Source organism: Saccostrea cucullata, unplaced genomic scaffold (assembly GCF_032062105.1).
Source record: "Saccostrea cucullata isolate Sc308-1 unplaced genomic scaffold, CSIRO_AGI_Scuc_v1 ctg4636, whole genome shotgun sequence".
Lineage (NCBI taxonomy): Eukaryota > Metazoa > Mollusca > Bivalvia > Ostreida > Ostreidae > Saccostrea > Saccostrea cuccullata.
Window position 1 is genome coordinate 7,067 of NW_026938911.1, and position 72,089 is coordinate 79,155.

Sequence of the window (72,089 nt, forward strand, 5' to 3'; positions counted from 1 at the left end):
CAATGGTTAGGAGTAGCTGTAACATTTTAAAGCCAACAAATCCCCCCGCCCAACCAATTCCCCGAATTTTCGATTTAGGATAGAATTTACAGAATCCAGCTGGTTTGGTGCATGAGAATGTTTGTAAGAAATTCTCGTCAAAACTGGCTACTTTTTCCCAGTGTGAACATGCTTAAAACACAACGCATACGACGCGTACGTGTGCGTGTAAGGGTAAAATTGACGTAAAGTTGCCAAGCTTGCGGACCAAATTAGTGCAGAAGGTTTCTGCCAGTTTTAGGATGAAAATTATTAGTATGTTTGTCTACTGTATAAATATCGGTTTCAGTGATAATGCCTCGACGATAACAGAGGTGGCATGATGAAAAACTCTACCTTGATGTGACGTTGTTACGCGCCAACGTCACCTTTATGGTTGGTTAGAATCTTTTCAAGTTACTCCTTGAAGCCGAAAAAAAAAACTTTTTGGTTGAAAAGTTAAAAACAAACTGCACAGCAATATGTTGTTGCCTTTTTATTCAATTATGCAATTGAATTACCAGACCTAATGTAACTTCCGACAGCCATACCATGATTGCAAGAAATTTATACTGACTGTAAATATGCAAAAACGATGTCTATAACTCAAATGTATCTTTTGGCACTACAAATTGTGATCACAAAATTGTCAACATCAATATGCGCGTGTATTTTGTTCTTTTCTCACTTTTCCCACGTGACGCCATAAATTTCATGATTGAGTAGTTTTGACAAGCGATTTGAATGCAAAGTAACCAAAATCTGACCAATTTTCATAATTTTTGGTCACATAGTCGAAGTTTTTTCGCACATTATGTTCACAAGCGTTTCTTTTTTCCTTTCAGTATCTATCTTTAATGTTTCCCTTACGCATCTGTCACAGCCTTGATTTTCATTTCCCTGAAGTTCATCAGAGTGCTAATCTTTTAGGGATATCGACCCTTTTAACAAGGCAGCCATTAGTCGAATTAAGTTACATGTACCAGCTTTGGTATTTCGAACCCTATCATCACTTACATGTAGTCCAACAGATGCTCAATGAGAAAAAGAGGGAGTTTACAGAGACCAGTCGTGTGGGTACATGTGACAGTTTTAGAGTAAGCTTTGACTAACCTTGATTATAATTTGCCGGGGATAAACACACCAAAAAATTAGGCAAATGACATGCTCTTGCGCCAGTGAGAGGAACATCAGCGTAAAATTGCCCAGCTCAAAAATCTAAAGCACAATCAGTTTCTTTTAGTTTTAGGTAAATGTAATGTTTATAATAGCCTACTATATTAAAAGCAGATTTTGTGGTACTACGTTGGCGATACAACATGCGGCAGGATAAATTAACTTATCTTAACGTGGCTCTGTTACGCGCCAACGTCAGCGTCACGGTGCATGGTTAAAAGACATTCCAGACATTCCTTGACGACGGAAAAGTCGTTCTATCGGGAAAAATTTACAAGAATCTGAACAAGAACCCGATGTTGCATTTGTTCTTAGTACTTCATTGCAAAAGCCAGATCCCATACATGTAGAACTTCCGTTGACTGTATCAAAATTACATCGCCCGCGTGGCGCAGTGGGGTTAGATCGTGTGCTGCAGAGTCGTGAATTAAGTAGTTGATACTAACGTCGCGGGTTTGAATCCAACTGTAGGACATGGAGACTGGTCGGATGAGACCGTATAAACCGAGGTCTCATGTCACAGTAGGTGCTCGCCCTCGGATTTACCTGGTCTCTATCCCCCTGTCAATCAACTGAATTAAGGTCCATCATTGGGTACTTGAAATTGATTGACATTTAGCTACTAGTCCCTGTGTATATCTCTTTCACCTTGTTTGACACGCGTGGCCACCATCAAATTAACTTTCGGTCTTCTGATGTTTACCGCTAAATTACCATCGCAATAACGGAAGCCATTTCGATGCAAACAATTTCAGCCTGATAATTATTTATTGTTTGTATTACAAACATGTCATTAAAAATGAATTTTTATCTCAGTGTATTTCAATAAAATAAATCAAGATTGTGTATATTTTTACTAATGAAAATTGCATAGGTGAATGAAATCTTGTTTCCACTCGTAAAAATTAGAATGATTCTTGTTTTGAGACGCGGTGAAAAATTACGATGAAAATAAAGGAGAAAAAATAATCTGGTAAGACTTTTTGCATGTAATGTATAGTAAGGATGGAAACAAAATATCTGATAAGTAACAACTTCGCCTGGACATGTATCAAAGTATTAAGAGTTTCTTTCTTTCTTTTCCTTTTTATAACTGAGCATTTCTTGCTTCGTGGGTTGCATTGTCACCTCCGTTCAAAGTCACAGGTGTTAAAAATAGTTTTGAAAGAAATACATATGTTAGCAATAATTTATTATTTTGTTTTAAGTTGTTTAATTATAATCTAAAATTACACACATACTTGTATGTGATTTTTACTTTTCAAAACCATCATCGCAAATTTTTCACAATAGGATACAGAATGTACATTTGCTAAAAATAGGACCACGCGACTTTTTATACAAACGGAAATAAGTAACTGTTACAATTTGACCGTGATCGAAGCTCTAATTGCTACTACATGTACGATAATTATGAATAGTTTTTTAAGATTCTGAAATTACGAAATTTTACAATTATCATTAATTACTATCGATATTTTTTATTGTGATATCGAATTTTACTAATTTTATGATGAACAGTAGGCCATCAAGCTGTACAGGTAATACCCATGGACTTCCTGTGTATACTCTTTGTGTATAGGGATTAGCGCTTCCCATGGTCTGCACGACCGTCAATGCCTCGGGGTGCCACGCATGTAAAATTTAGTCCCTCCCCTTACCCGAGAAAACCGTACGGTTAAAAATCTCGGCCTTTAAATAATCATGACGACATTGCCCTATTTCTTCTTAAATGTTCTACTAATGACAAAAATTAAACACAGATCTCAATTCATTACTACGATACTGTTGTGAAAATGCTGACAATTAATTGAATGAATTCTTCAGCGTATATTAGGCAAATGTTTTCTCCAAATCTATGAAAATACTATGATTTATCTGTAAGCTACAATTATGTAGATTAATGGATTAATTATTGTATATTTTACTGAAGATATAATTTATAAAATTTTCTGTTATTAATAAAAAGTACATAAGACCATCTTTTAAAAAGTTAACTTCTGAATCATCTATTCAGACTCTAAAATAGGGTAGGTAGGTCAGTGATGTTTATTAATCAACAATAAGAAATAATTCTTAGTGGATGGGAAAAAATCGGGATAAAATATGTTTATTACAGGTTAGAAAAGCTTGATTCGTACCGTTTTCACTCGGTCAACTGGTCAAGAGAGGACATCTATCACGGTGTGATTTTTGTTGACGGAAAGTTTGACACTTATTTTCCCCGGTGATACATCGTTCGCTTTTTAAAGATCACTTTTCATAGAGCTTTTTTTTCTAAAAGAATTTTTTTATATTTTACGTGTTAAGTTTTCTGGTTTCTTATTGTAAATTATTTTTAATTTTCTCGAAATTAACAAAATTATACTTTTTAAAAATTATGTAATTTAGAGATAAAACGGGCGAAAATTATGTTCATTCAGGAGGCACAGCTTTCTCTTCATTTATTTTGAGTTTTATTTATTTATCTTTTTATTTATTTTTGCAGGTAATGTAGGTGTTTGTAGGCCGGCCCAGAATATAACTCTTCTGCATGCACATGCCTTGTAGATTGTTCACACACCACATGTGCAACCAACAGATGGGGGCTGATTAAAATTTAGTGGTCATAATCCCTAGTGCCGGTATACATGTAAGTGCAGAGGTGCACAGGTGTTTAATTATAAAATTTTGATATTGATGATTTATTAAATTTAATGACATACAAAACATTATTATTCATTATTTTTCAAAATCTCATTGTTTTTTTTTTTTATTTAATTCTATGAAATGAGAAATAAAATATGAGACCTAGTGTAACTTATTATAATTTTGATAATAAAAGTTAATGATCAAATTGATCGATTTTAATCTTAGATTATCAAATTTATTTTCATTGATCAGAAATCGATGATCAACCTGTGATTTGGCTGTGTTGTATACATGCTGTCTCCGGCCCGGGGGTAGAAGGGGGTACAACTTGTATATTCCATGTGAAATTCAAAAAGTTATCATTTTCATAGTTCAGAAAACGTTTCTTTTACAATTATGAAAAATACTGAAAAACCTGAACATTTATTTTTGATTCGTTGGTAATAATTTAAACAGCATCCGAATTCCCTGAAATATGTTATATTGTAAATAAAGTGAAATATCTTATTGAGTTATATAAATTAAAATATGTTATTTTATAAGACTAGTTGATTTGGTAAGCCTCTTTATCAAAATAATATTACAGAAAGATTCATACTTCTTTTTTTCCGAGGCGCACACCAGTTTTAGGAAAACTGAGTAAAAAAGAGCACTTTCGTGCGACTTGACCAACTACTCATGACAAAAGAATTGCTTGGATCTGAGATTTATCTAACAATCATGAACATAAGTACAATTAAAAGGAAAAAGAGGAATGTCACGTACATCCTAGTACATGATCACATGTTTCATAAGATTCACAGTTACAACTTTGATCACATAATTCTCCATAAGTATTTTTAGGACACTGCTGTAAGCAATTCTTGCCAAACTATACACTTGGACAAACTAAAAATGGAATAAATGAGAGTTTTTCTCTTCCAGTGGTGCTGTTCTTTTGTATTAACTTATAAATTGAATTAAAGCTTCGGACTTGTTTAAATTACAAATCAATATAAATTGCAGGTTTTTTAATATCATGTAATAAAATATTGTTTGACATAAACTATTTTTGGCCATGTTCAATTTCATTATGTTTGTAAATTGATTGTTACCTTTACATAATCCATTTTCTAGGTAGTAGTCACTACAGCGTTCTATCTCCGCCCTATGAAAATATTCAAAACATGTTAGGATTTCATTTAAAAAAAATAAATTCAATAAGTTAAAAGAGGTGGATGTTGCCCATCTTTGACACTTTTTAGATCTGAAATATGCAATCTGTTTACTTTATATTTTTGTAACATGCATTTTTCATTGCATTAAACTATGAAATCTAGATTCTGTTATGGTTTCTGCTATATGTGTTTCTTTCTTTTGCCTAATGTGTTTAACTGTGCTTGGTATTGTCAATTATACTATGTGATGACATATTTTGATTGCTTCGTCATTTATTTATTAATAAATGACCATTCAATTCCAACCTTGCGTTTTCATTTGTGTCAAACAAAACACCGCCATATCTGATATCCAAAAAGCATAAATATATAATCATTTATCACATTAGAAAACATTTTGTGCTACATGTAACATGTTGTGATCTGTATTGTTGGGATAATCGGTAATTTAGTAAATCAAGTCAAAGTTTATATACTTCGCCCTTTATGACAATGATACATTTTTATGCTGAAAAGGCAAGTTTGTGTAAAGGAAATTAAAAAAAAATTAAATATTTTTTTTTAATTGGGGAACTCTAGAGAACGTGTTTGTGTTTGGTATTGATATATTATGAACAGCCTTCCTGCAATAGTCAGAAAAAAATTCTCTGACAAATTGACCTAGGTCTTACGGGAGAATTTTAAATGCATTATTAAAAGAAATGATTTAGCTATTGTTACATGTAACGATACAAAACTTTAAGGTTCATAAACCCTCCTCTCACTCATATAAAATGGTGCTTGAACCTTAATGATTTTCCAAAAGAATTGTATTCTATAAGGAAAAAACGAACTATTATAGCACAATTTGCGGCAAAAAATTGGACAAAAAGACACTTCAATTCGACAAATTCATAAAGGAATAATAGACAATTATGTCATTAAGAGTTATCTCTCTTATCAGAATATCAATGAACCTTAGGCAATTTGTCAAATTTTATGACTCTTGGATAGCTAAAGAAATTTTAAAAAAAACCATTCCCCCTGATTTCAGTACACTTCTAACTGTGGCCGACTTTAAAGGAAGGTACGCGATCAATGTTTCAATAAAAAAACAGAAGAATCCAGGTAAAAGAAGGTTACAATGAAATATAATATTCAAATGTCGACCTTGTGGCCTACACAAAGCAAGGAATGTTTAGTAAGGGTCATTCTCCAATTAAAGAAAAAAAAACTAAAGTTCAAGTACGATCTATCGAAACATCAATGAGAGAGATTTTTATGTAATTAAAAAAAAGATACATTAAAAATGCATACATGAAGTAATGTTAAAAAAAATTGACTTCTATACTTTTTACTTCGGAATATAATAATTCTATTTACAATCATATCTTACGTTTTTGAAGAACACACACCCTTTTCATTATTGGCGATAATTATTCCTTTGGGAATTATCGAATATACAATGTAAAGAAATATAAAGCTATAATTCCTTTTCATTTTAATTGATTTCTTGAAATTAAATTGTAATTTATATTTTGATCAATATATATAAACAAAATACATGTACTTACAATAAGGAAATGAAATAAAAAGAAAATGCAATATGTAATTTCAAGTACTCATAATGGCTTTGTTAAAGATTATTGATCGCGTAAATAAAAAAATAAATTCATTTTATGCAAAAATAGCCCTGAAGATATACTAAATTAATACCAATTTATTGACTAATACTCAATGCCCCGTGAACATATCAATATACACTAGATACAAAGACACTGATAATCAGAATGATATTAATTGCATTGTGAATTAAATAAAGCAGTTTCAATTTTAGTTTTTAAAAAGGGGAGGGGGTTGAAAAAGCTTGAAAAGATCTTTGAGCCTTATTTTTCTCTCATGTTTGAAATTAAATACTGTGAAATCAAAAATATTCTTCGTTGTTATCATGGACCCACGAATTCACGTCCACCACGAATTGTAAAATGTGATATACATAACTACTGAACAATTCTATAGCCATGAAATTAAATCCCAACGAACCAAGAGATTTTCTTCAAATCACGAAAATTTGACCCCACGAAATTATGTGATTTTACAGTAGTCCAAAATGTTTGATGTACAATTTGGTACAACTATATAAATTTCTTAAGCATAGATTTTTTTTAAAGAGAAATTCTTTTAAATTTGCAACCTGAGATCTATTTTTTTTTATCATATACATGTGTACTGAGCCTTGATGATGAATCTGGTGATTTTTGATGAATCTGGTGAAAACATATTGATGCATGTACATGTACTTTATTCATATCTGTTAATGAGAAATGAAAATTATGAAAATGAACAACAATTAATCTAAAAAAAATCAAATAAATCGTATCGGCAAACCGAAAATAAATCAAGTTTTATTTTAGATAATTGCTTTCGTATTGATATGTCTAAAAATGCAGAAGTACCATATTAGTTCTGTTACGCATATTTCTATTAATGGCTTTACTTATTTCATATTGGTCATATACAGGATGTTCAATCCTCCAAGGCACCTGATCCCACTGGAGATCTGCATTTGCACGACTATTATTTTGTTTTTTTCTGCTTTATGAACTTTTCAGCTTGAATATTTTTCATTATTTCTATTCATTTCATGTTATAAGTTTAAAAAGTCTACTTATGCTTTATTCACATCAAAATTATATATATGATTCTCAAAAATTTGTTCAATGTTGTTTTGATTTAATGTCATAAATTTGCTTGATTTTGATTTTAATGAACAAAGAAGAAAAAAGAATATGCACCAAAAGCTCTCTAAAATAATAATTTTACTACTCAATGCTTTATGTTTTACCAAAACATATGATACCGTATAGTTGTTTTTAGTTTCCCTTAATTAAAATTGTCCCTTCCTTGTTTTATTTCAACTTATGTATAGTTTTAAAACAAATTCAACAATCACAGCAGATTTATACATCATTACAAATACTGATAAGACATGCCTAAAAAAGTATATCACAATAGGTATAATGTATGAGATTTCTGGGCTGTTATGTAAGAAGTAGAATTACTACATAAAAATAAATTGTGTTTTTAGTTTAAAATTAGATTCAAATGAATTGTTTTGTACTCTTCAGCTGTTAGCGTGTCAGCATAGTTATCTTCGATTGGTTTTGTTTGATAGATGTTCTTTTAGAATATTTTTTTATGTTGATGTTTTCGTTTGCTAAAAATATGTACGATTGTTGAGGTTGCGGATTTTTATACCCCACCTTTGATATCTATTGAAACAAAATTGATTATATTTTCAATTGTTCAATTTTTCTGATTCTGCATTACGATGGCAAATAAAACTTCGTATTACCCGCCCCTGAATGTAGGTGGCGTATGCACCGTTTAGGTTCAACGCTCTTTTTACCTCCGCGATTAGAGATCACTTTCACCATCCGAAGATCTCGACTGTTGTGAAAATATACGTAATAAAATGACTGATTACGGCGTTCGGTGTCTTAAAGTCACAGAAATGAATGTAATCGCCGATAAGCATCATGATTTGATCGTAAATGGGGCTCGTGGAAAGGTCTGTTCCATATTTTGAGGTTTTAATCGTAATTTTCTCTGTCAAATAGCAATCGCGTTAAGCATAAAAATAGAGGGTATAAAAATAGATCGGAAAGAAATACACATCCATTTACAATATTTTAAACATTGGAAAATAAATTTTCCGTTATTGTAAATATTGTATTTTTCGTCTTTCTTTATTTTTAAACGGGGAGAACAAGTAATGTTTGCATGCAAGTGCACGATTCACATTACACATATAGTCAGCTGGTAATGCCAGGAACGCATATACCTGATATACAGTGTATTTTATAACTTTATACGACCCTAATACTCAGTATATGAAATTAAAAAAGAAGAAAAAAACGAAAAATAAATATTTTGGTTTAATAGATTTTCTGAACCAAAGCATAGAATAGAAACAAAAAACTTTACTTACAATCATGATGAGAGAAAGAGAGAGAGAAGTGAAGATGCCAAGATTTTTCAGATTTAGTGTTACTTATGAGGATATTGACAAGGACATCTTAAGTCCCTTTATCTAATGCAAGATTCCTCTGATTCTAACAACCAACTCAATCAAGATTATCCTTTATCAATTATAATTTTTAACATTACAAGGAAATAATTATTTATATTCCTTAATTGAAACATTCTTACCAAACTAATATTCAGTGTCACTCTTGAAAGTTTTTTTTTTGTTTGGTTGGTGTGGGGGAAACAATAAACATACAGCTAAGTAATTCCTACTTCATATTTATACACATATAAAAAAAAAATATTACTTCAGAAATTCTATATCAGAGTGTGTATTATGTGCCCACAAATCAATTTGATTAAAATCAAATCTTTGTTACACTCCAAAATTCTAATTATAATGGTTGCTGTACATATAGAAGATTGTACAGTGGTCATTCATCAGAAATTCAGTGTGTAACAGAGATCCGATTTCAATCAGGTTGATGTTCCCATGAAGATACATTTATGTATATAATCATGCTGTATATTTTATTAGTAGCCAACATAAATTTAAGTAATTTTCAAAAGCTTTACTGAATATGGCATAGCTTTTCATCCTGCAAAGGTAAATTACCCATTCAGGACACAATAAAAACTTTTTCAAATAATTATTGATAACAGTGATATTGTATATAATTGTTTTATTATACATGTAACATGATATGTGTAAAAACAACTAAAATTTGCAATATGCTGAACTACAAATCATACATTTGATATTGTAAAATAAAATATTGAAGCTTAATTAAAATATTGTGATAAATTTTCAAAACCATATTACTCTTTCAAGTCACATATGTTCAACATTTAGATCCATGCTTTTTTTCAAATGAATTCGTCCACTCATATTTATCATGTTTATAGAAACTCATTAACTGCCATTTTTACAGCAATTCAAATCCACAACACATTTTTTATCAAATTAAACTGCTCAGGATAATATGATGTAAAATGCGTTTCAGTTAATATGCTAGTTTTTCCTTCATCAATCACAGTCCAGACCAAAGGCCACCTTGTGGGAGTATCTGCTTTCTTGATATTTCAGTCAATTCCTAAAACATAAACATTTATTTATTTAAATTCAATTTAATTATCAATTTTCATATCACGAATTGAATACTAGTATTTATTTTAATGCCCTAATATATCCAAATAAAGATAAATGACAGGGTTTTGATTTTGAAAGGTCTGTTGGGGGTCAAAATAAGTAAAGCCCCAATGCCATTTTTAATGCCAAAAAGCAGGCCTGGGAGTTCTATCAATTTTTTTTCTTTATTAAAAAGTCCAAACATGGATGTCTTATTCTACACATATCAAATTCTCAGACCCCAAGATACAAAGTTGTCCCAAAATTTTTAAGTAAACTATTTAATGGTTTAAATTGAGTGTAATCCTTGAAAACTGTCACGGGTATTTTAATTACCTACCTTAAAATACAGTCCCACAGTGTACTTCTTTTTATGTTAAATCTTCCCCAATTCCAAGCATAAACTGGTCCTATAAAATGACAAGAAAATTATAAATTTATATATAAATATATATATATAATTATAAATCTGTTACATGAATTTGAAAATTTGACTTAATGTGTTATTCAAAAATATTATCATGGTAGATAATTATATCTTGTAAATGGATGTCAAAAAAATGCTGTATAAATTTAAAAAATAAACAGTGGCACATTTACTGGGAGGGGGGTGTCTTGTGGCTGTACTGAAGCCCCCAGTGGGTCTAGGGCGAAGTCCTTTTCGGAAGGTTTGGGCTGAAAAGCTAACAAGTTCTTACACATAAAAAAGGAAGTTTTTTCCTTGATTTTAAGATAATGGATGTATATTCAAATTTTTACATACTGATACAACAATTTCAAGGGGGGGGGGGGGTATGCCCACCACGCGGGCCCTGGATCTGCCTTTGAGAAACATTTCTTGACAAGCTTTTTGATAATATCCTCGCATATTCTGTATTTTTAAAAAAAAAATAGAAAATTATGCAATTTTAAGAGATGAAATGTGAAAAATATTAACTTGCATTTGAGGAAGAAATCCTCTCTCTCACTATCCTTCTGCATGTTTTTTTCAGTCAGTCATCATCAGTATACCTGTGGGATATATGTACTATATATAGTTTATGACAAAACAAATAATATAAATGCACACTTTTGCACTTGTTGAGAGTTTAACAATTTCCTTGTATATTTTGAATCTGTCAAGTAATTATGTAGCCGAGTATTTTCATGAGAATAAAAAAAACGCTTATATAAATCAACATATACACACGATACAAACTGAATTATAAAATAAAAAAAAAATAAAAACTAATCTAAGTTATTCATATCGTATCTTTAAAAAAGTTTTTTTTAAACATTTTAATTTAAACCATCATTGATTATATTTGCTCATAGACTGTAAGCATCATATATTTATAAGTGAATGATTACGGATACGTTTGACACTGTTTACACCCCCCCCCCCTCCTCTTTATCACGAAAACTTATGTAAAAACAACATATAACGTACAGAGTTTATTGAGCAAGAATAAATTTTAAAGTTAAAAGAATTCTTTAAATGCAAATAAAACTAAATGAGGAACTTACCTTCTGAAGTTGCAGAGATGAACGTCTCACCGAATGCATGTGGCACAACACACAGTGTGACTGAAGTCATCGAGGTTTTTGTAGCGAAATACATGATCGAACCTATGTATGGTTGATACCTAACGGTTAACCGACTTTGTATCTACATGAAAGCTTAATTTACAACAGCTTAAATACTTATGGAATCCTGAAAAACATCGATATACCATTGACAGGTGCACAGATTTGACATTTTTACATGCTACCGGAAGTGCTGTTGAACCTAAACGGTCGTGGCGCCACCTATGTTTTTACAAAGGGGCAAAACCGACAAATATCGGCAATTTGTTTATATGCATGATATTTTGTGTTTTTTCATACAGTCATTTATAATGTAAATAAATGGCATTTTCAATTCACTTAATCTTAATTTTGTTTCTTCATATCAAATAGAGTTAATCTATTGTCAGTGGGTAAACGTAAAAAAGAATATAAACTTAAAATTCTCCGAAATACATTTACATGTACTAGTTTTATTACACAATGCTTTTTGTTTTACGAAAACATTGGATACTGTATAGTGTTTTTAGTTTCCTTAAATTTAAATAGTCCCTTCCTTGTTTTATTTCAACTCATATACAGTTTAAAGGTATTTTTAACAATTACAGTAGATTTATACAACATTACAAATAGATAAGACTTGCTTGAAAAAAAACCGTATATCACAATAGGTATTTTGCATGAGTTTTCTGGGCTGCTTTGTAAGTAGAATTAATACATAAAATAAATTGTGTTATAGTTTATGATATTAGATTCTAATGAATGGTTTTGTACTCTTCAGCTGTTAGAAAAATCTGTTGTCATCAGTTCATAAGTAGACGGAACTTTTATTTGTTTTAAAGTTAGGATTTGTAGTTCTTCAAACTATTTCTAACACAAGTATTTGTGGACTTTTAGACGTCAATTCAAATCCAATCAAGGTTATAAAAGTACAATGTATTCAGCTCATATTTAGCATGTGGTACATATATAGTTATCGATTTACTTCCTCTTAGATTGAAAAAGACAACTGTTCAATAAAATGTAACCGTTCAAATTATGATTTTTTGCAAAGGTCAAAAAACAAGTGTTGCACAATACTTCCTCTCTTAAATGGCACTGTACGTATAGTTCTTATACATATTTCATCGTGAGACAGGTACCACTAGAGTATAGAAGATCTAGTGCATTCTACATATATGCCAAATGATGAATTTATATCTTTTGCAGTTCTCAAAACTCCATAGACTCCATGTCTTAAATAGTTCTCAAGAGTCGTCCACGGGACAACGTGGTTAGAGTCTTTGCTCCATGGTCTCTGAGTAACTGGAGTTAATCCTTACGTTGCAGGTGCAAAGTCCACTATAAGAGGTGAAACTGGTCCTTGGGATGAAACCATATAAACCTAGGTCTCCTATTACAGTAGAACAAAGAAACAATAAGATCTTTCCTATATATAAGATACAAAATACAGAATACAAACATACGGGCAACAAGTCAGAGAGAGAGAGAGAGAGAGAGAGAGAGAGAGAGAGAAATTGTACATGTTCCTTAAGTGCTGTTTGGTTTGCAAAAAAGTCAGGGATGAAACGTTGACGATATTTAAGCCAAAAATGATTAGTATTAAATGTACAAAAAATTATGATACATTCTCAGTGCATGTACAAACATATTGCAAAGTAAAATATATACAAGCACTTAGCAGAAGTCAGGTTAGCCACAGATATCAATATATTCATTTGGTACATTATTAGTTTGTCGTGCTGTTCCAGTGCTACGGTTTACATGTAATTGTCCACTCAAGGGTTCTACATATCCTTCATATTCCTCGCTTTTCTGAAGAGCATCGTAATCATCTTGTTCTTCCATGGCTTCTGTACTGTGATTTGTAGTTTGGTCATAGATGTTTGAAAGGCCCTTTCTGAAGCTAGAGAGAAGATTGGTAATGATATAGAACAAATTTATGCTTTCTTTAGCTATAAAAATCAGGTATTCCATGGGTAAACGAATAGTCGGCACGGAATCATCAAGTCATAGTGTGTAATGTATTGAAATGAGTTTGCAGACATTTATTTCCTTGATAAATTTAATTTAATATTTTCCCATGAGCATTTATCATAAATATATTAAGTGAATATTGTTTATTGCCTGAATATATGTCTATAAAAGATATCTGAATTAAACTGCCTTTAAATATACCAAATTTAACACGAAGAACGAATTTTGACATGACACTGTTTTCAATATGTTGTTATTTCTTTCTCAATTTTATCTAGGAATGGATTTATAACTAGTCTAAAATGATTCAAAGCTATTTAAAATTCATAGGAGCTTGTTTCGGGAAACATTTATCATGCCTTCTTAATATAATACCTATGTTTTGCTTAGTATCACATCTAGTCTCCCACCAACAAATTTTTGGGGTTCCGTGTTATATGCCCTTTTCACACATTTGTACTGTACAACGTATATAAATTTTTAAAAGATTGGTCCCTGTTATTTATCTTCAATTTTTATATTTCTTATTGACAGGATTACATATAGCAATTTTGTTGATTCGATGGGTTTAAACGAAACAATATATTAATCCTAATCAATTCTTAATGTGGCAAATACTTGAAGCCATCCTTACCAGCAATTTTTATACATTGTAGGGATGTAAATTATTAAAAGATCTCAGACATTTGTACTAAAATTTTGAAAAGAGTTACTTTGAAATTTATTGTCATATCAGGCCGAATTAATTATGGCATACCGTTTTCTGAATACAAAGAATACCATTGACACACCAAGAATCCCAATCATTACTGCAACAGATGCAACTGTGATTTCTACCAAATTACTGCTTGCCTCATCTGTAATGATATATTTGTACTAAAAGGTTATAAATCACAGTCTAATCCAGTAAGTAACATTGTTAACATTACACTGCAATACTTTTAGGGTTGTTGGTGGCAGTCATTAGGTTTCCCACGCAACGTATTACACAATAATTCAAGGAACAACGATGCATTAAAAATCATCGGACAGAATGTTTCACTGCTTCATGGCTCCTGATCCAACCTGTGATGTTTTCGATTGTTTTATGGACTTTTGAGTTCGATTACTGTTGGTTATCTCCATATATTTCATTATAACTGATGGTTATGTTGTTGACACATCCCCACACCCCACCCTTCCGGCTTCTTAAACAAAAGGCGAGACTCCTGCATGATTTATTTACTAAAAAAAGAATAAATTCAAACTATTTTTAAAAAGGATCTTTTTCAAACTTTCTAAACAACTGCACCACACAAAAGACATGAATTAATATTAAAGAAATGTTTAAACTAAAACATCAGATATCAGGTAAGAATTACTCTGAAAATGTTTTCTCTTGGCCAACTGGTATCCATTTCATAATTAAAGAAGTTCAGTAGTTTACGAATAATGACAAAAGTTTAATTTTTTAGGCATGTGCATGTACTGTAAACAGACTCTTTTCATTTTATCTCAGATTTCGGTTAATGAAACTAACATAATAAGAAAGTAACTAAAAAACGGAAAGTTCTCTAAATATCTTTTATATAGCTTATATATTCGTAAGGATGTGTTTATTTTCTGTTTGAAAGTAAAAAAAAAATGAGGTTAATGAACAGTATTATACATGTAGCTCATAAGTCCATACACTTTACAAATCTGATGCAGATCAAACATCAGAAAACTCAAAAAAAGAGGGAGTATGCACTTTTTGCTCCGTTTCTATTTTTAATTAAAATTAATCAAAGTTAATTCAAACCATCATCGAACATCACAAATACGTTAAATACAAGACATGTGATGGATTTAGCAGAGCAATCCCTAAGAGAGAATAAAACACTAGTTTTTGTTCAAAGTTTTTCTTTTAATTTAATGGCACCACGAATTAAACGATCACGTTTCAAAAACAAGTACATGTACCTATGGCAAGAAAGCACAATGGTTTTTAGACTAAAACAAATGTAACAAACTGAAGTAATATTCAGTAAAATGCATTATATACCGGTATATTTGAACAGACTTCAATACAAAGTGATGTTTAATTAATGAATCAATGATGGAAAAAATAATAATGAAATGTAAGATGTTTTATAGCTCTAGTTACTCGACATTCATCAAAATTGACGTGTTTTCTCACTTTTAATGCTATTGAAAATCTACTGTACATCTGAAAATAAGTTTTAATACATGTTTTTCTTCTAGTTTTGAAGGTGATAAAGGATGTACTTGTATGTTACATTTGAAATTCTAAATAATTCTGAAAACAAGATATTCGGGTATTTACACTCTCTGTCATATCTTCTTAAAATTTAAAAGATGAGAGGATAATTCTTTGAGGAATAATTCCTTGTGGTTTAGATTTACAGCTGTCTTATCATGCTGTATACGATTAGCCACATCATAGATAAAATTCCTCTTATTCCCTTTCGATGACGCTACAAAATTATCTCTTTCTTCATCTTCCGTTGTTTGATCAGGTTTATTTTCGCGACAGTTGTCTCTTAGATCAAAGTTCTTGATTATTAGTGAGGATGATCTCCTGCATTTATAAAACAGGTCATAATTGTCTTTAGATCGTACTAAATTGCATGCAGAACTTTTCATATACGTTGAGGAGGAGTCGGAATATCTTCTAAGGAGGCGTTTCTTCGTGACTGGTTCCTCATATCCTGTTACACGGAGAGTAAGTGTATGATACTCTCCGTCATCAAGCCCCTCCTCTTTATGACGTAATGTTGTTTCTTCTTCGGTTTTTATAGTTGCATATTCATCAACTGGTGTCACATCAGAGATTGCATCATGAGGGATATTGGTCGAAGAAGGCATTCTACGCAGATTTATGTCGTAAGGAGGAATATCTTTGAAAAAATAAATATGAGAGACGTATTACTCTTTCAGTAAGAAGAAAAAAGAGTATTAAGAATGTTTTATTAATTAAATTGAAAAAAAAAATATTCTGTAGACATGAAATAAAATTAAAAGACGAGGTCCAATTAAGAACTGGTTATTTACAATTAAGTTCATGTATACTGATTTACCGACAAAATTCTTTGAAGACGATTTCTTTTGTTTTCGCCTGTAAAATATTTTAACAAAGTGATATAAAGGAATAAAAGTAATGAATCATATAACGTTACAATTGAAATTAGGGAATAAATATCTTCTAATTTGGTATTTGCGACCGTTAATCCTGATTTAACGGTCGCAAACTGAGTTTTATCGGCGACGCGTAAGCGGAGCCGGTAAAACGGATGTTTGCGACCGTTAAATCAGCATTAACGATCGCAAATACCAAATTAGAAGATTAGTTATTCCCATTCTAATGCAATCCGTGCATTTTGTATGTTATGAACGTCTTATTTTGTTGAATTTTGTTACATGAAATACGTCACGGAGCACTGTGATTTTGCGTCGCTCGATTATGACGTCACAATGAAAAAGCTTTCATGCTCGTTAATGCTCGTTTTACTGCTTCAAACATTAGGGCATTAGCCAATCAAAACGTGTTTTACATAACAATTGCCTTAGAATACATTATCGATTTTTTAAAGAAAAGTGTAAACATGTCATTTCTGGTAATATATTTAAGAAAGACGTCTTACTTTTGTTGAATGCATTTTCCCATGAAGAATATACACAGACAGATGATCATCACGGGAATAATCGTAGCTAGTGCATAGATCAAAATCTCATATCGGTATCTATGCGATTCTGAAGATAAAAGAAAGAAGTTGTTGCACCCTTCCAAAATCAAATGAAATTGCGCAGAAATAAATTTGTGTGAATATGGCTTTATTGTAAAATCCAAATAGGCATGGCTGCCGAAACATGGCCGAAATATTGCTGACTTGGCGTTCAACAATAAACAATCGATTGAATAGGCATGGTTCCAGAAAGGAGCAGTATACAAAATGCTACATTCTAGCTTGTCAAACATTTAGCGAATTGTAACATGTAGATTTTGTTAATATTTTGGTATTAGCTTGTAATTGATATATTTCTCATATTTAAAATAGTTCATGAGTGCAATTGATTTCAAAAGTGCAGGAAATGTTTCCACGATTTGGCTACTGTTGATAAAACAGGTAAGATGTCAGAGTAAGAGGTAAATCAGTTTATAGTTGAACTGAGATTTTCTGATCATCCTAAATTCCCCATCCAAATTTCTGTCCTTCTTCACACTTTAAACTTTTTCTGATTTCTCACACGAATCACCTCTACACTGTAGTGGCGGGATAATTAATTGCTGAAATGAAGGGCAAAAACTAATTTAAGAGGGAATGTGCCATTTTTGGACGAAGTCTTGTTCATCATATTTGTGAACTTCATCTATCTTCAAAATACTCAGGGCTAAAGAAGGTTTTCAAAAACTGATCAACTTTGTATTGACCATCAATATAAAAATAAAGTTTTTGAAAACCTTTTTAAACCTTTCTTTAACTTCGTCCAAAATGTTTTCCCCAGCCCAAGCACAAAGATACCAATTAACTTTTTAATGCAACGATGGTCCCCACAGCTACAAAGGTGAAAATTTCCTCAATAGAATGGTTGAAAAATTAACTGTATGATTTGAGTGAGACATAAATAACCCCATTGATCAAATTAGAAGTTTTCCACTCATGACTATCGGTTTTATCATACGAAAAACGCAGTTAACCTTTGTGATAACTCTTTGAAAATGGGTGAGTTGATTTCTATATAATTCAACTGTAATGTTAATTTCGCCAAGCGAAAGGCCAGGAGCTAAGGAGGCCTGACATGGATGTAAATCTTTGGCAGTGGAATAAGTGTCGTGTCTGAAGTCAGTGGGCTTTGACTATTGAAATTGACAGGGCAGGTCTCATGTAATTCAAGTCTAATTGTCAATAATTTTTAAATCTAAATTTACAACTCTATTTCACAACGAAATAGAAGTCCGTCGGATGGAACGTTAAATGGTGACCCGTGTCAAGGATAACAACTCCCTTGGCACGCAAAAGATCGTTTCTCTGGAGTTCGAAAAAGAGTAGGCTCACTGGGGGGCCTCCAGAGAAACCAAAAACTTTCAAAAACCGATTAAATCTAATGGTCCGCCGAAACATGGCTGAAAAATTGCCGACTCGGCATTAAACAATATCCAATCAATCAATCAATCACAACGAAATAGAAATATAAGGAATCGCTGTCTACATTTTTGAGTATAATACGGCATCGCCCGTTATACAAATTATTCCACGTTTCCAATCATCGTTGATGCCCTGCATTGGTATCAAACCAGCCAATTCTTTCTTAAATATATATTTACAATTTAGTCAATTTAGTACTTCTTTCAATGGCTTTATCTCACCCTATCTCTCAGGTACACTAACCTTTACAAAGTAAACCACGAGTCCCTTTAGGACACTCTAAAGAACAGTTTTCGCCATATGATCCAGAAGGACACACTAAAAAAATTGTTTGTATTTTAAAATAATAATCCTTAAATTGCATAATAACAAAAACTTAACAAAGCAGAACAAAATGGCATATTATTTTATCTTTTGTTTTCAAATTCGTTGATTAAACCTTGAGAGTTTAACATTTTTACCACTCTCCTTACCTATTGTTTATACTGTTGAGACCGGGTGTATTTTTAATTTTGTTAAATATGCATTTAAAACTTCTCGTTCACATTTTACAAAATCAAATACACATAAAAACTGCTGATTTTTTTTCTCAATCGGAACTCCATTTTTTTTAGAATAACAAAAACATGTTAATTGTTACATGAAGCTTATATCGTCAGTGATTGTTTCCTTTCAGACGACTTTTTATATAATTACCCCCCCCCCCCCAAGAAGGACTGATACCTATTATTTCCATATTAACTGAATTAGAATGATTTTTATTCCTCTGGAAGGTTGTTTACCTTTACATCCTTCTATTGAGTCACATGTTTCGTTGATGGTGCAATTACATTTTGACAAACACAAACTTCCATAATATCCATAAAAGCATTGTATTGAACAATTCTTGCCAAATGTACCAGGTGGACATTCTTAAAGAAAGAGAAATCAACATATATACTGAACATTCATGTGAATCACTGGTTTAAATCAATTGCTTTGAGCTACATGTAAATTTATTTAAATACTTACCTTTACATGTGTTATTGACTTTATGGTAATTTGTGCAACAAGTCATCAGATTTCTGAATATAAATAATTGTAGGTAAATTTGACAAATATCGCCCTTTCTGGTGATTTTTTTTCAAATAAAAGCTCTTTTCACCAAGACGTGTTTGAATTTATACAGCAATTCAGAAAATAAATAAAGACAAAGAGCAGTGTTCGATCACAAAAAATCCAAACAATACACAGTAGATACGTAATAAGACCACAAAACACGGACCCCCGAAATAGGATAAGTGGTTATTGGAGTATACTTCCCCCTTTTGGACGGTTCATACTGACTAAGAAGACAATATACTGATCCATTTACTCGTCTGAAAGACAAAATATTCTGTAGATTAATTAATAAAAAGGATTAATGTTATAACAATCGAAGACTTACCCATCGGAACAATCTCCTGGGTTTAATGTGGAAAATAATTTTACCGATGATAGAACTATTATAAAAATCTCCTTATTGAACATATTCAAAATCAGAAAATTATATAGATGTTAAACTCTGTTTAATCAGGAAGTTATCCAGAACATGAAAACATAATAGAAATGCAGTTTTAATTTTTTTTTGGGAAAGTCGATTTTCGATGAATAGGTTTTGTTCCAACTAATTATTCATATGCGCATACTTCTTTGCTCCATTGCAAGGTATTAGATATTCCAGCAATAAATATTAATTGTAAGCATGATTCCAAAATAATAGTGTTCTCTGGTGATGTTGACCGCTATGTGTTTGACTCATTTCGGGAAATAAATACACAAATATTAACAGATCTATAATTGGAAAAAATCCAAACTACATGTATATCCTTAAATGGGAATTTTTCTTATGTAGTACGCTTTTAGCAAACATCACCAAGAACATGAACGTTCAAAAACATTTTTTAATTTCAATTAAAAAAAAAATAATTAATTACCCTAGATCTCCTCTGTTCATAACTTAAGTTTCAGAGTTGTGCAATACATGTAATGCTTGATATGCTGGTAAGACTGAAATTAATTTTCCTCTATGCACAGAATAAGAAACCTTATTTCAGCATCTCAGTATTATTAAAGAAGTTTAATTACTTTCATTTGGTTTTGTAAGCAAGGAAAATAAATCTTTTTCTTTGAGATATGTAAAAACTTTACATTGATATAGATTCATGAATCTATAAAATTCATATTTCATGTTAAAGTCCATTAAAAACATTACACAATTTCCCAATTATATTCATTTTGGAAACAAGAAATACATTGAAGATACAACAATTCTTTTAATTAAATAATGTGTTTATAACCGCTTTCAGCATCTTCAGCACCTGAGCTCACCTTTGATGTTTTGGAGGGCCTTGATTGAAATTCTCCTTATTTATTTTGTTTTATGTATTTTTGATCTTGAATACTGTTCGTCATCTGCATACGATTCATCTAAATGTTGGCCTAATGGTCGTCTTGTAGGCAGTAAAGCAGCGACTCAAATCCTCTTGGCTAAATTCATTATCACATTCCATCGAATAAAAAAAGGAAAGATGAAAAATTATTTTAACTCAAAACAATTACATGTACAATCTTCTTCGTTATCATTTAATTTCTTAGAGTGTAAATGACAACACTAGACAGAGAATAGTCAACCAAGAACAGAAAAAATGAAAACATATCACATTTCTTTAAAAAGTGTGGTTAAATGAAATCTTTTTGAAAATTTCAAATGGTTTGCTAACGGGTATAAATTTGCTCATTTGAAACAGGAAGTCATCAACAATATATTGAATAATTTTAAAATCAATCTTTGATGATTCGGTTCGGTTCATGTCATATGCATTTTAAGCATGTAAGCATCGGAATAAGCATTTGATATTCCAGCTCGCCCTTACGATTAAAATTTACACCAGGAATGGTGAAGTCAGATGTCAGTTACATGTACTGGAACCAAAGTGATCTCTAGTGATAAAGACAATGTTGTACATGGCTGATTTAAGGAAAGAAATACAAAATCGTTAATAAATCTATAACTGAAAAGTTTCAAAATTAAATATATATTTTTATACGGAAATTTATTTCAAGTACTATAATTTTAGTTCTACTTGGCATTGCCTATAAAATGCTCGTTCATTTTTATAATCATATTGTTCTCTAATGATATACATGTTTATATACGTTTCCTCATAGAATTGAAAAAAAAATTCAGGAGGTGTCCAACACAAACACTGTCGCTTTCATGTTAAGTAAAATCCATATCCATGTATGTAGAATCCATAAATATAACCCGAACAAAATGCATATCAGTAGGATAAAATAATCAATAACTTAAACTTAAATATTAGTCACATGTTTGAATCCAATTCTTCAACCCTTAGTTTAATTTTTATTATTTAATTTTCATTATTCCTCTTAAATTGTTTGAAAATGAATCACACCCATAGAAAAAAAAATCCGGCTTATTTCAAATACGAATGTATCTGAAATGTAGATAAATGACAAGTGTTTTGTCTATGTTTTCAATTTGATGATTCATTATATTTCATCCATTATTTAAAGTAGTATAACTCACCCCAGGATTTATTTTTACTAATTTCTTTAAAAATACTGGAGAAGAAAAAGAATAATATTACTATATTGACAACAATGAATGACCCTGTAAGAAAAATAACAAGTTTTGGCATGATTGCTTCATATTTTGTGAAAAAAAAATCAGAGAATCCTCTATAATTGGTCACTTGGGAGCTTCCATTTTGGAATATGATTGATTGATTGATTGATCGATTGATTGTATATTGTTTTACATCCCTCTCGAGAATTTTCACTCATATGGAGACGCCACCACTTGCCGATGGAGAGCTTCAAATTTTGTCCTATACTCGGCACCTAGGGTCATTGAGCAGGGAGGGGTCTTTTTCGTGCCAGTATCTACTGTGACGCGGCGCCTCGGTTAATACTGTCTCATCCGAAGGACCGGTCTTAATGTCCCAAAGTGGTATTTGAATCTGCAACATATAATACAGCAAAACTCGTTTAGTACGAACACGGATATTGCAAATTTACGAATATAACGAAGTCATCTTGGATCCCGCTATATAAATTTCATGAATTTCTTATACGGTTATAACGAATTACGAATATAACGAAGTAGGTCCCAGTGACTTCGTTATAACCAAGTTTTGCTTTAGGTCCTATATGAATTTGTTCAACTTTTTATATTTTTATACATATATGCAAAATGCATCAATTTGTTTACTTTTGCAAATACTGAATACGTTATATAGCATGTTTAAATGTGACAATATAAATGTGTAATTTACATGTATAGTGAGGGGGCGTTATATGTTTTCAGAACTTTTGCCCAATCCCTTTGTAATTATATTACAATAAAATATGTTCAGATCAATCAAATCAAGCATATACATTTACATCTGCGATTCATCTTACGACCTTTAAAAATCGTGCATCACTCGATCTTGCGAGTACACATAACATGGTAAGACGCTCTTACTTATATTCGTGCGTTGAATTGCAATAAATGTGGATCGCATTTGGTCGCGTCTGAATAGTGTGCATGTCGACTATTTTGAAGAGACTTGATGCGATCACTAAAACGCATGCAACGAATGCGAAACATCGTGCAATGTATGCGAGAGCTCGATCGGCGAGAGCTCGTGCAAAGCTAAAAATTTCCGATCGCAAAGTGTTGTAAAGTGCTCGTGAGCCAATTGTGAAAGTGCAATAAACAAGCATGTAACAGTCTGATATAAAATGCAGTGTAACTTTGGTTCAGTAAATAGTAGAGGGTTGATATTTTAAAACGCATACGAGGAGTATTCGTTCTTTGTGAACTATAAAGGTCAAGATCATATCAAGAGGCCAAATGTCAAATATTGTGACGTCATCTACTAAATCTTTTAATTTTTTTCTTTGCCATTTAAATTTTTTATCGCCAAAATATCAAAAACTGCTGGTTCAATTTTCTTTATTTTTGCATATTTTATTTTGAGACCCATTTTAATTATTCTGTTAATTTTTTCATGCGTCTAATTGATAGAGACTATAGTGACAAATATTTTGAAAACTTATCATCGGATAAAAATCAAACAAAAATGATACCATCTTAAACTTGATCAATTCCTCAAGTAAATGTTGGCTGCATTAAATATAAATTGAAGTTAGACACATGCATCACCTATATTCAAAAATGTATTTAGTTAACAATTTTATAATATAAAACACGAATTGTGCATAGTACATTTTTATGCGAGAATAAAAATTCGATATTCTAAAAAAAGGGACCTGTCGTTTTTTCGATAGTAAATGATATGCAATTTTGCATATTTAATATGAAAAAACATATTTTTTTTAAGATTCACTTTATGAAAGTAAATATATTATGTATCTCGTATTTTATAAAGGGAAAGGACATTCTGGTTAACAATATTTTTAATGTTTAGAAAACCATTAAATCTGAATAACTATTCCCACCCAAATCCACATACACCAACAATTAAACTTATATGTATAGAACAACCCGGTCCTCCGGGCTCCAATAATACGTACGCGACGTATGTGTAGTATTTTAAGCATGTTCATACGGGGAAAAAGTAGTCAATTTAGACGAGACTTTGTTACAAACATGTACCAAACCAGCTGGATTCTGTTAATTCTATCCTAAATTGAAAATTCGTGGGATTCGTTTGGCGGGGGAATTTTTTAGCTTTAGAAGGTTACAGCTACTTCTAACCATGGTTAAATAATACTCCTTTGAGAAAGATTAGTGCTCTGATGAACAGGATAATCAAGGTTGTTTCTGTTGCGCAAGGGAGGCGATGAGGATTTTTATTCTAATTCTTGTGGGGTATCGATCAACATACATGTATCAATTTCAATAACTGATGAATTATCAGTTAAAGTCACAATATTATGAATTAAAATGTTCGATAAAACATTTATTTTTTTTTCGTCTTATTTATTCATCATTAATTATTACTTTTATTAAACATCCTTTTTTGTGTTTAAACTGTTATAGATAATTATCATTTTTAAAATTTCTTACTGTGTAAAGATGGAACACACCCCTGCGCTTCATTCTTGAATGTTTTTATTCCTCAATTAATAATCGTTATAACATGGTAGAGAAGAATATAGTTATTCTTAATCATTATGTTCGTTATTATGGAATTTGAGTATCTGTTTATTTGAAATGTAACTTTATATACACAGTAATGTACAATTAATATACTTAAAGTCGGGAAGTAAACAAATAGGAAATATAAAAAAAAAGTATTGAAAATTAATTTAATAATTTTTTTGTTGGATATTACATTAATTTCGACTTTTAATTTACTTAAAAAAATTGAATTTGAAATTGGTCTTATAGATCATTCATATTATTATCAAGAAGTGTTATAAAATATCCCGTAGTGTTAAAAAATTACACAATTAAAATTTTACATTAACTGCAGTTTTACCTGTAATATATGGTACGTTAAAAATTCAAATCTAAAGTTTAAGAGATAGTAATGGATCAGTTTAGATTTAAGATGAAAACTTTAAACGTAAGACATGCTTGGATTGTACAGAAAGATTTTCTAATTATCAGATCTATCCCCTTTGTGAAATAAAATCAAAATACGAGGTCATATTTATAGGTTTTATACTTATATAATCCAATATTTACCTTAAACATATTCGATAAATCTGACGGTTTCAGGAAAAAATAAGTTTTTGTTTTTCTTCTGAAGAATTTATTTATTCCTAACTTTACGTATGGAATGTGAGAATGGAGCAAATGGACTAGCGACATTAAATATAAACCTGATTGAATTTGACAAATTTTGGCTTGAAAAAGAATAATCTCTTTTATCAGTAGAATAAATCCTAGATTATGATTTCCATTTTTTAAAATAAATTGTAATTTATTAAATGAACAATGGTATGCCAGGCGATGCAACCTTGAACTTGGCGATTTTTCTATCTGCAAGTTACTTATAATTAGAAAAACTCCTTTCATATGAGCTTTTGTCATTTAATAATGACAATTTTTTCTGCAAACGTTGCAAATCTTGCTTTATTCTAAATATTCTATGAAATTTTAACCTAAATGTTATATGGATCGAGTGTCCAATCTATGAAGGCCTTCAAATGAGGTAAAAAAAAATTAAGATGAAAGAAATAGAGATAAAAAGTATATAGCGAATGACTTTAAGCATAAAAGTCCATCAAATTATTTCAAATGAGAAATGAACCAAACACTATTAAACCTTTAAAACAACAGAAGTGAGAGGAGGTGTGAGGAAAGAGAAAGCATTCCATTAACTACAAATTATGCCAGGGATCTCTGAGCTGTTTTACTGTGTTGCTCCCGACACAGTAAGATTTTCTCCGACACAGTAACGACTCAAATTTCATGCATGCGACACAGTAAAAATTTTGCCGACACAGAAAGAGTTGTGATAATTAGAAAATCTAATCACACAAATTCTCTGTAACTGAAACTTTAATCAAACAATTCTACCGTCTTTCAATTTAAAAAGTTATAACACTTAGGCCTAATTACTAGGGCTTCACCTTGAATAATCAATCAATTATCTCATACACCCTCGCCGGACTTTACGCATGACGGAACAAAGAGAAAAAAATGTTTTCACAATTCAATGTACCGGTTAATTGGTAGTTGCAATAAAATACATTGTATTACTGTATGCAGGGAAATTTTCGCCCCCGTTTAATTTTCGCCCCTTTCGCCCTCCTCACAAGTGGGCGAATTTAAAACGGGGAGAATTGAAAAAAAAAACACAGTATAAATTCTAAAACAGGATTGTGACTGGGCGAATTGAAAACGGGGCCAAATTGTTAGTAAGTGTAAAAGGGCGAAAATAACACGGGGCGAAAATAATCCTGTATACAGTATTTATAAAAAAATATTTAAATATGTCTTTCCTATAGAGCCACGGCTCTAGAATTATGCAAGCACTGTAAGTCAAACAACATCGTACTGAAGTCATTTAATTGATGTAAATAAATTGCCGAAAATTTTGAAATTTCAGCATGTTCAAGGAACTCTTCAAAATATTTTACCGTCCTGAAGTTCCTTTTTTTGTAATGCGGTAAGTCGATCATGAAACCTGATAAATAAACACGGCAAATCTATTTTCAAAAATGTTAAGTGGTTCGACTATCGGTCAGAATTTTCTCTGCTTTTCAGAACGTTTTTTTCCTTTTATCAGTATGTACGATCATACCATTTGTGTAACTAATTAGCGATTTTTAAATAAGTGTGTGCTTTTAATCTTTTGTAATTATAATGAATTGTGGTTCAGTTGCGAATTTGTTCGCGAAAATACCGCCAAATATTAGTGCTTCGCGTAAACTCTGCAACACAGTAAAATCTCAAATGATGGAGAACCCTGTTATGCATCGCGTGCCCCTAGTCATTTTTTTATTTTGGCAATCGGAGAAATCCTTAAACAATTTAGTTTTAGACTTTTATAAAGGAGACTTTTCATCAAATTGTATGTCATTTTTTTTGTCTAAATTAATAAACATACGTACGTATAACAAGCTTTTGTGCATCGAATGCGAGATTAAACCTCAGATACATGTATTGGTGTAAAGATGTATTAGGGAAAGTTTCGGATGAATACAAAACTAGTCATCGCGCTGGCATTAAGTTTTGTTGTTTAACTTGTTAGCATTACCCTAACGGTTTTCTTTAGTAAAATATCTAAATATAACACAAATGTGTCAGACCCTGTGGTATCTGTCATTTCAAGGTTACAGGAATAATTTGGGTCTACAAATGAATGAAGTAGCTTTCACTGTCAAATGATAATACGTCGTCGATATAACCTATAATAAAGACTTGAAGGCAACAACAAACGCTTTCTTTTAATATATTCTGCTTTTATATGTAAACACAAACAAATCTGCTAATAAAAAAGCGCATTTTATAATTAGTGGTCTTTCAAGACTATATCCTTATGTAAATGTTATTTACGTAACTATATTATATGGACACTTTAAGAATTATTCATTGATCACTGATACATGTATACAGTGTTTTAAAACCGAAAGAACTGTTATGGAATGTTACAGGGAAATATTGATCAACATATTACTAGTTACATGTAACTATAGTAACAAGACATTTTAAAGAAAGAATTCTTCTGGTTTTCAAGGTCAGACTCTTTAGCAAACTATGATAGGAAACATTAGTTTTACTTTCATCAAAATAGCGGGTTGATATTTAAATTAAAAAAAACTAGAAATTGAATTACTCTGGATAATCCATATTTTTCTTTAAATTATGTTTATGATTTCGAAGATGAGATGATAACTCTTTGAGGAACAACTGTCTGTTGTTAAGACCTACTGTCTCATCATGCTCATCACGCACTTCAAATTTAGCACTGTCATAAACATATTCTCCGTCTAACGCTAAAGGGAAGCGTTCCTCGCTTTTCGTTGAAGATAGACATGCATTGCGTTCTCCAGCTTCCATTGTATGAAAACGATTCATTTCACCACCAATGTTTTCTTTATTGATGTTCTTGATTCGTAATGATGAAAATCTTCTGTGTTTCTGGAAGGAATTGTGTACTTCCTCAGTTCGTCGTAAATTGAATTCAGAACTTTTCATATATGTCGACGAGGAGTCGGAATATCTCCTTGTGAGTTGTTTCCTTGCGACTGGTTCCTCATATCCGGTTACACGTAGAGTGAGTTTGTTGTACACTCCGTCATCAAATGTCTCCTTCTGACTAAATGCGGATAATTTATTCTCGTATTCTTCTGTTTTTATGGTACTATAATTTTCAGTTTCTTTTTTATTACATGGTGTGTTCTGGAGATTACCGTTCGAGTGATACATTCTGTGTTTACTTATGTCATATGGAGGGATATCTTTAAAGATACAAAAAAAAAAAAACAGAAACATATTGAAATTAAAAGCTTTGGTTATTGGACCTTAACTTTGAAATAATCATGTATTTCAAATTAAGGTTTTCGTAAAATTAATCGAAAAAAATCATAAATTTTACCAACAAAGTTCTTTAAAGATGTCTTTCTGCGCCTGCATCTGTATTTCAAAATTAAGTAACATTAAATAAAAAGAAAAATAGATATGTGTATTAATTATATCTATTTTGTCTCAATATAATCAATTTATTTATTCATTCGATCAATATAAATGACTTTGAAACGTTCATAATTTTTTTGCATTACATTATATCCTTGCTATGCACTCTGCAACTTCATTTATCAGGTTTAGCATTTTAAGAATCAAATATATTTCTTATATATTATAGTTAATACATATTTACAATTCAGTAATTAATAATTCACCGAAGAAGATGTATTTACTTTTGTTGAATATATTTTCCCACAAAGAAAATAATCACGCAGATCACGATCCCTGGAATAACTGGAGCGAGGGTATAAATAAAAATGTCTAATTGATGTCTTTCATAATGTTCTGGTACTGAAGATAAAAAGTCAACATATAAATACAAACATATTTTCACAAAATTGATGTAAACGTTTCATGAGTATTACAATGTTTCCATTACAACAAGAATATGTAGTGTATGATAGTCGTTGATTTAAGAAGGTGGCTCCTGTTATCAAAAGTATTGAGAATTGTCAAGTATATTTTTTGAATCACTCATAAATCAATTTTTAAATATCAAAACAATAAATTGGGGTACGTGCACCTCTCTTAGCACTATGGAGCGATTGATAACTTTTTTGCACTGTAATTTTGTTTAACACATGATTCAATTTATCACAATTTTCCTTTCAATTTTTTTTAAATCCAAATGAACTACTGGACCAAACACAATTTTTTTTTATCTTAAAAAGTGAAATTGAAAATTGCAACAACAAAAATAGTTTCGAATTCTTCGCATAGTCAATTATTTGACTATTCAGATTTCAAGCTTTAATTGGACTATTTTTTCAAGCACTGCTGATCTTTTTTTTTCTTTTTTCTTCTTTTTTTTGCTTGTCAAGTAATTTGTGATTGCTGACTCAACTAACAATATATGGCGATGCCCCCCCCCCTCCAACCAGCCCCAAAGTGGAATTCTTTCCTATATATGGACTTGTTTCCATAATATTGAAGGTTACCTCTCTCTTATGTGCAACTGCACCTGTATACACGTGTACCAGGGAATAAAATTTAAATATACTTTCACAAATTCTTAATTACAAAATGTCATTGTGTATCTCCTATTTTAATTTTTGATCTAACACTAACATGTACTTTGGGTTTACCAGAGCAAAAAAAGACTTTGTCATTACCTATGAATTATTATGTAATAAAAAATCTTGAAAGTGTCATCAATTTTTTCAGTGGTATAGGAGGAGTTGCGAATAACAGAAATGTGTCCTTCAATATTATATAAAAAATTGCCGTGCCCATATTTTGCGCTGGGAAACCCAAAATGTGTGTTATATATAAAAAAGTAAAATAGAAGGTGCACAGTGGCACTTTGTAACAAAGATTCTGTGAAAGTCTCGTTAAAGAACTTTATGCGTAAGTAACCAATATTTGCCCCCACTTCAAACTTTGACGAAGAAATATTTTATTTTGTTCTTAAACAGTGGAATATATGCTGACTTTAAAGCACTGAACATTTTATAAGCAACGATGTCATATGTTTAAAATGCCGTCACGAAAATGACGTAAATTTAAAATTTCCATGATTTCTACAGAAAAATGTATATATTACGTCCATATTTTGTGTAAAAGTCACCAAGCACAGGTCTTATTAGGGTCAATATTTTGATATAACGTGTAGGATGATAATATCTTTGAAATATGTAAATATTGTTCCTGAACAAACTTGCGCTCTATAAATTTTGAAGTCAAAATTGTTGAAATTTTGTCCATTATATTCTCATTCTAAAAATGACATAAAATCGGACTAGTTTGTGACGTCATAAAAACAAAAAAAATCGTCAATAAACTACTTTGAAACTTTAATATGCTCTGTTGATTGGTATCCGTAACAGACGGACTCACAGACGGACGGACATACGAATGGATGGTTAACTAATAAATACAAATGGCCTAAAAATTGGTATGAAAAACGTCAGTCAGCATTTGTCTCAAAGATCAATTGTAAATGCTGGAAAGGTCGTTGTATCGACGATAAAACTTACGAAATAATGACTGAAAAAGAGACTACTGATATTCTTTTGTCATCAAATTGTTTGTCAATGATTATTTACATGTACCTCAGTTTAGAAATTGTATATTAGTAGAGCATGCTCCGGCGTATCAAATCAACTAGGATATAAACCCTGTACTTTTTTAAGGTGGAAAAATTGCTTTAAACGGTAAAATACGATTCATTTTAGTATGATTCACGAAGTATTGCGCATTGGAAACTCCAGTCAGACCCCTTAAATAACAAGCTAAGTTTAGCAAATCATATCGTCTATGAAATATTAAAATGAGTCATCCTTTGATGTTTATATAGGGGGCAAGATAATACGTTTTGTTTCCCTTACGCATATCTATGGCACGCCAAATTCACAAAAATGAGATAAACCTAGTTTCACATTTGATAAACTAGGTTTATCGACTGTAAACTATAGTTTACAAACCGTAAACTATAGTTAACGATTCGTTAAGTATAGTTAACGATTCGTTAAGTATAGTTTTCATCTGTAAAACTATATTTAACGGTTGTTAATTATAGTTTACGAATGATAATCTAAGTTTATCTGTCTGTAATAAGCGTTAACAATAGATTTTGTTGATAAACATAGATTCACGTTTGTAAACTATAGTTTACAATCGTAAACTATAGTTAAGAGTTGTTAATCATAGTTTCACAAATCGTGAAACTATATTTATCAGATCGTTAACTATGGTTAACGGTTTGTAAACTATAGTTTACAAATCGTGAAACTGTATTTATCAGATAATCTATGTTTTGCAATCGCAAATGATTGTTTTCAGTGTAAAGTATAGTTTACGGTTGTGAAACATAGATTATCGCGTTAACTATGGTTTACAGATGTGAAATATAGATTAACGTTGTTAACTATAGTTTACGGTTTGTAAACTACAGTTTACAACCGATAAACCTAGTTTATCGATTGTGAAACTATGATTATCTCATTTTTGTGAATTTGGCGTGCAATACATATCGTTATAATTAATTCTGCGTATCAAATCAACTGGAGTGATAAAAGTATGTTGCTGCAAAAGATGGGAAGTTGACGATTTAAAAGATAAAGTCATCATGTTTATCATAGAGCCTGGTTCTTAGATAACCATTAACGTCTTTTTCAAGTAAAATGTTCAAATATGTAACAGATGTATCAGACTCTGTGGTATCTTTCATCTCAAGCTCACTATCGTATCGACATAAGAATGGAAAGAACCATTGTTAATTGACAAATACGTACATCGTCGATACATTTACAGTGTATATCAAAATGTCGAGTTTATTCCGTAATTTATTCAGTTTTGATAATCTCAGAAAACACATTCTATGTACAGGTTTATTTTTCAAAAAAGGCTATTCTGCTTTTAAGTAATAATTGAGCATTTTATCTCCAAATAAATCAACTTACTTCAATAAGTATATGCCAAATAAATCAATTTACTGCAATAAGTACATGCCAAATAAATCAATTTACTTCAATAAGTACATGCCAAATAAATCAATTTACTTTAATAAGTACATGGCAAATAAAACAATTTACTTCAATAAGTACACGTATGCTTGAATTGTTTTAAAAAGTTATTATCTTCTGGGGATACGGGTTAGAATAGGTCTTCAGTACCCCCTTGCTTGTCTTAAAAGGCGACTAAATGGGGCGGTCCTTCGGATGAGACCGTATAAACCGAGGCCCCGTGTCACAGCAGGTGTGGCACGATAAAGATCCCTCCCTGCTCAAAGGCCGTAAGTGCCGAGCATAGGCCTAAATTTGCAGCCCTTCACCGGCAATGGTGACGTCTCCATATCAGTGAAATATTCTGGAGAGGGACGTTAAACAGTATATAATCAATCAATCATCCTCTGTTTTATCATTATGAGAAATTCAAATCATGTTTGTAAAAAGGCCATCTCCTATAATTGAAGAAAAATAAATTGGAGCTCAATTGTCGAAAAATGGCAAGATGGTCTTCCATTTATTACATTGAAGAATAATTTTATTGTATTGCGGGTCTGTAATTCTTGAAAAAGCCCATGAAAACTCTATCGATCTAATAAGTTTTTAAAACCTGTGTTTGTGCTTAATTTAGCTATATTTTAGATATATTCAAGGCGATGTTGCAAAAACTTTTATTGATTTTAAATATGATTTTTATGTACATGTATATTTTTTTAACCAAAACAATATGTGGGCTCTCCATCTGCCCTATGTTAATCAAACCATACTCCGTGTTGAATAATATGACTGATATTGCACGCCAAATTCACAAAAATGAGCTAATCATAGTTTCACAGTCGATAAATAAGTTTTATCGGTTGTAAACTTTTAATATTATTAGTTTACGGACTGTAAACTAAAGTTAACAACGTTGATCTATATTTTACATCAGTAAACCATAGTTAACGCGATAATCTATGTTTCACAATCGTAAACTATACTTAACACCGAAAACAATCATTTGCGATTGCAAAAGATGGATTTAAGGAATCACTGTCTAGCTTTGAGAGTATGTCAGGGCATCAACAATAGTGGGAAACATGGGATAATTTGCATTACGGGCGAAGCCCGTTATGCTAAAATTATCCCACGTTTCCCACTTTTGTTGATTTCACTGACATACTCTCCAAACTAGACAGTGATTCCTTATATTTTCATTTCATTGTGAAATAAAATTGTAAACTTAGACATTAAAAATGTAGACTAATAGATTTATTAATAATAATTACACGAGGACTTCCATGCCAATTTCAATAGTCCTCGCACACTGACGTCAAACACAAAGTCAGCCGCACGAGATTTTCATGCATATTAGGCCCCCTTAGCGTCAGACACACAGACAGATGCGCATGATATTTGCATGCGTATTAGGCCTCATTAGCTTCTGATCTATCGATCTGCCTAATTTACATTCCGGCAGAATTATCAAGAAATAAATTCCCCCAACTTTCAAACAGTTATCACAGAGAAAAAAATTAGAAATGGAAATATTATCTGATAAATAGTTTCACGGTTATGGTTAACGTTTAAAACTCTTTATTATAGTAAACGATCGTAAATTATAGTTTACAGACATGAATCTATGTTTCACAACAAAATCTATTGTTAACGTTTTATAACATACAGATAAATATATATTAGCATTCGTAAACTACAGTTAACAACCATTAAATATAGTTTTACCGATGAAAACTATACTTAACGATTCGTTAACTATAGTTTACGGTTTGTAAACTATAGTTTACAGTCGATAAACCTAGTTTATCAATTGTGAAACTATTTTTAACACGCCAAATTCACAAAAATGAGCTAATCATAGTTTCACAGTCGATAAACTAGGTTTATCGATTGTAAACTATAGTTTACGGACTGAAAACTATAGTTAACAACGTTAATCTATATTTTACATCCTATAAACCATAGTTCACGCGATAATCTATGTTTCACAACCTTAAACTATACTTATCATCAAAAATAATCATTTGCGATAGCAAAACATAGATTATCTGATAAATACAGTTTCACGATTTGTAAACTTTGATTTACAACTCTTAACTATAGTTAACGATCGTAAATTATAGTTTACAGACGTGAATCTACATGTATGGTTTATCAACAAAATCTATTGTTAACGTTTTATTACAGACAGATAAACTTAGATTAGCATTCGTAAACTATAGTTAACAACTGTTAAATATAGTTTTACAGATGAAAACTATACTTAACGAACCGTAAACTATAGTTCTTCTTCCTGATGTTTCAGTGAAATCCTTATGATTTTTCTAAATTATAACCATTACTACTTTTCTTAATTTACCTTAATAAATATAATCATGTTAATGTAAATAATTTTACTGAAAAATGATGTCATAATACTACATGTATGATGTCATAGAGGTTATATGATATTGTTCGATCTTATATATAAAAATATAGCTAGAACAGTTGTTTCCACTTTACTTAATTTTTTCTTAAATTTTACATATAATTATACATTTCTTATCACATGTTATCTTTACTACAACAGAAAAAACTGTGTATTATGTTCTCTAACCTGTGGTATTGCATTTAAGGTCTGGATCACAGTCAGTTTCACAGGAACATTTTTCTTTACAAAATAATCCATGCCATCCAACGGGACAACGATGTGAACAGTTGGAGCCAAAAAATCCTGGTGGACAAGCTGGAAAGCATATATCAGAATTGTTTCTGGTTTATTCATTTTATTTCAAAGACACTATGATTTGTTGTTTTCTTGCTTATTTTTTTGAAGAGTAGGGGGGTGGCAAAAATTAGTAACACTGAATAGTCTGTAATACATATGCATGCTTGTATTTAATTCAATTACTTTTACTCATTTCATCGCGAGTTTGAAACCAAGATTAAAATATCTTTCTTCTGAATAGTTTGTAATCCATGTACATGGTTGTATCTATTTCAATTACTTTTATTAATTTCATCGCGAGTGTGAATCAAAGATTAAAACATCTTTCTTTTGTTTTAATATAAGATTATCTTGGATATATTTGCTCATCAGTCACTAGAATGTTTTCAAATTGAATGTAAACCTTTAAAAAAGAGTTTTCCTTCATTCTCTAAATTTCAGCTAAATGTTCTTTCTGATGTTTCAGTGAAATCCTTGTGATTTTTATAAATTATAACCATTACTACGTTTCTTAATTTACCTTGATAAATACAATTATGTTAATGTAAATAATTTTACTGAACAATGATGTCATAATACTAATTATGATGTCATAGAGATTATAACAATGTTATGTTCACAACAATTATGAACATTTTCAAATAAACCTCTATAAGATTTCGACGTCTTTTATTTTAATAATGATATTTCAACATGTATACAGTTTACTAATACCTAACTTGACCAAGAATGGTTCTTTCAAATATGTGTCACATATCACCGTTACCTAATAATAGGATTTCTTGATCAGTGGCTAGGATCGGGTTCGATTCATGTTAATTGTATTGTGTCAAACCTAAGACGTAAATATACACATTGTCTATTTCTTCGCAAAGCCCTGGCGGTATTAGAAAGGAAATTCAGAAGTGAGGGGTCTTTTTTTTTTTTTTTTAATCCAAGTTTCCGTGTCTTGAAAAAAATCAGCACGATAAGGACCTTGCTGCTCAATGGTCCTTAAGTCGAGCATTAGTATAAGAAGCTATTTACCGCCCGACATTGACGTCTCTACAGCTGTATATGCATGAGTAAAAATCGGACTTTTTAAACATTATAAGATTAGTGAATTGATACATGCAGTACAAAAAGACTAACCTTGATCAACACAACCAAATTGACTGTCACAGATAACATCTTGGTTACAATTGCATTTATCTCGACATAAATAGCCAAATGTTCCATTAGGACATATTTCTTCGCAATTATTGCCATAAGTGCCTGGGTGACAAACTGTAAATGTTCAATGATAGACATCTAAAGAGAAGAATCTTAATTATTATAATGTAAATATGAAGATAAGGAACAGTCAAGATTTCGAATTAAAAATGCAAAAATACCGAATACGAGGGTTGCTAAGATAGTTCGTGGACTATTGTCATAATTTTTTTCATAAAACCATATCGTATCCAAATTTGGCAGCAATATTTGAGCAATAAATTCATCTAAATGATTGAAGATATTTTGAAATATCATAATTTCTTTCAATCTTTTTTTTTTAATTTAAATTTACAAAAGACAGATCGCAGAGCAGAAAAAAGGTCAGACTGAAGTTGTTTACAATGTTAGAATACACGAAGTAAATAAAATTGTTGTTATATCTTCTGTAAAATTTTGCAAACACGGAAAATTGTGGCATCGTTTCAAAATCTAAATTACGACCCCGTAAGTGTTTCCTTGAAAAAAAAATCATGTTCAGAGGTATAGTTGTACTCATTGAAAAAGGCAAAAATGATGGGATAATATGTCATGGAGCACCAGTAAACAATATGACTTTATGTTGGTCTCTGAAAAAAAAACACTCTAAAACGCTGGAAAAAGCACAAAATATGCCCAAAAGATCAAGGGCACTGGTATCCACATTGTGAAACGCACAATGAGAGTACTTTCGGAATCCTCGTGACCGTGTATTTTTGACATTACAATGTTGCTGATCAGTGAGTAGCTCTGCTCAAAAACAAGTTGATTTTAAAATTAAACTAGAGGTACTGTGAGCGTGAGCAATGAACTTACTACATTATAACCCCTGCTCCCGTGTCCCATATTGTAATAATGACAAAGTCCATGTTTTGCCAAATATGTTTTGCAAAATATGTATCCGCTCTAAAAGTAAATTTCAAGGTGCACAATGGCACGATATAATTATATAGCAAAGATTCTGTAATTCATTTCATTTCGATTGGTGGGAAAACAACAGACAGATGTACTTGTACGGACAGAAAGACATCCCAATCACTATATACCCTCCCGCTTTTCAAGCGGGGACATAATAACACGACTTCTATCAAAGCACATGGAATAAAACTACACTCATAAACAAATTAAATATTTTAACACATGATAATGACACATGATAATGTGCTCATATTTAATATCGTGCAGAAATTTCCCACTGTGGGACGTGGAGATCAATCCATCGGTAGATAAAGTATGAACGGAGTGTCGTAGAAGTTAGCTGGCATGAAAAAGATCCCTCCCTGCTCAATGACCCTGAGTGCCGTGTTTAGGACAAAATTTGCAGCTCTTCATCGACAAGTGTTGGCGACACCATATGAATGAAAACATATCTAGAGAGGGACGTTAAACAATCAATCAATCATGAAGAAATCATAGAGAAGATTGACATCGTCCGTGGATTTTCCGAACAACCCTTGAACAGACCTCTCTCTCTCTGATAGATTTAACCATTTTGCCATAATAAAGTAACACATATATGAATTTAAAATTTAAAACACACCTGTGCATTTATTTTTGACGCGTTGATAGTAATTGAAACAACATTTGAATTTCCTGAAATAGGAAGGAATATGATGCAAGGTTAAGATATAAGTTAGAAACATAAAACTTAATTTATTCTGAATACTGTATTTTTTATTTGAATTGATAATTCAGAATCAATGCAAATACAAAAAAAGATTTCTCACCCGTTAACACCAGTGCATATTCCTCTTGGCATACCTGTCTTAAATAAAGAAATTTCATAATACACTAGAATTATGCTACAAAGGTTTAGAAAGCAAACTTTCGCATCTTCGAAAGAATCATTGATTTGAAAGAAATAATATTCAACATACATCCTTGTACTTGATCACACTTTTCCTCAAATGTACATTTACATGTTTCACCACATAATTCTCCATATGAGTTTGGGGGGCACTTTCTTGTGCAATTTTTGCCATACCACCCTCTTGGACAAACTGTTATCATAAATAAGAAACAGAGTGTAATTATTGCATAATGAATGAGTTGAGAAGTATGATTATCGTTTCTGTTGTAAATACACTGTTAAGTACTTGCTTATTTTAATTTTTAATACCTTTGCATGTTCTATTTTCTTGATAGTAACCGTCACAACAAAGATCCTCCTTTCTGTTAATTAGAGTATTTATATATCATTTGCTGAAAGTTATAAAGAGCAAGCTCCTAATTTCAACTTTTTATTTTTTTTTCTCAGGAAACCATAGAAGTTTTATTTTTCTTAATACCGGTAATCAAATAATTCTCTAAATCTATTCGAGGGTTGTTAGAAAAGTTTGCACACACATTGATTTACGGAAGTGTTACATGTATTGATTAATTTCAAGTATGACGTATGTCTGATCAAATTCCTAGTATTTGTCCATTAGCATGTATTAAATCGGGTAATTACCTAAAATTTGAATAATATATTTACAATAATTTTCATTGTGCGGTCCTAGCATTCACGGAGCAATAGCTTGACGTTAGGTGACGTGACAAGATAGGTTCATCACATTTAAGCTTGATTAGAGCTCTACATATCTTTCATCTCTATAGATTTTCCACTTCTTTTCCTTCTTTTAAAAAAAACAAAAAAGTGTGCACTATATTTTTTGACTTTTTGACGTCAAGAGCGGTATTATGACGAAACAATGGAGATATTCATGCTTACTCGTGATACATACTTAATGTAGTTCATGAGAAAATATACTGCATTTTATTTTGTTAACAATCATAGGGGAAATTTATTGGAAATGTAAATATATATTTACCGTTAGTTTCTCTTTGTAAAAGACAAACTATAACACTCCTGACTGTTTTAAGTGTTTTATTATGTATAACTGTAAATCACCAGATTATGTTCAAAATTTTTAATCCCGAAGACATTTACATGTGCATACACATTTGATGATCCAAAAGGGTTTCTTTTTTTGGTGTTTTTTTGCATTACATAGATTGAAATTAGGGTCATTGTTGACCAGCATGTTCATAGAATTAACCTCTTGTTGACCTGCTAAGAATAGATAATATGTCACATGATTCCACACCGTCACAGGTGAACACCTCGGGAAAGCGTGTTTTTCTTCTTTTGGAATCAACGCACTTAGCACGTATTTGAAAAGTACAACTACAAACTTAATTTTTTAAAATTCAAAACAAAGTTCTCAATATATTTCAATGAATATCTTTTAAGTTAATTTTGATGATTTCCGGGACATGTTTTAAATCGCAATTTTCCTGGGCATTCCAATAACTGTTTTTGAAGAGCATATATTACATGCAAATGTATTTGTACACGTCCTATATTAATCAATTAATTATCGATACTATCATCGATAATTATCGATATCAGTAACTAAATCGGAGTATTTGAAAAAGAGGAAGAGAAAGAGGAAATCCTTCCAAACGATATTAATAAATACACATTATTTTTATTGTTTAATTTTTCCTAATCAAAATGATTAATATTTCGACTCCCACTTCTACATAATGTATTTTTTCCAGTTTGGAAGGGTTTCCTCTTTTTCTTCCGCTTAATCAAACTTTTGTTTGTTGTTATCATTGTTTATTTTTTCTCAGCTCTTTAGAAACGAAGGTAATGTATTTATGTTTGTATTTTCCGTAAAATAATGTTCGCTCGGATTGTACTTTTTCAATTATTATATGAAAAATTTCTATTTCTCTTATCTCGATCACTCTGTACAGCTCACCAAGTCGTCCTTTATATGTTACTTAATTTAAATGTCTACGTCCATTTTTGTGTTATAAAGAAACCGAAATCTGATCAAAAAAAATGTTCTGGAATTTGTATGCGCGGTAGGTTGTGAAATTTGATTTCTATTCCTTGATATTCAAAGTAATTAATGATGGTACAACATTTTGATTAGAAATACGATATTATACACCATGAAAATAAAAACAATACCATATCCTCAGATTTATTCTGTAAAAAAAAGCACAAAAGGGACCAAGCTACTATACTATTCTACCATACAATACTACTATACTAAGTAGAGTAGAAAATTCCATTGTAAGAAATCTTTGTTTTGATATTTGAATACCTCTCTGTTGCAAGTAAACAAAACAAGATAAGGGAGCCTGCAAATTCAGAATACACAAGGACTCGAGCTATCATGTCACTAAGAACCTTCATCACGCAAGAGTGAGCAAAGCAGCCCCAGGGACTGTTGGGTCTGCTTTCTAGAGCAGTCAAACAGCAGACCAACAGCACTCCCAGAGCGTGTATAAGCAGTCTTGGACTGGTTGGGTGTCTGGTTGGGTCTGGTCAGTACTTTCACTTTCCCCAAACTTTTATTACAGCCCTCGTTAATCTAAAGCATAAGAAAAGGATTGTTCGAAACATTAGCGGACTACAGTCATTAAGTTTTACTAAATGCCATATCATGTTCAAACTTGTATGAAACACTACAAAAAAATTAAATGACAAGTTTCGCAAATCGTTCTGTCTTTGAAATATTACAATGAGCTGTCGTTTGATGTTTATTTATGACGTTCCTCTTTACGATCCATGCAAGTTCAAATGAAATCAACATATTTACTATGATCTGGGCTTTATGACATGTGGATGGAGATTTTGCTTTGATATGAAGTCAGTAGATCACGTGGGGTGGACATGTTAACAACATAATATTAACTAGTGCTAATTGTAACGGGAACCGTTACAGATGTTCCCCAAACGCTCCCCAACTTCCTTTCGGTGCCATATTTCCTGTAAGCTTCATTAAATAAGACAAACTCTGTGCATTTTTGACTTTAACAACGTTTTTCCAGAAGGATACCAATTATATTCAATATTTAGCATTGCACCCAAGCGCATGTGAATGCATGTGCGTTATGACCATATCATCTTGTCTTTCAAGAGTATTTTTAAATATACTCGTTTCAAATGCACGCACGTGCGTGCACGTGCATGATGATCATACCTTCTTGTAGGAGTCCCTTACATCTATCTATGTTCTAAATCCCATCCTGTTTGGATGAAAAACAAGGGAGTTATAGCCATTTAAAGTTTCAGCCAATCAAATTGCAGCACACGTGCATGCACGTGATTTCATGATTTTTTTTCTATATCATTTTGTAGGATATCCCAATGCATGACTATATTTGAAATTTCAAAGAATCTCGTCAAAAAACAAAGGAGATATAGCCATTTAAAGTTTCAGCCAATCAGCTTGCAGCACACGCACATGCGCATGCTTTCATGAAAATTCTTATATATCATGCGGTAGACCATTATAATATAGGACTATGTTCAAAATTTCAAAGGATTATGACAAGAAACAAGAAAGTTATTGATACTTTAGTTTCAGCCAATCAGAGCAAAGCGCACGTGCATGCGCGTGAAATCTTGCTATTTTGACCATGCTATCTTGTCTATACTACTAATGTATCCTTACATTATGAGTTTCAAAAAATTTAATCAAAAAATAGAAAAGTTACGGCAATATCCATTATATTGGTAATTTCACCTAATGCACGTGCGCGCTCTTGCAAGCACGTGCGCGCAAAATGACCTTTGTTTGGCAACTCTACATAACATGCCTACTAACCCTAAAAAGGTTTCACCTAAGTCGGATGTGTAGTTTACAAGATCACTCGTGGACAAAATTTTCCCAGGAAGAAGAAAAATAATAATAATAATAATAATAATAATAATAATAATAAGAAACAGAGTAAAAACAATATGTTCCCCAACTTCGTTTGGGGAACATAATAAGCAATGCAACGTACGTGTAATATGATTCATAAAGTATTCTTTTCGACGAAAGAAATTTCAAGTGTTTTTTATCTGAGGCAAGATACTTACGCATATCGTCATTAATTCTGTGGACTCAAAGAGAAGACAGTCTCTTTTATATAAAATTATACAATTGTCACACTTTCTTTAATAAATAAAAAGACCAGTACCGAAGTTCCTCCACAAACTGTTGTTAGAATTGAAATTGAGAGTAGGATAAGTTTAACAAGCCAGAGTCGTAACACCTTTTTCATATTTTTTTGCTTTAAGAAAGGCAGGAAATATTTCGAAAGAGGAAAGAGCCAGAATTAAAATAAAAACAAGATGTATTTGTGAAACACTGATGCCCCCGTATGGCAACATTGTGAAGACTGAACATTTGTTAGATGCACATTTAATATATTAATTGGTACCCAAAGTAGGGTTTCCTAACTGGAAATACAATTGTAAAACATGAAGGCCCTATCACCATCTGTTCCCAAGTGATGGCAAGGCTAAAGTTTTTTTCATAAGTACAGAAATCTTCAAGATTAAGATCAGAAGGTTAAGGTTATTGGTATAAAATAAAATAACTACAAAGATCACATGTTTGAAGTATGGAAACCCTAGCCCTAACCTTTCAAAAGTTATGGCCAATGTTAAAAATGTTAAATTACTAGGTTATACTCCAAGATCAAGGTCAAAAGATCAAGGTTTTTAGTATTGAATGAAAGGTCTTGTCACAAGAAATACATATATGAAGAATGAAAGCCCTAGCTCTTACTCTTAAAAAATTATTGCCAAGGTTAATGTTTTTCAAAAGTCCGGAAATCTCCAAAGTCAAGGTCAAAAGGTCAAGGTTATTAGTATCCAATGAATGCTCTTGCTCCAAATAATATATATGTGAAGTATGGAAGCTCTAGCCCTAACTGTTCAAAAGTTATGGCCAAGGTTGAGATTTTTTTAAAAATATGTCAAACTCTAAGGTCAAGGTTAAAGGGTCAAAGGTCTTGATTTCAAATGAAAGGTCTTGTCACAAGGATTAAATATGTAAAGCATGAAAGCACTAGCTTTTACCCTTTTAAAGATATGATCAGGGTTTATTTTTTTAAAAGTAGATCAAACTCCAAGGTCAAGGTCAAAGGTCAACGTTCTTAGTATCCAATAAAGTGTCTTCTTACAAGAATTACATATGTGAAATATGAAAGCTCTAACCCTCACTGTTCAAAAGTTATTGCCAAGGTTAAAGTTTATTCGTTATTACGTAACTCTCCAAGGTCAAGGTCAAAAGGTCAAGATTAGTGGTATCCAGTTAAAGATCTTGCCACAAAAAAATATATATTTGAGGTATAAATGTCCTTGTATCTACTAATCAAAAGTTATGGCCAAAGTAAAAATTTGAATTTTTGTGTAGGAGTGGATCAAATTCCAAGGTCAAGGTCAAATTTGGTGGTACCCAAAGAAAGGTCTTGTCACATGGAATACACATGTGAAATATGAGTCACAGCTCTACTAAATCAAAAGTTATGGACAAATTTAAAATTTTTTGTGGACAAACAGAGAGACAGAATAGGATATATAACAACAATCAGATATGAAAAAAATTATTCTTGGTTTAAACCAAGAATAAGTTTTTGCCAGATCTGATAGTGGGTCATAGACCCTTAGGTTTTGCAAAATATAAGCATCTAATTTCTGCAAGTTATTTAATTAAAATCACTGAAGAGTCCTTCCTGTTGAGAATGTTTTAAATCATAAATTAGCAATTTTTATTTATGCGTAAAATTGCTAATAGTAATTTTTCCAATATTTTTTTCACCAAATATGTGTACTGTACCTTAGATTTAAATCTTCAATTACATGGTTATCATGCAATCTGAGAAATAAACTACAATATTTCTTGCTTAATTTGATCGAAAATTTCAATTAATGATCAATCAAGGCGTATATTATCTTAAAAATAAAATAAAACAGATATTGCAGACATTTTGATCAACAATTGATTAATTAGAAAATTACAAACAAATACTTACCCTCCACAAATTCCTAAGCCCGGTTCAGTGGCTACACTTATTAATGGAAAGAAAGCTGAAGAAAAGGCTATAAACAAGAATGTTTTGACAATCTCCATGGCTTATCAATCAACAAACTTGTCTGCTCTATTGAATCAGGAAGCTATCTGCAAAATATTAAATAGTTTTAAAATCAACCTTTAGTGATTAGGTGCGGTTAATTTCATGTGCATTTTAAGCACACATGTTAACATCACTAAAAAGCAATTGATATATTCCGGCACATCCTTACGATTAAGAATGGCACCAAATTGTTTTATGATGTCCCAGTTATTGGAACTAAAGCATTCTGTGGTGATAAAACATGGATGTTCACGACTCATTTAGGGAAGTAGACTCAAAAACATTAACATATCTATAACTAGAAAGTCTCCACTTGGAATATATACGGAAATATGTTTCAAGCACTATGTATATTTTGTTAGTTCTTACATGTATGATAGAGCTCGTTAATGTATAAACACATTTTTTTACACTAAAGCTATTAATGTGAATATACATATTATTCGTATTTATAGAAATAACATCTATAGAAGTTGACAAACAAAAATATTAAATAGATAATAAAATCAATTTGTGTAAAAAAAAAAAAAAGAACACAAACAAAGAATATAATTTCAGAACAAAATTGCATTTTGTCATTTGTTTAAATTTCTTATTTGGTTATCATGGGTCAAATACGGGAACCCTTGGGGGACACCAACTAACTTGTAATTACGAAGACCGTTGTGCATATATTATCCCATGTTTTCAACTGTTGTTGATGTCCCTGGTCTACCCAACAAAGTAAACAGAAATTCCTTATATTTCCATATTATTATTCTGAAACAAGCATTCTGAGAGTACGCTTAAACAATATATGTACACTTCAGGGTTCACCTTTTCTCTTTAGGATTCAAACTCGTTTGGAACATTAATTTAGTGTATAACAAACCCGATCGTAATCCCAAGTGTAAAAAAAAAAATAAAAATGCCCTAATTCCGTCAAAAACCAATGAAGGGGTACAAAATTCAAACGTGATCTGTAACTCATCAAGTTACACTCACATATCAAAAATCAGCGAAATATCTGCAAGCGTTTAGACAATAGTGCGGAGAACCAAGTAGAACAGACTGAGAAACAGATATGGGGACAGCTAGATGGACGGACGGACAGACTCAGAAGAAAGCTATAATCCCCTCCGGTTTCACAGGTAGGGGATTTATAAAATTGTAAATGTACATCTAAGAAATATTGTCAAATATATTAAATTACACAAAACCTCTCACGTCAATTTCAATAATCCCCGCCTCCTAACGTCAGACCAAAGGCAGACACAGATTTACATGTATATTAATATTTTCATAGTTCCTGACATTTCTTTTGGCAATTTTTACATTGAGGTTGAAGTATTAAGAAATCCACTGGCCTAATTTTCTAAGAGTTGCGACAGAGAAACAAATATAAATTGAAATATATGGCGTTAAACAGTATACAATCAATCAATCAATATAAAAATATTTTTTATTTTTTGTTGTGACTTAATTTGTACTAGCTTTAACTACATGTAGCAATAGACTACGTGAACCTTAGCTAACGTTAAATATCAAATTGATATGTTTATTCCCATTTGAACTGTGTTTTGATTGTTTAATTGTAGTTTAACGTCCAGGATATGTACAGTTGTGACTACTTAATTCTATGCATTAATATCTTGTTACTTTGTTGTCAAAACCTGATTTTAATCTCATTCTTCTGTTTATTATTTCTCGTTACTTAATTGTTGCTTTTATTGTTTTCTTCTCTATTAAAAATGGAATTCGAGAATCTACTTAACCTTTTACTTGTTGTTTGCAAAATTACTTTGTTAAAAACACATCCTCATTGTACAAGTACTCTGAAGATACTACTAAAAAGAATATATACAAATGTACACATGTCGAACACGAATTGTCAATTAACAATTATTGTAATTTCCATTCTTATGTCGACACAGCATATCCCAGTGAGCCTGAAATAAAGGATACTACAGAGTTTGCCACATTTGTTACATATTTGGATTTTTAGAAAAACATTATTTATTTCTTTTTTGTAATTTCAAGTTTTTAAAATGATTGAACACATGAACATAACTACAATTTTATCTTGTTGTTAGTTTTGTATTCAAGAGAAATTCTTTCTTCTTTCCTGAAAGTATACGCATCATGAACGCTGCATTTCTAATTAGTGATGACAAATATATTAAGAACTAGAGCAAAGCTCGTTGCATAGCAACAAGTAGGTCTTACGTCCTGTTTGATCGGAAGTAGCTTTCATTTTTAACAAAAATTAGAAATAACGCCAAAAAATTTTGAATCCTCGAAACCATGTTAATTAATGCAAAAATAAGCATTTTTTGCTACTTCCGGTGTGACCGGAAGTGACGACGACGGACGGAAAATTAATTTTAATGCTCCCAGAGACATATGTTACCAAAAAACTTGTCAAGAACGGCAAAATACGCGTTTTCCGACTACTTCCGGTTTGGCCGGAAGTGACGATGCCGGACGTATTTTGACGACTCTAGTAGATTAAGCTTGACATTTTGAACAACTTTGCTTGTTTAATGTATCACAAATTCTCAATACTTTTTGAGATATTAAGGAAAAACTTTTGGCCGCTCCAGGCCCTTAATTTAAGTGGCCAGCCCTTTTTTCGAGATGTCATTTGAAAGAACTTGGAATTCTACACCTTTTTTTGTTCTACATGCTTTAATAAAATATGTCTAGGTAAAAAGTTATCGTAGAAAAGGTGCTAAATATTTTGAAATCTTGATAGGACTATTTTCGGGCCATGGCGAGCGTCGACGATTCGTACTTCCGGTAGTTGTGATATACAAAGGGTTTTTCTCCAAAAGTTGCTCTAGCATCACTGAAAATTTCATGCTTCTGTGTTGAGTGCTTTTTGAAAAAACTGCCGGACAAAGTGACCCTCTAAAAATCACTAAATCGCAGAAAACTCCGAACCGAAAGTGACGTCATTAAAATAAAATAATAGATAGATAGATTTTTTAAATGTTCTATCAGACCTGAAAGTTTCATGAAAATCAATCGAGCCCTTCTCGAGAAATCGCGCGCACAAAATCGGTAAGAAAAAAATATAAAAATAGTGGAAAATAAACCTTAGAAAAACAATAAGGTCTTCCACTGAAGACGGAAGACCTTAATCAACAATTAATCATGAAGTATAATATGATAAAAAATGGGTATAATGATTTGGCTGGATGTTTGGTGATTGTCTGGTGACCTTGCCATGTGTCCATGATTGTAATAACCTATCATTGGTAATTATTTGCTCAATAATTATGCACACAATGGCAGAGTCGCCCAACCATGAAGCTTGGGCTAGAGTTGTACCAAGTGATTTGGTAGCAGCAAAAATCCTTTGTTTGAGGTGTGAAACATGTACTAAGATCGGTTATCACTATAACTATATTGTTCGACTTGACCAACAAGCCTTGGCTTAATCTAGTACTGGCGTCATACAATTATAAGACTCTCCAACTTATTAAATATCTGCATAACTTACAAATTAACCAAATGGTTAACTTCCTTCATTTCGATTTCTTCTGTAAGTGGGGACTATACTTTCACCAACAAAGTTGATTGATAACTACAAAACCCCCTTTTCACCTTTAATTCAATGTGTTTTGAAAAGATGCCTAAATATTTCAGCCATAATATTACAATATTACTCACATCGTGCAGACAATGAGCGCAGGTAAGTCAGGTGGTTGGTTTTTAAAAATCAACACTATGTATGGCGGAAGAAGTTTAATGATTTGCAAGAAAAGTTTTCAATATTTTTTGAAAAATGATTCTAATGAAAAAAAGTGTGTTGCGGTTTTATAAAGTCCGATAGCATATAACGCAGGACATAAAGACATGCGCTTTTAGCCTTTTACATTTTTTTGAAAATCAAATTTCGATGAATAAGTGTTCATACCATGGGCATATTTTCATAAATGTTTTTGTCATAAAAAGTACAAGTATTAATCTTTCTAGCAATTAATATTGACCCCAGGAATGTATCTCAGATAAAACAGCTTTTATAGAATCAATTTAATGTGTTCTTTAGTTATTCAGACCACTATGTACATGGATCATATCAGGGAAATAAAAACATTTCACCAATATTAACATATCTAGAACCGGAACAATTCTAAATATATATAAATATACGGAAATATTTTTCGGGTAGGACAAATTTTGCAAATATCCCTATTCATATGAATGTTCATGAACATACATGTTTGATAAGCTGATAATATCGCAATTATAATTTAGTTTTGCAAGTAAAGAAATAACAAGTTGATTAAAATCAAAGGAAACTTGTATTGATATTGATTTATGTATCAACAAAAACCGAAGAGAATTAAATAGTCATCAAATGAAATTGTTGCACGCCAATTAAACATTTAATTTTTTCAAGCACCAGTAAGTTATCAATTATTTATTAATTAGTAATTGCTAATTAATTTAGTAATTGGTAATTAGAAATTAGTCATCAACTTAAAGTCACTAGGAAATCATTGCAAAGTTCACATTGGTGTTTAAAGACAACTGAATGATTACTTAAAGAAGTCTACCGGTAATACATGCTTAATGGTTACTTCTAGATAAACGGTTAATCATCAATTAGGCCACCTTAAAGCAAACCTTGAAGGTGTTTAACATGCAAACTACATAAACCTACCATTAAACCCTCTTTTGTGTTACTTACAATTTAAATTATCTCTTTCTTAAGCTTGTTTGACAGTTTGAGTTTATAAGGAACAAAACGATAGAGTGTCTTCCTACTTATGCATCTCTTTATTGAGTTTGTATTGGACAAAATCGATTATCACATTCCAAATCATAAACTATTGGAATTTTAATTTTTTTTCAACTCAAAACAGTTAACTAAAGCTTGGGTAATAATAATTCTTCCGAGTGAAAATGATGACCCTAAACCTACAATATTCAAAAAAACGAAAAAAAACAAACACATCCATTTATCAATATATAGCTTATGCCTAGGTCACATTTCCCGGCCGGTAGCCGTAGACCGGTGGTAATCGGTAGTAATCCGTGGTGTTAACGATGCCCCAACATCGTAACACATCGGCCAAGTAGTCCTAAAAGTATCAGTCACATTATCCAGCGATGTGCATACGATGGGCAACCAATGCGTTTTATGAGAAAAATGGTGTGGTTGCCGGCCGGACTTACAAAGGCCCAGCAATGCATTGCTAATCATAAAACGATGTTCCAGCATAATCGGCCGATGTATATTACATCGCTCATACATTGGTGAACATCGTTCGTACATCGGTCGACTACGGACCAGTGTTTGGTCGAACATCGGACGATGATCGGTTGTTATCTGTTGAACACCACTAAACTCCCCGATGACCTCAGATTCAACGGATATTGGACGATGCTCGGCCATACATCGGCCGATTCTTGAAAAGTGTGTTAATGATGGGTTGCCGATGAGGAGCGATGTGAGGCATCGTTGGAGACATCGCTGAATTTTAACTACGAATTATTTCCTACCGATGACCCCATCGATTCGCAAAATGGCCTCAGACACCGTCCGATCATTAGTGGTGCCCGGCCGGCAACCACGCCATTTTCATCAAAAAACGCATCGGTTTCTCATCGTATACCCCATCGCTGGATAATGTGACTTATACTTTAATGATTCTTTAATGAAAATTTTCTGAATGATTTGCCAACTGGTTTATAGATTTGAGCTTGCTGATACATGGCACATGTTTTTTTTCTTTGTATACTGAATAGTAACGCTTAAGGTATCTCATTATCTGTTATTAATTAGTGTAATTCAAGAATTCATACATTCGTTTTTGTTTATTTGAATTTCGTCTTATTGTCGTTCGTTTGATTCTGAACTCTTTATTATTATTTTTTAATTTTTTATAGTCTCGTTTTCCCCAGACTCTCGCTTTCGAGACTTTGCCCGAGCGAGAGTCTGGTCTGATTCCTATTTAAATTTTGTAATTTCGAATCGATTGATTGATTGATTGATTTTATATTGTTTAACGCCAAGTCGGCAATATTTCAGCCATATTTTGGCGGGAATTTCAAATTGAAGTTTACAGAGAAATCGGTATGGATTTTCATTAGCTGATACATTCTCTTCGATGCTAAGATCTGTATTCTTTAAAAAGTCAGAGGCTGCGCCTTTACTTTTATCTGGTTCTATAATAAAATACCTCTGTCTGCTTTACAAGGAACAAAAAACGCACATATCTTTGTTTAAAAATAGGAATCAGACCAGACTCTCGCTCGGGCAAAGTCTCGAGAGCGAGAGTATGGGGAAAACGAGACTATATTTTTCATAGAGTTGTTATATGGAGCTTCAGAAAGAAAATACAGATGGTATATACAAAACAACTAATCGATAATGCAAAAGAAGAAGGTACAATTTCAATACAAATAAAGCCCTACATTTTTCTAAAATATGAAAGTGATATTAGAAATTAAAATTAATTCTTTCTGAATCATAGGAATTCTCTGCAGTAAGAATACACAAATGGTTTTTCTCATATGACCTCCTAAATGCCAATTGTGACGTCATTAACTTGTGCATTTTCCCGTATTTTCTTAAAAAGTTGCAGAAGACCTCAATTTTTCAGTTGAATTTTCTTTCAGAAAACATACTCTGCCACCATCGCCCGGTAAAATTTTGAGATATGTGATTTTTCATAGCTGTTTGCATAATATATCCAAAAATTAAAGCGGGCGACGGTGGCAGACACTATTTTCTAAAGGAAGTTTAGCAGAAAAACGAGTCATTTTGAAACTTTTCTGCATTAAACTTAAAAATGTACCAAATTAATGACGTCATATTTTCAAGAAAGGCTCTTCATCATGCCATATTCTTTAATGATTTATCATATTCATCTACTCGATTATTGTTCAAGCTAATTTAATAACTTTTTAAGAACATTAATTTTTTAGGGCACAATAAAGCTTAAACCGTATCGTCTTCTTTGTAAATTGCTATTAATAAATTACATTAAGTGTGGGATTCCATGCATAAATTCGAAAAATGTACAATTTCATTCTCTCTCATATTCAAAACATAGACATTTAATTTATAGTTCCAATTATTATTTACTAAATACATGTAGTTCAAAGAATTTATTTACTTGAAGTGTTTTTTTAATTACATTTTGGCAAACAATGGAAATGTTACATTACGAAGGTTGTCCCAAAATTCCGTACATAAGCGTAGTTTTGTAGAAACCCTATGTTATACATGAGTTTCAATACGCATGCGTGGAAATGGACGGTTGGTTCGAGTTTAGAGAGCATATTTTTTGCACCTTACGGTGAGTTTTAGTGTGTATTTTGGACTAAAAGTGGTAAAAGATTATGAAAGGAGGGAAAGGGAACGAAGGTGAGGGTTCTCAGGAAGATAATAAACGGAGGTTATCCTCAGATGGATCGACCCCAAAGCCATATGCCAAGTCATCAAAACGAGTGTGGGTGAAGTCGACCGGAACACGACAGGTGTGTTACCGAAGGTAAATAATGTAAACAATGTGCAATCCATGGATCCTCCACCGGCTCATTCGAACACTTTTGCTAATTTTAGTTCGAGACCAGCATGGGTTGATCAGTTGTTCCGGAGGATTGGAGATATTGACTTAAAATTATCGCGAATTGACAAAATAAGCGATGACCTAGAATCGGTGGTGCTGTCCATTGACTCACTGCAGAAACGTGTGTCCAGTGTCGAGAGTCATACTGGTAAACTGGGGAATTCTATGGGGGATCTACGCAGAACACAAAGTCGTCTATGTGAGGCTATGGACAGGACAGAGCATTCATGAGGCTGAGAAGACAAAGGTAATTAATGAGCAATTAAGCAAACAGGTCACAGATCTCAACGACAAAATTCTTGACCTTCAAAGTAGAAGCATGAGAGACAATTTATTGTTTTTTGGTCTCGCCGAATATCGAGGTAATAGACGAGAGAACTGAGAAAGACTCATAAATGACTTTTGTGAAACCGAGTTGAATATATCTGGAGTTGGAAACTACATTGAACGTGCCCATTCTCTTATACAGAGTTGTCGTTCCCGCTTCTCTCCCACATACACCTCTGTCAACGCTTGTTATACAAGATTCTTGATAAAAATGTTTTTGATAAAAAGTTGTAATTATAATTGTGTGTAATTATAATTCTTATCGGAAAACATTTTTTATTTTAATTTTTTACACCTTAAAAGGATTTTTTAATTAAGATATTAATTTTTACTCCGCAAAATAGTTCCTTGAAATCTTTGAAAATAAGTCGTTTTGGGTGATTATAGATTTAAAATAAATAATGAATTATCATCCTTATCAATATTTACAATAATTAATTATCATTTAAATTTCGAATCTTCGCTGTTTAAAATTTGTACAAGAATCTTGTACAACGAGCGTTGACAGAGGTGTTGTGAGCGTAGCGGAAGACAACTCTGGATAGAGAATGTGAGCGTGCCCATCGATTGGGGAGATTCAGGAATCAATCAGTGCGGCCTATTGTGGTGAAATTCTCCAGCTTTAAGGAACGAGAGAGGGTTAGGATGTGTGCACCCAAATTGAAAGATACAGGCTTCTGTGTAAAAGAGCAGTTTCCAGGTGAAGTTATGGACAGGCGTAAAGCATTATTCCCGGTTATGCAGAGAGCCTTGCAGAATAACAGACGCGCCGTGCTGAGGGTCGATAAGTTATACATAGACGGACGCCTACACAGAGGGGATGGTGAGGAGGAAGAGGCCAGGGATGATAGAACGAGTAATTCCGAGGATGTGGAAGTACATGAAGACGAGCTTGAATAGGGGTGTGAGGGGGTGACTCTTGTTCCGTCATCAGTTGGAACATCAATGGAGGCTTTGCGTCAAAGTTAAATGACCCTAAATTTAGAAATTTTATTCTTTCTTATGATATTATTTTATTGACAGAGTGTTAGTTAGAAAAATGTTACACGCTACATGTTGACGGATTTGTGTGTCATACATTTCCTAGAAAGAGGTCGAAGTGTATACAAGATGGTGGTACTGTTATTATGATTTGTTTAATATGTATGATACTATAGTCTGGCTTAAGCTAAGTAATAGCTTATCTCAAAGTGACCATGATATATATCTAGCATGTCTGTATATATTCCACCAAGTTGTTCAAATTTTTACAATTTATATGATTGTGATCTTCTTAGAGATTTAGAAAATCAGATAAGTATATTTAAAGAAAAGGGTAAGGTGATCCTTCTTGGGGACACAAATGCTAGAACTTCAACTCATGATGATTTTATAGCTGAAGATTTTTTACATGATGATATTTTGCGAGAGATTCATGAAATTTGTTATTATCAATCTGATGAAGTTCTTCCCTGTAGAAATAATCCGGATCCAACACTAAACGATTTAGGCACAAAATTACTGTCTTTGAGAATCTTGAATGGTCGGCACAAATTAGGTAGAGACAATGATTTTACTTTTGCGGGGGCTAGGGGGTTTGAGTGTTATTGACTATTTTATAAATACGCCAGATATTTTTAAAATTGTTGACCAGTTTATAGTGTCGAATTTTACTATTTATTCAGACCATGCCCCATTACATGTAAGACTATTGTTAAAAAAGGGTATCCATACACCGTCGGTAAATAGATTAAGCGGCCAGAAAATTGATAATGAAACTCTGCCCCGTTTTGTTTGGAATCAAGAGAGATGTCCAGATGCGAAGACAGCATTAATTGAAAATCTTGATAATTTTTATGCATGCGTGCATTGAAGATACCAGCCAATCAGATTCTGTTGAAAATTTTTCGATTGACAAAACTGTTGAACATTTCACAGAAACTTTAGTTGAAATAATGAGCCCTTATTTTGAAGTTCGCGATAAAGGAGGTACACCCGGCGGGCAAAATATTAGTGATTACTCACGTGGAACCTGTCAATCTAAGAGTTGTGTTTACTCACGTGGAACCGGCATTGATAAATACGGAAGCGTATTAGTGCCACTTGGACACTTCACTTTTTTTTAATTTCGACACTTTAAAGTGTAAATTTTACACTTTAAAGTGTAAATTTTACACATTAATCTGTAAAATTTACACTTTAATCTGTTAATTTTACTCTTTAATCTGTAAATTTTACACTTTAATCTGTAAATTTTAAACATTAATCTGTAAATTTTACAGATTAATCTGTAAATTTTACACATTAATCTGTAACATTTACACTTTAAAGTGTAAATTTTACACATTAATCTGTAAAATTTACACTTAAATCAGTAAAATTTACACTTAAATCTGTAAAAATTACACTTTAATCTGTAAAATTTACACTTTAATCTGTAAAATTTACACTTTAAAGTGTAAATTTTACACTTTAATCTGTAAAATTTACACATTAATCTGTATAATTTACACTTTAATCTGTAATATTTACACTTTCATCTGTAAAATGTACACTTTAATCTGTAAAATTTACACTTTATTTGTTTATTCACACAGTCAATTTAGCATCTTCACACATCCCCAGTAACACATTTTTAAGCCAACAGACCATGTTTCCTGTATGATAAAATTTAATCCTGATGTTTTATATTAAAGTAAAACTTTTCTTTGAATATAAAGTGAAGAGCATATCAAACATACATGCACATATTCCCGATCACAGGTGCTTAAGGACCCCCCCCCCCCGCCCCCCAATATAAATTCCAGGGCCTGTTAGACTTTTTTCAAAGGAATAATATATGGATGACAATTGTGATATAATCTATAAATCCTATCAATTCAGAAAATTTGCTTAAACTAACATTTTACTGGCTTACAAATGTGTTACTGAGGATGTGTGAAGATGCTAAATGTGAATAAACAAATAAAGTGTAAATTTTAGAGAATAAAGTGTAAAATTTACACTTTAAAGTGTAAAATTTACAGATTAAAGTGTCAATTTCACAGATTAATGTGTTAAATTTACACTTTAAAGTGTAAAATTTACAGATTAAAGTGTAAAATTTACAGATTAAAGTGTAAAATTTACAGATTAAAGTGTAAATTTTACATTTTAAAGTGTAAAATTTACAGATTAAAGTGTAAATTTTACAGATTAATGTGTAAAATTTACAGATTAAAGTGTAAAATTTACAGATTAAAGTGTAAAATTTACACTTTAAAGTGTAAAATTTACAGATTAATGTGTAAAATTTACACTTTAAAGTGTAAATTTTACAGATTAATCTGTAAAATTTACAGATTAATGTGTAAAATTTACATATTAAAGTGTAAAATTTACACTTTAAAGTGTAAAATTCCCAGATTAATGTGTAAAATTTACAGATTAAAGTGTAAAACAGATTAAAGTGTAAAATTTACACTTTAAAGTGTAAAATTTACAGATTAAAGTGTAGAAATTAAAAAAAAGTAAAGTGTGCAAGTGGCACTAATACGCTTCCGTAGATAAACCTTGGATCACATCGGAACTTAAAACTAGATATTTCTCTTACCAGTCAGCATTGCGTACTTTTAACAAAGTAAAAAATAAGGAAAATCACCAAATGTTACACGAAGCTAAGAAAAGTTATAAAACTATGGAATCTCGATGTAAAAGGCAATATTTGCGGATGGAGGGTGACATGCTAGATCATATCCGTAAAAGTAACCCAAAAGCTTTTTATAAGTATTTCAAGAAAAAGAAACCAAAACAATTAAATATTACCAACGACACTTTTTTTGAACATTTCAAGTCACTTGCTACTTCTGACTCAAACATACAAAGAGAAGAGCATAGTTCCGATCAAACACATGTAATCTTTGAGGAACTTGATGAAGAAATTACAGAAGACGAGATACGCAAAGCTATATCACATCTCAAGCGAGGAAAATCGCATGGTTTAGATAATCTACTCAATGAATATTTCAAAGAATTCTCAGATAGTCTCGTACGAGTTTTGCATCACTTATTTAATAGAATTTTCTCCTCGGGCATTTTTCCTTCAGCATGGTCAAAATCTGTAATTGTTCCAATATTTAAAAAAGTGACCCAGGTGACCCAAATAACTACAGAGGTATAAGTTTGATGAGCTGCTTCTGTAAATTGTTTACATCTATGCTAAATAATAGACTAATTGACTGGTCTGCAACGAATAACATTATTACTGATGCACAATTTGGATTTCAGCCAAAATTGAGTGCGGTTGATGCAATTTTTGCTTTATATAGTTTAATAACTAAGTACACGCAAAGTCGGAAAAAATTATATTGTTGTTTTGTTGCAATTGATTATAAAAAAGCATTCGATTCGGTAGTTAGAAGTAAGTAATGGATGAAAATTAAACATTATGGAATACAAGGGAAATTACTTTAAATAATTCAATCTATGTACAGTGATATAAAAACCTGTGTAAAATCATCAGGCAACATTTCACAATTTTTTGAAAGTCTTGTTGGTTTATTACAGGGAGAAGTGTTGTCTCCCATGCTCTTTACACTTTATGTTAATGATCTGGAAAATGTATTTATTAATGAAGGTAATATCCCTTTAGAACTATATACTTTGCATGTTTTTATACTTATGTACGCTGATGATATGGTAATTTTTGCAGAGACAGCTAATGAATTGCAGAATATGTTAAATACCCTATCTTACACTGTAAAAAATGCGCTCAGAAAATAAACACTTCCATTACGTGTTTTGACCTAAACATGTATAAGATTGTGTTTAACGGCTAAACACTTAGGTCTAAACGTGTGTTAGATTGTGTTTAACGGCTAAACACTTATGTCTAAACGTGTGTTATATCTAAATGATGTTAAGATTTTACACATGTTTAGATATAAGTGTTTAGAAATTGAACACTTTTCTGTGAAGTGCAGAGTTATCTTCCCGGAAATGACGCATATATATTCGAATGATAAATAGAGCGGTTATCGAAACAAAGGAAGTCCCAATGTTAGCTAAAGAAGATGGATTAAAGGAAGTGAATGCTAATCAAAGTGATAACCATGAAGAGATTGTGAAATACATTTAAACTGCAACATTACTGCGATAAAAGGTATGTTAACTATTATTTTTATTTTACATAAATTGACCACGATGGGCTACGTAAATAGACATGCGTTTGCACATGTAGTTGTAGATCAAGATTACCTTCGGTTATATTTTGCATTCCTGAAATCTAGAAAGGAGTACATTATATAGAATATCAATAATATCTATAACAGTATCAATACTAAATAGTGGTTATATAGACGAGGTTCAATAAAAGTAGCACAATAATAGCTATCAAACATAAAAAAGTTCATACAAATCCAGCCAGTGAGGAGCATATTTTGATAAAATTTGAATTTCTTTCTTACAGGATATGGTCCACATCGAACTTGAAAGCAAAAATACACGTATCAGAGAAACTGTTGCCATCTCCAAGTCCACAATGACATGCCATCGTTCTTACATTTTTCAACACTTCTTACTTTCTAGGGGAAACTGAGTTTTGTGAAGACTGCTGTTCGTTATAGCTTTGACAACCTAAAAATATTCTCAAATATCGACAGTGGATTACCTACTGACAGTCCCAGATGAAAACAAATTATGCGTGTGTTGCTCAGTGAAAAATTGCAGGAAGTTAAACTTGATACAGACATGAGGAATAACTGCTTGCTAATCTGGTTGGAATTAAAACCAGCGTGTAAAAATATAATGTATATTTAATTTAAAATTCTTTATAAAAAATCCATGTTTGAATGTTCATTTAATAAAATTTTAAATGTAAACAATTGTTATTTTTTTAGTTTTGTTGCAGGAAGACAACGAAAACATCGAAGTGTTTAATTTGTAAACATGTATCATAACATGTTTTGTAAAGTGTTTAAAGTCTAAACATGTAAGTGTTTAGGCACTAAACACTTTCCGTTACACGTAATGAAATTCAATGTGTTTAGAATTTCAACGCATCAAAAAAAGTGTGACAAGAAAGTGCTTAGGAAAGTGTCTATCATCTAAACACATTTTTTACAGTGTACTATTGTACAGAATGGGATCTGGAAGTTAATGTCGAAAAAAACTAAAATTGTTGTATTCAGAAACGGGGGGAAAATTGGTTGTAATGAAACATGGTCATTTAATGGTAAAGAGATAGATAGAGGTGATGGATCATTTTGTGTATCTTGGGTTACTTTTAAAATTTAACGGAAAATTCTTGGCGACCCAGAAGCAATTAGCCGCTCAGGGACGTAAAGCTATGTTTGGTCTTAAAGCATCCATCAGTGACACTGTACAATCTTATCTCTTTTTGACACATATGTAAGCAGCATTTTGAATTATGGATGTGAAGTGTGGGGTCATCATAAGGGTCCGGATATTGAAAAAATTCATTTAGATTTTTTAAGGAATGTACTAGGAGTGAAAAAGAATACAAACACTGTGATGCTATATTTTGAAACAGGCCGTATGCCTATGTATATTTCACGTATTACTAGAATGTTTAAATACTGGTTTAAATTGTTACATACAAGCAATTGTATTTTGAAAGCGGCATATGGTATGTTATATAATGAGTGCGAGAATCCAAATTTTAGGGTCAATAATTGGGCATGTGTTATCAAAAAACAACTGTGTAATTTAGGACTTAATTATTTCTGGAATGAACAGAATAACTTGGATAGTCGAATCTGTCTTCATATCATACATGTACAAGAGAGACTGAAAGATAATTTTGTACAGAATTTATTATGTGATATGGATAAAGAATCAAAATGTAGCATATATAAACACTTGGTTAGTAACTTTTGTCTACAGTACTATTTGATGAAGCCTATTCCAAAAATGTTAAAGAGATATATTTCTAAAATTCGTTTGTCCTCGCACAACCTATTAATTGAAACTGGTAGGCACAAAAATATGCCAAGAGACCAAAGATTTTGTCCAATTTGTAAATCACATAAAGATATAGAGGATGAATATCATTTTATACTCATATGTCCTAATTATAAATGCGTAGACTTGAGAAAAAATTCATTAAGAAATATTATTGGAGTAAACCCTCTGTGTTTAAATTTATACAGCTTATGAGTGTTAATAATGTCAAAGAACTCTGTAATCTTGGAAAATATATTTTAAAAGCTTTTGAAATAAGGAACTGCTAAAATTTATATGTATGTTTTATGTAATCTTTACATGCATATTGTATTTATTACATTTGTAAATCTGTAAAGGACAGTTATAATATCCCTGTCATACAAAGTCATTGTGACTTTTTTCCCATGATATGTACAATCGTTCATTTCCTATGTAAATATTATTGTACATTTTGTTATATGCCATCTATAAGGATGTTTATCCTGAGCAATAAATAAATTACAAATTACAAATTACATTAATGAAACTTCGTATATAGATTAAACAAACACTATCTAATAAATTTATGGACAAAAATGGAGTTCCTACAAAAATTATTCCAATTTAAAAGACACATTTCATTGTTTGATATAGGAAGGCGGCGCAATACCTAACGGTTGCAATCAAAATTGGGTATATTATATTTAAAATCCTACGGAAAAGTATTTTCTACCCCGTATTTCTTTAATGGAAATGAAAATTCTTAATATTGTTTTATTAACTATATTTCCTCAAATTTTGGTGTTTATGCCTTGATGAATTTTATAACATTTAATATACATGGGGTTGAAATCCGAATTTTTGAAAAATGGCGGCTGCGTTGGCCCAGGCGGCGCACTGGACTATGATCAAGTGTTTTGATCCTGAATTCACTCCTACAGAAATGCACCAGTCATAAATGTTTGGTAGACAAGGAAACTTTTTCTCGTCCTTAGTCTTTAAAATAAATAAAACGGTTTCTATATGTATATGTGAATAACAGTAACTAAAATAAAAGACAGGGCTAAGAAATGGGCAAGAGTTCCATTGGGCAAATTCATTAGAGAAAACAGACGAAAAGCCCGTAGAAATATAGTGTTTTCAAATTACTATTATTTCATACATGAACATGCATATAATTTGTTTACATATTTTAATGTTTGATCATATCATAGTAATTAAAATATTTTACATTTATAACTATAACCTTATCGTTTAATTTAAGAATTTGATTCTGGTAATTGAAATAGTTTCTCCAAAAATTTGAACCGTTGACATTTGTATTTTTTGACGTTGCAGATTTATCCGGGTGGTAGAGAACGATAGCACTTTAAATGCTATAACTCGAAAAGTATTCAAGTAAACATGATAATTTATCTGCCAAGAACACTCTTCACCCACCCTGAAAATTTTATAAAGATGCATTTATTTCTTTAAAAGATATGAGCTCTGTCTACGAAATTTTGGGACAACCCTCGTATTTAGTAAATATTTACGTCTTTTCAAATGTTAAAATAACCTGTGTGTGGTTCTACTATCTATTTTACGTAACACTTCAATTTTGTTTAAGACTTATACCCAAGCTACATGTATATATTTGATTAACATTGTATCCTGTCTTTCAAGAATTCCAAGAATTAAGCGTTGATAAATTTAAGGATTTATAATTAACATTTAAATTTAGATACTAATATACAGGTTCAGTACAAATACAAGCAAGTACTAGAACAACATTTTTACAAGCATATCATAGAAGCCCGATTAGCCACAAAAATCAATATATACGAGGGTTGTCCAAAAAGTTCGTGGACAATGACGTTTTTGTTAAAATAGATGGTTCTGTCTGCATCTTTTGTATATCAAAATATTTCTCATGAAAAAATGAGTCAGAATGATTTAATTTTTATTGATGAAACTTAATATTTTTGTAAAAATCGGGGTCTTAAAAGATCGCAGATTGTGCGCACGGACCAGTCTGACGTTACGCTAATTTCATTATAACGTCAAACATTTGGATTTTGACTTAACACATGTTCATGGACACACACAAGATTTTTTTTAAGGCGCAACGCACTTCGAAGTGCTAGCAATAATCTTTAAGTATAAATTATAATTTATTTAATTGTGAAATTTCAAAACAATACACACAAATTTACGAGCGTCATCTAAATTAACAGTTTGTATACCCAAACTGAACAGCCCAGTCCGACACTGCGCTAGATTTATAACAACGTCATGAATAAAAATCTTCATTTACAGTTAATTACATGTGTTTTTAAATTCTTGTAGTGTCTTTGAATTTATACACACTGTTGAAAAATCGTATATTCTAATCCCAAATCGATACATTCAATATAATTAAATAATTTTGAGTTGTTTTAACAAACAATTTGTCTCTAACATCGTTTTAACCGTTATAAAACTTAATTTTTTGACCGGAAGCTGACCCGTGCCGACGGGCGACGTCAGTTTTTCTGTTGAGTTTTGACACGTACTTGCTAAGGTTTTCTTTGTGTATTTTCGTTGTCTATATAGTAAGCGATATTTAAGATATCATAAAATGATTATAACATATTTATTTGTGTTACATAAAATTTTTATTCATTTTTGACTTGTTTTATATAGAAAATAATCATTTTAATCCGAACTCTTTATATCAGAGTTTATATCATTTTAACCTTGGTCCGTGCGCACTATCTGCGACCTCTAAAGACCCCGATTTTTACAAATATATTACCTTCCATCAATAAAAACTAAATCATTCTGATTTATTTTTTCATAAGAAATATTTTGATATACAACAGATTTATATAGAACCATTTATTTTAACAAAAACGTCATTGTCCACGAACTTTTTGGACATCCCTCGTACATTCGGTACATTATTTATTTGCTCAGTGTTGTTTCGAATTCAGTGTTACGGTCTATTCGTCCAGTCAATGGTTCCTCATATCCCCCTTCATGTTCCTTGTTTTTCTGAAGAGCTTCATAATCATATTGTTCTTCATTGGCTTCTCTACTGAGATTGATAGATTGGTCATATATGTTTTGACGGCCCTTCCTGGAGCTAGGGAGAAAACATGAAAATGAATATAACCCTTTAACTTATACATGTATGTCTAGATTAATAAGGGTCAATGTAGATAAGGGTCAATCTGAGATTGAAATGGTCAATGTAGATAAGGGTCAATCTGAAATTGAAATGTTCAGTGATCATGTTCGAAACAAAATTCTTTTAGGCAAAGAAATTAAAATAAAATACAAAGTTCAGCAGATGAATTCGCCTCTCCATTTATTGAATGATCACAATATTCTGCGACACATACATGTAATCAAATTGCAGAATTTATGTCATTGTACATGTATCATATTGCAGTTAAATTAATGGCAATTAAACGTTCATACTTTGTAATTTTTCTTTATTTAGTAAGAGGGTTCTTACGATATAAGAAGGATGTAAGGAACCAATAGTCTTGCAAGGCCTGATTTATGAACAGTGCAAATGGGAACTGATATATTTGTAAACAAAATTGTTGGCTGCCTCGCAAAAGTTCACAAAATATTAAGTGGAATATATTTCGAAAATATTCTGGGTTTTTTAACCTTAATTTTTAACTCGATATAAAGAAAAGTAATTTTCTTCAAACAGGGTTTCAGTCAACAACCTTTGATAGCTGACAAGCAAAGTATTATAAAATCAATAATTTGAAATAATCCCACATGTAAAATACGTCATTTTTTTTAATATTATATTACTTTGTGAAATCCGATAATCTGATTGGTCAATACGAAGTAATTATATTTTAATAATGACCGCTGAAAGCGAATAATGACTCGCACGAGCTGCCTCGTTTTCGCTTTCGCTTTAGTCAAACAGTTTGCAAGTTGTAGGCGAGGAAAATTTAAAAGATATAGTGAAGAACTCTGAAGGTGATAATACAAAACAATTATCAAGGATTTCTTTTAGCATTTTTCGGGAATACTTACTACATATACCATTTCATTGTTGAATTCGACTTTTCCACTCGGCGAGCAGATTTTTGACGCTGTTTACGCGATTACGGACTCGGAGACTATTTTAAAGTAAATAAAGACAAGCATGCCATGTACGATTGTATAGATAAATTAGCGTAGAAGACATCTATAGATGTTAATATTTTGTCAGTGCATTTCCTCTGCAAGTGTAAATGAGTGCGATTCTAAGTCTGGGGAGGGGGTACTTTGTGTTATTCGGAGATAGATACCTTGTGTTATTATTATACTTAGTTATAGGTTAAAATTTATTACCGAAACAAGTTCCTGTGAGTAACATTCAAAAAATTCTGAAACGTTTATATTCAATTTAATCATGGTAAACACCATCTCTGTAAACATTAGGAAGATATACATAGTACTAATACATTTGGGAAATTATTATTTATACAATATAATAAATATGGACTCAATGCACGGTCAATATGCATTTATAATGACCCAGGATGGCAGATATTGACCTCAGATACATGGAGTATATAGACCTCGGGCTAGCGCCCTCGGTCGATATACTCCATGTATCTTCGGTCAATATCTGTCATCCTGGGTCATTATAAATGCATATTGACCTACATTGAGTCCATATTTGTATAATAATAAACTAGATTTAGTCCCGACTTTAGATGATAATTCCTCATTCTAAAGGTCTTTTACATGTATCAATTATCAATGAATAAAGCTTCAGAACTGTCATACTGATCGAAGTATTTTACAGAATATATCTTCAGATGAGAACCCTTGACGTTAAAGATCTCGATAACATGAAGATACCATTATAGGAAGTTTGGTGCATATGTAAATACTGGGTATATTCAGGGACCTATATATTTTAAAAGGGCGTTGATGAGAGAGATAGTTCCAGAGAGAGAAGTGTGACTGTTGAGCAGTTACACTGTCACGAAATATTTATATAGTAAGCTTGTCTTATTTTTAGTGTCTACCACGATGGGCTTCAAACGGTAAAGCAGTGTCTTTTCTTTTTATTTCTGTAAATATGCACACCCTAGCCTTCGGCTCCTAAATGTAAAGGCTCAAGCCTCAAGGAAATCTTCAACATACCGTATAAGTTGAATTTTTAGAGGGGATTTAATTTTGGTATTATTAGCGAGGGTACTGACATCACTAAAAATTTATTGCGTATTATTTGTAATTGCTTCTTCAGTTTGCATTTTAAAATCGCTAACATTACTTCTCGCTAAAAATAAAATACCATATTTCAGGTAGAAATCGCTAAATTTGCATCTCGCTAAAATTTCCACTTATACGGTAATTTTTACTCTCAAAAATATTTTCATATAATTGATCAATTATATGCGTACCATTTTTTGAATACTGTGATTACCATAATCGCACCAACAATCCCGATAAACCCCGCAACAGATGCAATGATGATTTCTGCAAAGTTCATACTTTTTTCATCTGCAAAAAACATTTTATGTAAACGTAAAACAAAGTGTCCATTGCGTGCATTTTTATGTTATTAATATTGTGCTTCGATATTTATCAGCCTACGGACTCCTGTTCAGAGTCAGTTAATTAAGCTTTCTACATTTTTTTTTTCAAAATAACATACTGATATTATGTAAAGGAAACACAACAAGCAGTAAACTACACAATTATATCTGATTTTTTTTATCTAATGAATTAAAAAAAAAATAAAGTTCGGTAAAACTCGATTTAAAAACATCAGAGATTTGATAAAAATGTTAAAGTGATTATTCTTTGGAAATTAACCGTGAATTTGAAAACACCGCGGTCTTGTAGTTACATCTAGCAAGACTGCCATGCACAATAATTGCAACGCGTTTTCTACGATGAAATATGTTCATCAGAATCGAGATCTTAGCGAAAGAAATATATTCTTTGCCATTTTCAATGCTTATTTCTCAGATGAGGAGATCTAATTTTCTCCTTCCTAGCGCAGTGAAGTAGTCTTTCGACTTCGGTCCAGGGATTGTCATTTATGCTAATGATACATAAGAGACTGTTAAGCTATAAAATATAGTACATAATTGCATCTTGAACTCTATAACCTTTATTTTGAGATTGTCCAGCTAAAGCGATTGAAATGCATACCTTAATAGTGATTTGACGTTTTTAACCGCGCTTTTCGATGAACCAGTAGATAAATGTAGAAATAAAGTACATTAACTATGTGTATTTTTTTCTTGGACAAAGACATCGGAAAGGTGAATATTTACATATATATTTAGATCTACATCCACTTAATATTTTCTCCTTTATTTCTTAAGAAAACCCATTGCGTTAATCACTGCATGAACTACAGTAGGCATGTCGCCTCTACAGATTTCTTGATCAGTGGCTGTTACATCAATGAAACGTATAAAGCCGTTTGCATCAATAATACAACAATTAATCTTTTAATCCTACTTTAAATGATTATTTAAACAGATATAAATATAAACAATAAAATGTCTTTCTTTGTTTGTTTGTACTGGAATTAACGGTCGCAGCTATTGCAGAAAAAAAATTACCTAACCCGCTTAGGCGGGTTATGTATTTTTTCTGCAACAGCTGCTTCCGTTTATTCCAGTTATAACAAACAAAGAAAGCATTTTACTGTTTAAATAAACGTGTCATTGAGAACCTCTTATTTTTTTTTTGATCGAACAAATATTTCAAGTTTCCTATAGAAAAACATGGATTCTGTCATGTTTGCTATAAAAATGAGCGGTATCCATCTCTTATTCTCAACTCGTTTTGAACCATGCACTGATTAAGATGTCGGGCCTTATGATACATGTATTTTCACAGACTCCTTACTACTTAGTGCCATTGTGACCTCTTATTTTACTTTTTGATCTGACACTTGTGTCTGCTCATTACCCACACTACATAAAGCATATATTGATTTTAATCAGTATTTCTAATGACTACAGACTAAAGAAAATTGAAATGTCCGTCATAAATCTTTGTTATGAAAACAAATTACATGTAGTGTTGTGTTTTTTGTATATTTCTTCAAAATATCAATAAAAGTTTTTTTCAACAGACTTTTTTATCTGGCAATTCGAATTGAACACCTAGTGCGTTTGTCATTTTGACTTTTGAACATGAACACTGTTTGTTATTCTCATACATGTACCTGGACCTATCGATTTCATGTTCTAGATCTACATCATTTTATTGCACTAGAATTTACTCTTCTTATGATTTTGATTTTCATGTATACTACAAGAATCAAGCTGCGGAATGTACTTCTAACCTGATGTATAGGAGTTAAGGTCTTGATCACAGTCAGCTTCACAGGTTTTCTTTCTTTTACAAAATAAACCATTATATCCAATAGGACAGCGACTTGAACAGTGTAAGCCAAAAAATCCAGGAGGACACGCTAGAAGACAAATCAAAAATGGACCTGTTTCATTTATTATATATTTCAAAAGATAATAATGTATAATGATTTTGCGATGTTTTTTTTTTGGTTTCACTTATTTATAAAACAAATTAAGAGTCATTCCCTGTAATGCCTTAAAATTGGAGCTGTGGCACACATAATCTCAGAATTTCTTCACAATCTCAGTGATAAAAGTCTTTGATAGTTACCCTAAACTTGTTTGGGCAAAAATTTAATTTGTTGCTTTGTGTTATAGTTTCCATGACAATAAGTCATAAAGTTTGAAAAATGGCATTTTTAAAATGTTTAGAGCCCCATAGTTGACATTTGCAAAGCCAACAATTAATAATGACTGTTTCATAAAGCTGAAGGCCTGATGTCTTAAATGCATGATAAACATGATTGGTATATCAACTATTACATACATTTCTATGGTAACAAACTAGTTTTAATAGTGAAGTCAAAAGTAAACGTCTTTTGGATGAGACATTAAAAACTTAGTTGCCGTGTCCTAAAAAGGCTGGCACGATAAAACATCCCTTGCTACTCAATGACTCTGAAGCAAAAAAAAAATGAACCTAATCACCGACACTCATTGAGGTCTCTATACGTGTAAAAAAAAATATTCTCAAATGGGACGTTAAACAACATACAATCAATCAATGACTCATTACAAAATTATATTAACTACATAATAAAATTACCTTGATCAACACAACCGAATTGTTTGTCACAGGCAACACCTGAGCCACAATTGCATTTCCATCGACATAAATACCCATATGTTCCATTTGGACAAATTTCTTTGCAGTTATTACCATACGTGCCGGGGAAACATACTTTAAATGTTTTAATGAAGTAAATAAAGTGCAGTGCTCTATATACACAAACTGTGTAAAACATTGATTGTAAAGTATAAAACATGAGATAAAGAGAATCTCCCATGATTTGTAGTTGGATATGATTTTTAACTATTTCATGTTGTCTTTTTATCTCCTCGCCAAGGCTCGGGGATTAAAAAAAACAAAACTAATGGGATAAAAATCATATCAAACTACAAATCATGCGCGATCCTAAATACATGTATATATAATCATGCTGTTTTATCAATCCTCGAGAAAATGTGAAAGAAACATGTTACATTATATTAGTTCTTTTAATTTATAAACTAATATTAAGATCCATTTGGATCTCATTCTCTCTCTCCGATAATTTAAAACGTAACACTTTCTTATAAACATATTTAAATGCAATGAAGCCGTATTTTTCAAATATTGAACCCGAACCTGTTCTTTACAGGAAATCATATTAAAATCTTAAACACACCTGTGCATTTATTCTTTTCGCTTTGATAGTAATTCAAACAACATCTGAATTCGCTGAAAAAATATGGAATATGATAAAAGATGACGTTATGTTATAAGATAATCAATTCTGAGTAATAAACTACAATTTGTATAAAATGATAGTTCAGAATAAATACAAAGAAAGATATCTTACCCATCAATACCACTGCATACTCCTCTTCGCATACCTAAGTTAATTAATAAATATCATAAATACGCTTTAACTATACTACAAAGGTTTAGAACGCAACCATTCCTGTCTTCGACAAAAATAATAGATTGGTAAAGAAAAAAAATGAATTCAACGTACATCCTTGTGATGGATCACATTTTTCCTCAAGTTTGCATGTACATTTTTCACGACACAGTTCTCCATATGAGTTTGGGGGGCACTTTCTTGTGCAATTTTTGCCATACCACCCAAATGGACAAACTGTTATAAAAATAAAAGAAACAGAGTATAATTATTGCATAATGAATGAATTGTGAGATATGATTATCGGTTCTGATGAAAATACTTTCTTTTTCGAATTTTAAGTACCTTTACATGTTCCGTTTTCTTGATAGTAACCTTCACAACAGATGTCTTCCTTTCTGTAAATGTAAGTAATTAGATATCATTTGATTGAAGATATAACTAAGGGACATGCTCTTAATTATTAAATTTTTACTTTATTCTCAAGAGGGATACAATTAAACTTAAAGATATCTTTAAAATTATTCGAAGTCTAAAGGCTAAAAATAGGGTTGTTTGGGAAATTGGAGATGTTACAGTCAATTTGTTTTTCACCTCATATTATATCAAAATAGAAATATAGAGAGAAGATTTTGAAGTGAATAAGTAATTTCCATGCTTGATTCAGCTTTTGCAATCTCAAGAATATATTAAAATTAAAAAAAAAATTCCTTATAATTTTTCTTTAAGATATTAGAAAGATATCATACTGAATATTGACGCTTGTAAGTGCAAACAGGTCCAGATTGTTGTGCACTAGTTAAAACATTAAAAGATTTCCGTTAATTTATCGTGAAAGTGTTCTGTTAGTAATTTTGGTAAAGTTATGCTTTTGCTTTATTTAAACAAATATTCTCTCATTCTAACAGAAAATAAAGAATATAACAACATCTTTTTAACTTTTCCATTTTGACTTTTGCAAGGAGCGCTGACCTTTACTGATGACGGCTTATTTTTACACCTTTTAACCATATATACGTAAATATATCAGGCTCAACATCTACTCCAATCAAAAATGGCTTTTTCAAAGAACGTATATTTTGCCCTTGAAAAGATCGATAACCATACAACCCTCAGTTCCAAGCCATCAGGTGTCCCTGCCCATAGCACAATACCTTAATAATGACCATTGAAAAGATTTTCATACCTATTATCAATTAAGTACCTCCGTACATGATAGAGGTTGAAATGTCAAAATAAACCGTCAACTGTATAAGTCAATGCGTCTAGCAAAATCCATCAGAAACATGATAGTTTGTCCATGCCCATGCTCTGTTTGTTTATTATTTTGAAAATTCCCTCCATTTTCTAAAATGCAACATGCATGTACACTATATAGTAGAATATTCACAATAGAATACAGAAAATATAGACGTTTTCAACTGATGGTCAATTGAAAAGTAAATAATGGAAAATTTAATTAATGATGAACTTCAAAGAATATAGCGGAGCTAGTATATAACTTCGGGTCTACTGTAAAGAAAAACAGAGTATTCAACTAAAGGTTTACTGCTTCAAGGATATTGAGGAGTACACAGTCTTATATCTCATACAGTTTCGGTTGGTTTCTGCATGTACAATTTGTACTTCTATTTCAAATGTCCCCAATCCGTAATCTTAAAATAATCTATTATTTTATCAGTTGGATTATCATTACATTCAAAAAGTTAATAAAATTAAGAGAATTATGTAATCCCTAAAATATGTGTACTGTTTTTTTAAGGTTTAATTTACTATGGGTGTGATATTGATACCTATCAGCCCTGCAGGGCTGATAACGTATATCATCCCCGCAAATCCATATCAGCCCTGCAGGGCTGATACGGCTATTGTGACCTCAGCCATATCTCATATGCAAAAAACCTGTATTTATTATCAAGTGTGTAATAAATTAATATAAAAGATGATCATGGCATGTTCGTTAAGCGATTAACATATATTTGTATCCTCAGAATCAAAGAAAACAAGATATGTTTGTGAAACACTATTCGCCAGGCGGCAACAAAGTTCGAAAACAGCTATTTTTAGCATATAGGTCATACTCAAGGTCATTGACCTTTGGTGTCATTTTAAAGAACTTTAGTAGTGGAGTATGCATACCCAATCTTTCAAGGTTCAAAAGTCATGGTGAAGGTTAATGTTTGTAGGAAAAAAATCTTTTTTGCATACGGGTCACAGTCAAGATCACAATGTGATCAACCTTGCCGTCATTTGAAACAACTTGAGTAGGGGAATAGGCATATCAAATATGAGGTCTCTATCTTTCATGCTTCAAAAGTTATGGCGAAGGTTAAAGTTTGCAGACAAACAGATAGACAGGATAAAAACAATATACGCCCTGGATCTATCTATCTGGCGGCATAAAAATACAGATAAAAAGTTTCCAAAATATGAGTGATTTTGATAGCTATTAACATTTTACTTCTCTTCTGATTTTAACCTCGGGTTTATAGTTGGGTTTGTTTCCCAAGACAAGGCGGGGTTTAAGTCAACTAAGGGCATCACGCCAATAATTGTCCAATCAAATTGAAATTATACAATTGTAGTTTTATACATATAAAACTGATTTTCCTTTCTTTTGAGAATTTCCTCTCAGGCCATTTTGGCAACCCTGGTACCTGTACCTAGTAAATTTTTTGTACTTTGTAAATGAAGACATATAAAGGTTTATGACCAGAACTATTTATTTTTTCCAATTCATAGGTGGCTACTTTCTGAGGTTCACAAAAGGTGTTTATAAAGACATTCGTGTTAGCAATTGTGACTGATATTGTTTAACATATCTTTACTAATACTTTTTGCGTTAATGCAAATAACCAAAATATCTGATAATTCTGAAACTCATATTGATAGTATAACGTATTTTTGTTGTGTAATGACCAGTCACGAATTCTAAGCTCTTCCACAAACATTTGTTAGATTTTCATCGTGTAAAGAAAAGAAGAAACAGATAAACAAGTAAGAGTCCCACAAAATTAAATATGTCTGGCTTTAGTAGGAGATCGGCTATAATAGGAAATTTTTTCAAGAGTTGGAATGTGTTTGATTAAAATTCTTTAAAGATTGAAAAAAAAATTGAGCGGCCTCAGGAATAGAAGTAATTTTTGGGTTTGAATGTGTTTTACAAGAGAGCATTCAGGGAATCTTCATTTTCAAAGAGAAAAAAAGAATGGTCGTTAACAAAATCAATTTAGAGCATGCAGATGCAACTTTGCAGTTCTTAGAAGTTCACCCTGAGAAATCAAACTTGGACACATTCGAGAAGAAAAACTATCTTGATATTATGCTATTCTTTACGGTTACTTTTTACCACTTTGGGAGATTAAATTGCCTTGCTTAATTTACATGCAAGAACCTAAGATTTAAGATGAAACACATGCAGTATGCAAGATCAAAAGTCTATAAAACAATACAAAATAAGAACAAAGCAAACACGGACCTCCAAGACATAGGAGATGGGATCAGGAGACATGTAGGCGAGATAATCCCCCGCCGACCGGTCACACTAGCTGTGTGCTCTCTGCCATCATAGGGAAAGAGCAGAAACATCCATCGTCAAGTTACCAAAGAAGAAGTACGTTATATACAGAATATACGTAATTTATTTTAGTAAGTTAAAGAAGAAGAGGAAACAAAAACATTTCTTTTTAATATTTAATGGAAATTTTGAAACTTACTCTTTACAGATCCCTAAACCCGATTCTGTAGTAACACTTCTAAATGAAAAGAATGTTGAGGAAAACGTTATAAACAAAAACGTACTGACAATCTTCATGGCAAATTTATCTATCAACTTGTTTGCTCTGTTGAATCAGGAAGCAATTATTACCAATATATTAAATAGTTTTTAAAACAATCTTTGATGAATCTGTGTGGCTCATGTCACATGCATGCATTTTAAGCATCCATGAAAGCATCAATTCAAAGCATTTGATATACCATCATCTCATAGCTTATGAGTGACACCAGAAATGTTTTTCAAATGTCAGTTATTTAAACCAAAGATTTCTCTATCGATCAACACAGTG

At 31.7% G+C, this 72,089-nt stretch overlaps 1 protein-coding gene and 1 long non-coding RNA gene across 2 annotated transcripts; both read right to left on the minus strand.

Annotated features, from left to right (window-relative positions):
• Positions 1-35,007: 35,007 nt before the first annotated feature.
• LOC134251765 (uncharacterized) lies at positions 35,008-37,934 on the minus strand. The gene is made up of 3 exons (XR_009988814.1): positions 37,883-37,934; positions 36,244-36,378; positions 35,008-35,130 (listed from the first exon to the last, which is right to left on the minus strand). It is a non-coding gene; the product is annotated as an uncharacterized LOC134251765 (long non-coding RNA).
• A 131-nt stretch (positions 37,935-38,065) lies between these two features.
• On the minus strand, positions 38,066-44,388 carry LOC134251764 (protein draper-like). Its single transcript, XM_062734178.1, has 4 exons — positions 44,155-44,388; positions 38,462-38,514; positions 38,220-38,342; positions 38,066-38,103 (listed from the first exon to the last, which is right to left on the minus strand). Exons 1-4 carry the CDS (start codon positions 44,250-44,252, stop codon positions 38,066-38,068), a joined length of 312 nt encoding a protein of 103 aa, XP_062590162.1. The 5' UTR covers positions 44,253-44,388.
• Between the last annotated feature and the right edge of the window lie 27,701 nt (positions 44,389-72,089).

Excerpts from the sequence above, each read along its gene's own strand:
- LOC134251764 (XM_062734178.1), bottom strand. The coding sequence starts at position 44,252 with ATGGAGATTGTCAAAACATTCTTGTTTATAGCCTTTTCTTCAGCTTTC. Across the intron at positions 38,515-44,154 it reads GGCTTAGGAATTTGTGGAGG|AAAGGAGGATCTTTGTTGTG; the intron begins GTAAGTATTTGT and ends TCTAATTAACAG. Across the intron at positions 38,104-38,219 it reads GTGTGATCAAGTACAAGGAT|GTATGCCAAGAGGAATATGC; the intron begins GTATGTTGAATA and ends TATTTAAGACAG.